The sequence below is a fragment of the Anser cygnoides genome, chromosome W (genome assembly GCF_040182565.1).
Source record: "Anser cygnoides isolate HZ-2024a breed goose chromosome W, Taihu_goose_T2T_genome, whole genome shotgun sequence".
NCBI lineage: Eukaryota > Metazoa > Chordata > Aves > Anseriformes > Anatidae > Anser > Anser cygnoides.
Window position 1 is genome coordinate 9,944,739 of NC_089911.1, and position 72,089 is coordinate 10,016,827.

The 72,089-nt window shown below is 46.8% G+C and overlaps 1 protein-coding gene and 1 long non-coding RNA gene across 2 annotated transcripts in view; both read right to left on the reverse strand.

Annotated features, from left to right (window-relative positions):
• The window catches only part of LOC136788623 (uncharacterized), a 314,374-nt gene extending 313,565 nt beyond the window's left edge, over positions 1–809 (reverse strand). The window contains exon 1 of the long non-coding RNA XR_010827264.1: positions 760–809. This is a non-coding gene — a long non-coding RNA (uncharacterized lncRNA). The remainder of the gene's footprint in view (positions 1–759) is intronic.
• A 15,370-nt stretch (positions 810–16,179) lies between these two features.
• LOC136788629 (uncharacterized) lies at positions 16,180–19,191 on the reverse strand. The gene has a single exon (XM_066987215.1). The coding sequence runs from the start codon at positions 19,189–19,191 to the stop codon at positions 16,975–16,977; it is 2,217 nt and encodes a 738-aa protein (XP_066843316.1). The 3' UTR covers positions 16,180–16,974.
• Positions 19,192–72,089: the final 52,898 nt, after the last annotated feature.

A 72,089-nucleotide genomic window follows, 5' to 3' on the forward strand; every position in this document is an offset into this window, starting at 1 on the left:
ACGCCCCAAAGGGTAAAGAGGGATGGGATGGTCCTTTTCCAAAAGGGATGTGGGCCCTGAAGGGACATTATTGGGTGTGTGGCAAACATGCTTACAAGAGGCTACCTGGAAACTGGTCGGGAATATGCTATGGGGGGTACGTAAGACCCTTGTTCTTTTTATTGTCACAAACACAAGGAAATCATTTAGGAATAAGATGATATGATGACCTGAACAGAGTAAAATGATCTATTGATACTTCCTTAGCGGGGGGTAGTGCCCAAAAATGGGGAAAGGATGAATGGCCTCCTGAAAGAATCATACAGCATTATGGGCCAGCTACCTGGAACCCGAATGAGTTGGTATCAGGAGCCCGAGAACCTGTTTATAATTTGAACCGAATAATTAGGTCGCAAGCTATCCTCGAAGTTGTAACCAATCAAACAGTGACGACCTTGGATCTTCTGGCTGATCAATCCACTCAGATGAGGAATTCTATCTTTCAACATAGAATGGTCTTAGACTATTTACTAGCAGAAGAAGGGGGAGTGTGTGGAAAACTGAACGATTCTAATTGTTGTTTACAAATTGATGATAATGGAAAAGTGGTTAAGCAGATAACAAAAGAAATTAAAAAGCTAGCCCACGTCCCAGTACAAACTTGGAAGGGTATGGATTGGGATTTCTTTTCATGGTTGCCCGGTGGACCATGGGTTAAAAGGATGCTATTTTTATTTTTATGTGGTGTAATGACATTATTGTTTATACCTTGTATGATACCTTGCTTTACGTTGTTGATATGGCGAATAATAAATAGCACCCAATTTGTGATGACTTTGGGAGAGAAAAGGTGATGTGCGATAATGATGCTTAAGAAATGGACACCCCGAGAACTGACTGATGAAATCCAATTGTTACTAACAAAGGTTGAAGAAGAGACACGAATTGATGATATTAAAAAGAAGGGGAGGAATTGTAAGGAATGGTCCAGCAATTCGTGCCACTAAGGGATTTGAAGGGTTAACATTGAGGCCTGGGTTTAGGTGAGAAGAGAACAAAGGGATTTCTTCAGAGAAAAACTGCTGACTCTGCACGGACGTGCAGTTATTTCTGACATCCAGCCAAGAGACCACTAGATAAGGAGGAAGAATATGAGCCTCCCCAATCGAGCGGCCCCCAAGAGACTAACAGAGACTGATAAGCAGGCGCACCTGGGAGGACTTTGGATTCGGGAAACCAATTATAATAACCCTGCCTCTTCTAGAAGTAGTAATGAATATGTATTAGCCTAGGAGCATAAAAACCAGCCGCCTTACGTAACAGGTGTGCGTCCTGGTGGAGCAGAGACTCCCGGCGCACCCAGCGCTGTTTGCTTGCCTCTATTCGTTTAATAAATTGTAAATTTTGATTGTAATCCTATTTGGGACTCAGTCATTTATAACACCCCTCTCAGAGGAATGCCTAAAAAAGTATACAAGCAGCTCCTAACACCACCCCCCCCCCCCCCCAAAAGAGGCAGTCCCCAAAGGTGTACAAGCAGGCCCTCAAATCCCTTAGGTGTACAAGCAGGCCCTTCAAATCCCTTAGCCCCTGCGCCAGCTTTATTGGCGAGCAGCGAGGCTGGGGGGGGAGGGGGGCAAGACAGCCTTAAATAAAATACAAATATAAAAAGTGTTATAAATGGCTGTTATAAATCCAAATAGGATTACAATCAAAGTTTACAATTTATTAAACGAATAGAGGCAAGCAAGCAGCGCTGGGTGCGCCGGGAGTCTCTGCTCCCCCAGGACGCACACCTGTTACGTAAGGCGGCTGGTTTTGATGCTCCCAGGCTAATACATATTCATTACTACTTCGAGAAGAGGCAGGGTTATTAGAATTGGTTTCCGGAATCCGAAACCCCTCCCAGGGGCGCCTGCGTATCAGTCTCTGGTGGTCTCTCGGGGCTTGCTCGGGCTGAATGCTGGTTGTCTTCCTCCCAGGCTTTTGTCCTTCAATTGTCCTTCAGCTCCCCCTTCCTCCTCGTTTGGGAGCCTCTGCGCCGGATTTCAGAAACTCTAGCAACATCTCCTGCAGTAGTCAGCACTTTTCCCTAAAAACCCCTTTGTTCTCTTATCACCTAGACCTGGGCCTCGATGTTAACCCTTCAAATCCCTTAGTGACACGAATTGCTGGACCATTCCTTACAAAAGGAAGGATAAAATATGTAGAGGAGCAATGGCACACGCGAAAGCCCAGCGCCGTGGGCAGAGGCAGCGAAGGTTGACGGCAGAACAGTGCTCGGTTTGAACACGGAGAGGGAAAGCAAGGGGAAGGTGGCCGAAGCCGGCCGCAGTCTCTGAGCTCTCCTCCTCCTGATTGTTTTCTCTCAAAGCCATTTCTGTCTGTGTGCGGGCACCCGGAGCCGGCAGAAGTCCCCGTGAAGTCCTTCGGCAGGACGGAGGGCTGCGTGGGCTCCAGTGAGAGAGGGAGTTAGGAGAATCTTATCAAGTAGAGATAGAGCGCTGACAGCGTTAAACTAGGATGCTACTTAGCGTCTTTGCTAACTATGGTGCATTGTGCCAATTAACTAAAGCAAGAAGCCTTGGGCCCCTTACCAAGGTCAGTCTCCTAATAAGAGAGTGAGCCTATCTTAAGAAACTGGGAGAAACTGGTCCTGCAGGTGGACAAGAGCCAAGGAGCAACTGAGTCTGTGCAAAGACAAGAGGTCAACTAGCGGTGACGAGGAAGAGTCATCAATCTTCATGCCCATGACCTCCCGTGCTGCCCAGCGCTGAATAAACATACCTACTTTACAATCTCACTGATTGTGGAGTCCCTTTTCCGCAAGTCACTAGCAGCGGTTTCTTCCGCAGAGGTTTTCCCAGAGCCGCTTCAAAGCTTCCCTCGCGGAGCTGGGGCGTCGCAGGGGGTCGTCAAAGCACGCACGCGCACACACACGCACACGCACACACACACACACACACACAGGCGTTGTTGTCCAAACAGAAAGTATTTACAACAAATTCGACAAGCGGTTTTCCTCTGCCAGCAGCAAATGCCTGAGGGCCCCTACAGCTTCACAAATCATAGCACAAAGAGCCTAAAGTTCCTCTAAAATTTAGGGAAATGATTCAAAATAGATCTGCTAGGGGAAAACGATCACTGGCGGCAGGGTACACAATACACGCGAGTCTCAGCTCTCCTCCGCAGGGTCAGTGCCCATGCCCAAGTGCGACGCTGATGGCACCCGAACATTTGCTGTAGCAGGCAGCAGAGCCAGCAGCTCAGGGGAGCAATTTTAAAAACCAGGAGGCACTTAAACCAACCCTTAATTGACCCAGTTACTGCAGGAGAGTCCCGACTACTCGCCCTGGAGTCCTACTGTCACCAGCAAAAAGCACCAACCAAAGCTTGGGGGAACTTTGGTACAGCACAAGAGAAGGGAGTGGGGGTAGCGTAGCCGTATCGCAGAGCTGCTGCTTTTCACACCATTTTATCATCCCTGATAATTGAAAGTAAGGCCGGGTGGGCTGACCCCAGCACCACCACTCCTGGCAGCATGTTTGGTCCACAACGCTAGAATAATTGTTTTGCTCCCTCCCGCCCCTACAGCTTCATCATCTGAAAAGATTACAGTCAAAACAATGGCATACACAAATAAAAGTCAAGAGTTGATGTTATAAATGACTGGGTCCCAAATAGGATTACAATCAAAGTTTACAATTTATTAAATGAATAGAGGCAAGCAAACAGCGCTGGGTGCGCCGGGAGTCTCTGCTCCACCAGGACGCACACCTGTTACGTAAGGCGGCTGGTTTTTATGCTCCTAGGCTAATACATATTCATTACTACTTCTAGAAGAGGCAGGGTTATTATAATTGGTTTCCCGAATCCGAAGTCCTCCCAGGTGCGCCTGCTTATCAGTCTCTGTTAGTTTCTCGGGGGCCGCTCGGACAGGGAGGCTCATATTCTTCCTCCTTATCTAGTGGTCTCTTGGCCGGCTGTCAGAAGTTACTGCACGTCCGTGCAAAGTCAGCAGTTTTTCTCTGAAGAAATCCCTTTGTTCTCTTCTCGCCTAAACCCAGGCCTCGATGTTAACCCTTCACACCCCTTAGTGGCACAAATTGCTGGACTATTCCTTAAAATTCCTCCCTTTTTTTTTTTTAATATCATCAATTCGTGTCTCTTCTTCAACTTTTGTTAGTAGCAGTTGGATTTCATCAGTCAGTTCTCGGGGTGTCCATTTCTTAAGCATCATTATCGACACATCACCTTTTCTCTCCCAAAGTCATCACAAACTGGGTGCTATTTATTATCCGCCGTATCAACAACGTAAAGCAAGGTATCATACAAGGTATAAACAATAATGTCATTACACCACATAAAAATAAAAATAGCATCCTTTTAACCCATGGTCCACCGGGCAACCATGAAAAGAAATCCCAATCCATACCCTTCCAAGTTTGTACTGGGACGTGGGCTAGCTTTTTAATTTCTTTTGTTATCTGCTTAACCACTTTTCCATTATCATCAATTTGTAAACAACAATTAGAATCGTTCAGTTTTCCACACACTCCCCCTTCTTCTGCTAGTAAATAGTCTAAGACCATTCTACGTTGAAAGATAGCATTCCTCATCTGAGTGGATTGATCAGCCAGAAGATCCAAGGTCGTCGCTGTTTAATTGGTTACAACTTCGAGGATAGCTTGCGACCTAATTATTCGGTTCAAATTATAAATAGGTTCTCGGGCTCCTGATACCAACTCATTCGGGTTCCAGGTAGCTGGCCCATAATGCTGTATGATTCTTTCAGGAGGCCATTCATCCTTTCCCCATTTTTGGGCACTATCCCCGGATAAGGAAGTATCAATAGATCGTTTTACTCTGTTCAGGTCATCATATAATCTTATTCCTAAATGATTTCCTTGTGTTTGTGACAATAAAAAGAACAAGGGTCTTACGTACCCCCCATAGCATATTCCCGACCAGTTTCCAGGTAGCCTCTTTTAAGCATGTTTGCCACACACCCAATAATGTCCCTTTAGGGCCCACGTCGTTTGGAAAAGGACCATCCCATCCATCTTTACCCTTTGGGGCGTGATAATACAGAGTGTCCTTGTTACCGAGTGGTCCTGTTACAATGTCTGCCCCGTTTGTACTCGTATATGCACGCTTCCAAGCTCCCACGTTGGGTTTCCACTTACAGTCACAATTCAGTTCTCTTTGGCGACCTGTCATATTATAAGCCTTTTTCGCCGTCCAATCTTGAGAGTGTGGGAAGCGCCTTCAATCATGGGGTTGGGCCCGCTTTCAGAGCTTGTGTTACCATTCAGCCCTTCAGGGTGATCCAGCTCCTGGAAAAACTAATCACAATTTTATTATGGGTTTAAAAGGTTCTCATGTTATTTTTCTCAGGACAAACTGATCTTGGTGTGGGAGAAGTCCGGTCGAGGCACTCTCACTCGGCGGTCAATACCCATAGGGGTTGCCTCCCTCGGTAGACCATACACGCCGCAGTGGAGGGTCCTACCCCGGTCTTGCCTTCTCCCTTTCCTCCCTTCAGCCTTGTCCTCTTTATCCAGTGCCCTTAATTCATGCAGAACCTCATTGCTGGGATATCAGTTCCTCTTTAGTCTCAGTTTCAGTTCCCCAGGAGTGGACTCAACCCTCCAGGCTTCGGTAGTTATTGGTCCTTTTATTCTGGATGCGTGGGTCCAACCCCTTCTTGCTGTTCTCACAGCTGTTTCAGTAGTAAGTAAAACAAGGTACAGTCCCTCCCATCGGGGGTTCAATGATTCTTCTCTCCAGGTTTTTATTAAGACCTTGTCTCCTGGTTGTATTTTATGAATAGCAAATCCTAAAGGTGGTGTCTGAGTCATCATCCCAATTTCTCTTAGCTCCTGTAATCTCCTTCCAATGGTAATTATGTATTTCTGGATACTATGATCCTCAACTACATTGTTCCCTAGGGGCATCCCTTGAGAATAAGGCATACCATATAACATTTCATATGATGATAATCCAGTCTCACTGTGTGGTTTAGTTCTTATGTTTAAAAGTGCCAATGGTAAGCATTTCGTCCAGGGCAGCTGTGTCTCGATCATTAACTTAGCCAATTGTTGTTTTATTGTTTGATTCATCCTTTCTACTTTCCCTGAGCTTTGTGGGTGCCACGGAGTGTGGTATTCCCACTGAATACCTTTCAAGGGGTACATCCTTCAAATCTTTGTGGCTGGCGTATGTTCGATTATTTGCACACAACTGTGTTCCAACGGTCCTTCTTCTGGAACAGTTCCTAGAAATACTGCTGGATATAACAGGTTAGTCGTTTTCAAGGTTATGTCATCTTGTTCAGTTAGGATTGCCTGATATTTCATCATCCAGCTGGGTGATAACCAGTGCCCCCCCCCCCCCCCCCCCCCCCCTTTGTTCCAAAACGGTTGTTACCATATGTGGTCCAAAAACTTCAATACGTTTTCCCATTTGAAGGCAAATAATTTTCTACTATCTTTATCAAGAGGTATGCAAAAGAAGGCATCCTTTAAATCTATCACGGTAAACCATTTATATTTCCCTTTCACAGATGTTAACAATGTGTAAGGATTAGCTACTACCGGGTGAATATCCTTTGTTATTTCATTTATTGCTCTAAGATCTTGTACAAATCTATACTCGCCATTCGGCTTCTTTACTGGAAAAATTGGAGTATTGTATTCCGATTTACATTCTTCCAGAATCTGATATTTGAGAAATTTGTCAATAATTTTCACCATTCCCATGCCTAGCTTCTATCTTAAGTGGATATTGTTTGATTCGAACAGGTTTGGCTCCTTCCTTTAATTCCACCTTTACCGGTTGTGCCAGTTTCGACTTCCCTGGTACATCTGTTTCCCGTACTGTTGCTATAACTGCATTTTCTACTTCTCTTGGAATATTAACAAAGGGTTTATCTTTGATCATTAGGATTTGGCCTACTTTGGACTCAGGTACCTTCATTATTAATTCTCCATTCTCAAAGGTTATTGTTGCATCTAATTTGGCTAATAGATCCCGTCCAAAGAGTGGCATCGGGCATTCTGGTACATACTAAAATTTATGGGTTAGTTCCTCACCCCCAAAACGCAAATCAAGGGGTCGTAAGAATGACCATTCTTCCTCTTTCCCTGTGGCTCCAATTATTGTAGTTGTCTTAGTTCCTAATCGTCCTTTTAAACTATTTAACACTGAATATGTTGCTCCTATTACATTTACAGCCTAATTAACACAGAGAAAGAAGCTCCCATAACCAACAAAAAATTCAAGCCTCTGTCTTCGTTTCCTAGCTTTATTTCAACTAGTGGACCTGCTAGGGTAGATGCCCCAGGTCCCCATCATTCCTGACTGTTGTTTGTCCTGCAGCCTAAGACAATTTCTTTCTGATATCAGGGGCTGATTGCCCTGGAAAGAGGTTAGCCAGTTGCCTCTCTCTCTTTTTTTTTTTTTTTTTTTTTTTTTTTTTTTTTTTTTTTTTAACCAGGTCCATTTTTTTTTTTTTCATTGCATTTCAAAGTTGGTCCAGAAATTCAAAAATTCCGTAAATTCCATAGGGGTTTCTTTTGGACCTTGTTGGAACAGATTCTCAATTCCCAATAGCCAATTTAACCAGATTTTAGTATTTACATAATTTCCGGGGTGATTAGGGTCTCAGTGAGGGGGTCGGTCAGGGGAATGCAATCGTTGAAAGTTCCCTGAGCTGTCCCATTGGCAATCTGAGCTCACACAGGAACTCAGGTTGTTTTAAGAGTTAGCTGCTTTTCTGTTTCCACGACAACTCTCTCGGACCCATCATGGTCCCTCCGCCCCAGAGGGCTCACACCGTGATTTTGAGATCTCAGCCTCGGGTTGAGGCGGAACTATTAGAATTCCTACATCCTCTTTCCCTGCTCATTCAACTTCAAACAGCTCTGTTAAATACTACATGCCACACAACCTTTAACACCTTCAACAATCCTTTTAACACTTCCTTTATCTTTCTCCAGCCCGTACTTTTCTAATGCCAACACCAAAGGCTCAGTCAGGGGCCAACTTAATTCCAAACCTTTTCCCTCCAACATGCTGAAACAACATATCACTATACAACATTTCATCCTATTTTCCTTCTCTCCTCAAAAACATTAATTGCAAGACACTGTTATAGTCGATTGATCCATAAAGTGGCCATTTAGTTTATATAGTGGCCACCATTGATTGCAATACTTAGTGAAAGTCCTCTTGCTTTCTGTGCCCCCATTTCTAACAATATCCTTCCAATGTGCCAATATGCACCCGAGGAGGCTTTTTTTTTTTTTTGGACGTCTTTGTTTTGGATTTTACCCATTTCCTTGATTTCCCATTCCCTTTTATTTATTTATATTAGTTACTGTCCCTTGTTTCAATTTCCACACAAACCTTTTTATTGCAGGTTTTTACTATCTTTTCCTAATCTTCTTCCCAAATGTCCCAATTCTCTGGGATTAAACTCTTCTTTCCACATACAAACTTTACTATTTCAGATTATTAATGAGCCCCATTCCAATCATAAATCCGCACGACTTCGGAAAAACACCTGAAGCACTCAGCCTTCTGTCTTCTAGACAAATAATAACACCTTTTCCACAAAATTTACATTTCAATAAGACCGAATTTCAAGCCAAATGCTAATTTTTCTCATGCACTTTGTTAGTAAGCCTACACAAAACAAGGAATCACTCCTGTGTATCCGTCAAGATGGGGGTTTAAAAAGGTATTGAGGCCTAAATAAATTCGCTCTCCCCCTTCTTACCGAATTCCCAGGGCTCAGGCCCGAACCACCAAAGAAGTGACTCTCCGTTCTACCACTTTGATAATCAGTCAGCCCCTCTCCCCCGATACTTGGGAAACTGACCGAACACCACCGCGAATATAGCCAAACTTCTAAACTGTTACTTAGATAATGCTCCCACCTTCCTCCTTGACACAGTCAAAACACTTAAGAACAAAACAGGATTACAAGATGCACCACCGGGGGTGGATTGTTAGGATATAGAGGTGGTAGGTTATCCAATGACTCCCATTCATCATCTTTTTCTTTTTCCTTTTTTTTTTTTTATTTTTTATTTTTTTGTTCTCTTCTTCGTCAAACTTCTCGTCTGCTTTTAGTGTAAATATTGAGGCTGGAAAAGGACGTGAGATCCTGATCCATAATCCTGCATAATCACTTTCCTCCTGGCTAAAAGGTTCCTTTGAATTAACATGTATATTTAAGGCCTGGCAAACCCAGTCTTCAAAGGATCCGAAAACGGGCCAAAAGACATGTGGTCTTAAAGGCTCCTTTGGCCATTCTGTCATACAATACTGAACCATTTTTAATTTACTTTTTCCCTTTTCTGGGGCCCCTATCGTTCCAATTTCTAATCATTATCCCTAATGGACTTTCTGGTGGTATGTCTGGTAATTTGCTCCCTTTTCTCTGGTCCCGGGTCTTCAATTTTGTCTGACCCATCTAGGAATTTTACTGTGGCAATTCCTACAGCCCTTGGTTGCCTTAGTGAGAGTGTCTTGCAGGGGGTTTAGGACCTATCACCCACCCACGAATCCTATAGGAATCGCTTCGGTCCTTCACCGGCCAAGTCCCTCGCGGGAGATTGGAACCGCGGTTAGAAGACCTCCACAATCGCTTTGGAACTACGTTCCGTCTCAGTCACACTCTCACACACACAGGCAACCGAATCCCACCCAACCGAACGGTATACGCCTTAAATACTTACGACTCCGTCGTCTTCGTTCGGATCTTCGCGCGCAGAATTACGGGCAAAATATAGTGCTGCAGCCGGCAAAGGGAGCTCATAAAAAAATCTAAATCTTTGCTTGCCCTTATTCAGGTTCAAGATGGCATTAGCCCCGACCTGACTCGAACAGGAGCCACCAAATGGTGGGGGCGCCCCTCCTAGATCAAGTCAGAATTCAGGAACCAAGACCATCCCGGACGAGCCCCCAATTGTTATAAATGACTGGGTCCCAAATAGGATTACAATCAAAGTTTACAATTTATTAAATGAATAGAGGCAAGCAAACAGCGCTGGGTGCGCCGGGAGTCTCTGCTCCACCAGGACGCACACCTGTTACGTAAGGCGGCTGGTTTTTATGCTCCTAGGCTAATACATATTCATTACTACTTCTAGAAGAGGCAGGGTTATTATAATTGGTTTCCCGAATCCGAAGTCCTCCCAGGTGCGCCTGCTTATCAGTCTCTGTTAGTTTCTCGGGGGCCACTCGGACAGGGAGGCTCATATTCTTCCTCCTTATCTAGTGGTCTCTTGGCCGGCTGTCAGAAGTTACTGCACGTCCGTGCAAAGTCAGCAGTTTTTCTCTGAAGAAATCCCTTTGTTCTCTTCTCGCCTAAACCCAGGCCTCGATGTTAACCCTTCACACCCCTTAGTGGCACAAATTGCTGGACTATTCCTTACAGTTGACATAGTAACTCCGGGATTTGGGTATCAACTGTCCGAGAAATCAGAACACCCAGGCTTCACAATGTGCCCAACATCGAGCTGTGCCAAGGGGGGGCGGAAGGAAGAAGCTTTCCGTTTAAGCCTTCAGAGCATCGCTCCATCACTACGTCAATTCACAGCCACCACAGCGTGCCGATGGACATCTTTCTGTGCCAAAAGAAACAAGTGCTTTGTCCTCTTGATATCAAAGGTAGCCACCTATAGTTACGGAACCATGAACAAGACCTTAACTCTGACCAGCAGGAAAACTTAGGACAACTGAGTGCAGATCCTGCCAATTTCTACCAGTTCCAACTGTGCTTTAAGTCTCATTGCAAAGCCTCAGTTAGAAAAAGGATCACCTCGGGGTATCCAACAAGAAGAAGAGTTGTTTTCTTTTTTTTTTTTTTTTTTTTTTTTTTTAATATACCATAGGACTATGCAGTTCAATCATCAATCATCTTGGAAAGCTCAAGGAGGAGGTCATCCTCATCCTTCCCTGGGTCCAAGTCGAGCTCGGCTTCCGGTATGCCGTCTGAGAGTTCCCAGAGTAGCATCTCTAAATCCTCGTCTACAGATACGGGCGCGTTGCCTGTGGAACTCAGCCGGCGTGTCCTTGCTTCTTCTAGCTGGGAAGAAGCTGAAGTCGAGCTTGAGAACTCCATTGGCTCCACGGATTCTGCCTGGCTTCCAAGATGTGCTTCAGGTCTTGGCAGAGCAAGGAAGAGAACAATCAGTATATGCCATTTCTTAACGGGAAATCCCTTTTCTGCAAACCGGCTCTTAAAACCGTAGCCAACCCCTCCTGCACTTCAATCTTACCCAGGGATTGTTATTCAATTAACCCAGGGCTACATTTAGAGCCCAATATATTAGCAGGTACATTTTTCAGTTTGGGGGTTTCTCTGTGAAGCCAGAGCACCCGGAGTCTAGCAAAGATGGGAAACCAACATGGCCTCCCGGAAGCCCAGTGTCCGAGAACTACATCTCCCGGCATGCTCTGGGAAAACAATATGGACTCCCGGAAACCCGGTGGCCAAGAACTACATTTCCCAGCACTCCCCAGAAAATTGAGCCTCGCAGCGTGCCGTAGGACGCCATTTTTTGCTCTGTTACATTACCGGGTTCGTGTTTATGGAGGGTTTTCCCGCCGTTTTGGGGGGTTTCCCCTCAATTTCGGGTTTTCAGCTCTCCATTTCAGAGTTCTTCCCCGCAATTTTGGGGTTCCTTCCCCTAATTTGGTGCTTCGCCCCCCCCCCCCACTTTTGGGGTTCCCCCTCCATTTTGGGGATTCCCCCCAGTTCCAAGCCCCCCACAATTTTGGAGGCCCCCACCATCCTTTCTTGGCCTGCCACCCTAATATTAAGGTTCTTTCCCCCAATGTTGGGGTTCTCACCACATGTTTGAGGTTCCTTCCCTTAATTTGGGGCTTAGCTCCCCGGGATCTGGGGCTTTAACCCCAATTTTGGGGGTCCCCCCCAAGTTTGGGGATTCCTCCCCAGGTCTGGGGGGGGTCCACATTCAATTCTGGAATTTCACACTTCCATTTAAGTCTTCTTCCCCCCAATTTGGGGGTTCGCCCACCCAATTTTGGGGGTTCCTCCCCTAATTTGGGGGGGACACAACCGATTGTAGAGTCCCCCACCCTCCTTTTTTGGGTTCCCCCCTAATATTAAAAGTTCTTCCGCCCAATTTTGGGGGACCCCACAATTTTGACGTTCCTTCCCCTAACTTTGGGCTTCAACCCTTCGATTTTGGGGGGGGCTCCCCCCCTCTTATTTTGGCCTTCCGCCCTAATATTAGGCCTAACCCCTAAGAACCTTGACCCCTAACGCTATGGCAACCACGGATCTAACCCTAACCCCTACCCCAACAAACCCTAGAAACCCTAACCCTAAAAACCCTTGCAGCCCTAACCCGATAAAATTTACCACACTAAACCCCTGAAGACTGTTCTGGGGGGTCCACATTCAATTCTGGAATTTCACACTTCCATTTAAGTGTTCTTCCCCCCCAATATGGGGGTCCGCCCACCCAATTTTGGGGGTTCCTCCCCTAATTGGGGGGGACACAACCAATTTTGGGGGGGACACAACCAATTTTGGGGGGGACACAACCAATTTTAGAGTCCCCCACCCTCCTTTTTTGGGTTTCCCCCAATATTAAGAGCTCTTCCGCTCAATTTTGGGGGACCCCACAATTTTGACGTTCCTTCCCCTAACTTTGGGCTTCAACCCTTCGATTTTGGGGGGGGCTCCCCCCCTCTTATTTTGGCCTTCCGCCCTAATATTAGGCCTAACCCCTAAGAACCTTGACCCCTAACGCTATGGCAACCACGGATCTAACCCTAACCCCTACCCCAACAAACCCTAGAAACCCTAACCCTAAAAACCCTTACAGCCCTAACCTGATAAAATTTACCACACTAAACCCCTGAAGACTGTTCTGGGGGGTCCACATTCAATTCTGGAATTTCACACTTCCATTTAAGTGTTCTTCCCCCCCAATATGGGGGTCCGCCCACCCAATTTTGGGGGTTCCTCCCCTAATTGGGGGGGACACAACCAATTTTGGGGGGGACACAACCAATTTTGGGGGGGACACAACCAATTTTAGAGTCCCCCACCCTCCTTTTTTGGGTTTCCCCCAATATTAAGAGCTCTTCCGCTCAATTTTGGGGGACCCCACAATTTTGACGTTCCTTCCCCTAACTTGCGGCTTCAACCCTTCAATTTTGGGTGGGCTCCCCCCCTCTTATTTTGGCCTTCCGCCCTAATATTAGGCCTAACCCCTAAGAACCTTGACCCCTAACGCTATGGCAACCACGGATCTAACCCTAACCCCTACCCCAACAAACCCTAGAAACCCTAACCCTAAAAACCCTTACAGCCCTAACCCGATAAAATTTACCACACTAAACCCCTGAAGACTGTTCTGGGGGGTCCACATTCAATTCTGGAATTTCACACTTCCATTTAAGTGTTCTGCCCCCCCAATATGGGGGTTCGCCCACCCAATTTTGGGGGTTCCTCCCCTAATTGGGGGGGACACAACCAATTTTGGGGGGGACACAACCAATTTGGGGGGGGACACAACCGATTTGGGGGGTCCCCCCAATTTTAGAGTCCCCCACCCTCCTTTTTTGGGTTTCCCCCAATATTAAGAGCTCTTCCGCCCAATTTTGGGGGACCCCACAATTTTGACGTTTCTTCCCCTAAATTGGGGCTTCGACCCTTCAATTTTGGGGGGGGCTCCCCCCTTAGTTTGGCCTTCCACCCTAATATTGGGCCTTAGCCCTAAGAACCCTGACCCCTAACACTACGGCTCCCACGGATCTAACCCTAACCCCTACCCCAAAAAACCCTAGAAACCCTAACCCTAAAAACCCTTACAGTCCTAACCCGATAAAATTTACCACACTAGACCTACGCCTAAAAGCCCTAACCCTAAAAATTAAGACCCTCTAAACCCTAACCCAAAACGTAAAGATTCTCAAAGCCCTAACGCTGGAGACCCTAACCTTAAAAAAAAAAAAATAAGACCTTAAAACCCTAACCCTAAATACCTGACCATAACTAAAACCCTAAGACCCTAACCCTAAAAACCCTATCAACACTAAAACCACAAAATACTTTAAAACCTTAACACACTAACCCCCAAACCCTAACCCTTATAACTCCAACCCTAACAACCTTAAAATCCTAACCCTAAACCCTGGAAACCCTAACCCTGAAACCCAACCCTAGTGCCTTAGCCCTGAAACCTTAAAACCCTAACACCTTATTAGAAACACTCTGTAACCAATACCATAGGCTCAGGCAAGTATCTCAGTGAGGTAGCATTTTTATTCACGATTGCAATGGCAGGCGTCCCACAAGCCACCTACTAGTTCCATAACACAGTTTATATAATTTTTTTTTTCCTCTCGGTGACCAGGACCCTCCCCAGTTTCCCCATTGACTGGGTAATCCATGTTCACAATCTATCCAGTGCTTCACAGAAAATACACAGCTGCTGGCCTGTTACTAGTCAATTTTATTTTTTTCTTGACTGTTTTCCTCTTTGAGGTGGTAATGTTTCTTACACCGTGATTTCCACCCAATTGCTCTAAGGATTCTGGTTGTCTGCATTTTACAAGGTTGTCTGTTAAGCTTTCTTATCACTGCAAGCATATATCAATACCACCTTCCTTCCCTCTAAACGATGTAACTCTGTGCAAAAACATTTTTATTCCCACAACCTTGATCCCCTTACCCTAAAATCCTTATTCTCTTTAACCCTAACAACTCTAACCACAACCCTAACCCTTCATATCAACCCCCCGACGCTAATGACACTGACTAATGATCCAAACCCCAAACCCCAGGCAACCAACAAAGAAACAGACACAAAGCTGAAAACTACAAAAAAGGCAAAACCCTGGATACAGACCCCAAATCACAAACACGCTACCAAAATGCTACAGAAAAGCCCCAGACGCAGGCCCCAAGCACTACAGCTAGGCCCCAGAAGCTCTAGACACATCCCAAAGCCAAAATGCAATCCCCAAACACTACAGAAAAGCCCCCAAACACCAGACACAGGCTGCAGAAGTCTACAAGCAGGCCCCAGCCACACCCGGATGCAGACCCCAACTGTCCACAAGCAGCTCCCAACCCACCCCCCCCATGAACTGGACCCCCCACCACCACCACCCAGATGCATGCCCCAGGTCCCAGGCCTCAGCCCCAGCCCCCACACCCCAGACTCAGGCCCCAAAGGTGTACAACCAGCTCCCAACTGCCCCCCTCAAAGGGAGGCCCCAAAGCCTGCCAGAGGACCCTAGAGCGTACAAGCAGCTCCCAACCCCCCCGGCACAGGCCCCAACCCCCCCCCAGACACAGGCCCCAAAGGTGTACAAGCAACTCCCCATCCTCCCCAGAGGCACGCCCCAAAGGTGTACAAACAGCCCCAACCCCCCAAGACCCAGACCCCTACAGCGTAGAAGCAGCTCCCAACCCCATGCCCCCAAGGCACATGCCCCAACCCCTCCCCCAAGGCAGGCCCTAACAGTGTACAAGCAGCTCCCACCCCCCCCCCAGACGCAGGCCCCAAAGGTGTACAAGCAGGCCCCTACAGTATACAAGCAGCTCACAACCACCCCCCCAAAGGCAGGCCCCAACCCCCTCCAGATGCAAGCCCGAAAGGTTAAAACCAGCTCCAACCCCCCAACCCCCCCCGCCCCGCGCAGATGCAGGCCCCAAAGGTGTACAAGCAGTTCCCAACCCCTCCAAGGCAGGCCCCAAAAGTGTACAGGCAGGCCCCTACAGTGTAGAAACGCTCCAACCCCCCTCCTTCCACCTCGAGGGAGGCCCTCCCCCCCCAGTATACACGAAGCTCCCAACCCCCTCTCAGAGGAATGCCTAAAAAAGTATACAAGCAGCTCCTAACACCACCCCCCCACCCCCAAAAGAGGCAGTCCCCAAAGGTGTACAAGCAGGCCCTCAAATCCCTTAGGTGTACAAGCAGGCCCTTCAAATCCCTTAGCCCCTGCGCCAGCTTTATTGGCGAGCAGCGAGGCTGGGGGGGGAGGGGGGCAAGACAGCCTTAAATAAAATACAAATATAAAAAGTGTTATAAATGGCTGTTATAAATCCAAATAGGATTACAATCAAAGTTTACAATTTATTAAACGAATAGAGGCAAGCAAGCAGCGCTGGATGCGCCGGTGATTCAAAGATCATAAATCCAATTTCTGTAAGTGATTTATTCTTTATTGAAGGCGCCGGATGCACGGGGGATCTTTCCGCCTATCGTGCATCCCGAAGTGAAAAGCCGTCCCAAATTTATACATCACAGTGATTAATATTTTATTAACGCCTATACATATTCATTATCTAACCCCGCCTACTCTCGCTTCTCATGCTAATCAGTTTTTTGTGTCCTGCGCCTGCGCAGATCCTCTCAGTGGTCTTGGGCAGGGGTCGTCGAGCTGTGGTCGGTGGTCTCAGAGAGGAAGGCCATAAGTCTTCCTCACAGTGTACTTTTCACCCTTGGTCAGGATTCTGCTGAATTAGCTTTCTTCCTAACCGCAAGGACTGTTTTTTCTTCGAATCTTCTGCTCATTATTTTCTTATCTTGGATTCCAATGTCTTGTTCGAGATATATTGCCCGTATATGTCCTATTTCGAGATACATTGTCCGTACATCTGTTTCCTGCCCTACACCTAATGTTCTGTTCTCCTTTAATAGTTTCATTCTTAACCCTTTCTTATCTGGAATCGCCTCAGCTTCCCTAATCAATCCCCCCTTTTCTTTTCCCCATGCAAATTCTTTTGCATTGCATGCCCTTATCATTAGCAGTATCGCAGTAACATACATACAAATATTCCTACTACCAATAACATAACCAGATCAGTAAAAACTTGTTCTAACTATTGAAAATTGGGTAACCATGAGGTTAACTTATTCCATATTTCCTCAAAGCCCCATGAAATGTTATCCTTACTAATCTTATACAGAACCTTTGTTTGTTTCTATATTTCCTCTATGTCGGTAGAGACCTTTCCGAATACAAAAATTCTTCTTCCCAGCCTCTACGATATGTATCCCTCAATACCTTGCCATGTACTCTCGTCAGGGAAGCTAATATTGCCATTCGTTGTAACAATTTCCAATTCCAAACAAGTATTACAAAAGATAATATTAAACTTATACCAACTAACATCAATAGAACAATAATTGGGTGACACAATGTGTTCAAAATCCCAGTTGCAGTTGGCGACCATCCAAAGAGTTTGTCCCACCAGCTATGATCTGTGTCTTGTTTTACTCTTTGCAAAACTCTGTTTATTTCTTTTGTATCATGGTGGACAGTGATTAAAGTCTTCTCTCCATCTTCCTGAATGCCTTTTAAAATTTTGATCAGGTCTTGGTGTTTAAGTAATTGCTTCACTAGCGTGAGGTTCATCCCAATAGGTGTGGGTAATAACTTGTGATACATTGTGTTGTTGGACTTGATCAACTGGTGGGATACCACTGGTGCTGAATATAAAAAATCACACCCGATGATTCTAACAAAGTTACAAATACAAAAGTTAGAGTGATTTTTGCTAGGTAGAGTTATGTTTTCCTTATCTACTTCTACAAAAGCACAAGCAGTTCTTAAACACACACAGCCTTGACCAATATATACAAGCACAGTCTTTTGACTAGTATTTGGATGAATTTCAAAGTGGCAAACACCTTGCTCAGTGTCAAGACAGACATCCTGAGCATCAATTGTGTTGCTCTCACAAATAAATCCTTGTTGTTCCCGGGTAACACATGATTCTAGATTCACAGACTGCCATTTCCCGTTCTTCATCCGGGCCCAGGTTCTATGCTCCGAAGGATAGAGCACTGTTTCCTCATGATTTAACCCTAGTGCAACAATGGGGTGGATAACATAAACTGTAGCATTACGTATAGTAAGCACAAAGGCAGTAGCCATGTTAATAATGGGATCATAGGTAAAATTTACCAGAGTCCACCAAGATTGGAACTTCTTTTCAAAATCATTGGCATTGTCCCAAACAATCTTTCGGACTTCAGCCGGAAAAATGCCTTCACTTCCTTCCCTAATGATCAAGGCAGCCGTTGCCTGCATCCATAACTGTACCTGTATACAACTAAGAGCTAAAGATACATTATCTTGCGCCATACTAAGTGCATCTATTATTAGTCTGTGGTCCTGGTCTTCAGCCTTTTCCCATATTGGTAACACCTTTGAAACTTGCCATTGGCTAGTTCCCAATGCCAGTAAGGATGATTGCAGGGGCTGTTTTAGTTTTGTCAAATCGCTTGTTGCTGTGGCTAGCTTATTCATTAGTATTTCTGAATCAATTCCATTTAAAACTCCTAATCCTGTTCCTAGCATTCCAGTTAAGTCTCTTTGTGTTCTGCCCCTGAGGTGTACTTGCTTTTGTGACCATATTGTCCAGCCTTCTAATGATGTCTTTAGGAAAGGAGAACAGGCTGGTTGAACTGCTGAGATGTTAATTTGTATTAGCAATTCAACACGCTTGAGAGACCATTCTGGATTAAATAACAATTGTTGTTGGCCTGTGTTCCTTACTACATATGGGCCTGTTTCATAAATTTTGGGTTCCAGCTTGACTGGGGCTTGGGCATAGGTTGTAGGGGAAGGAAGTGCAATAGGGGGTCTCACTGTCGTAGGAAGTATAGCATATATTGTAAAATTTATCATGAGGCTCTCGCCTTCCTTGATCTCGAGCTTTTGACCATTATTAGTCCAAAAACAGTTAACTGCTACAGTCTGTGTTAATATAAAATTATACCAACAATCTAATTTACCTGGGCGGATACAACCTTCTTGTTGGCCACTTTTGGAAGTCGGTTTTACTAAAATCCCCGTTGCTTTCTCGTGGGCTGTTCCATTAATCATACGGCACCCTATTTCAATTTCGTCCCCTACAGTTCTTTGGTGTATCCACCCTTCCCCTAAATTTCGCCATTCTGATAATGCATGTAAATGATCACCATTTGTTCGCCAAATAACCACAACAGCTAACTTTCCATTAATGCTCTTATCCTCTGTGGTTACGGCTTCAGACCAAGGCCACCCACCATTCTCTATCATCATAGAAGCACCTTCCAATTCTTGAATCACAATTACAACTATAAGCCACAGAAATAAAACAATTCTGTTAACTAAATTTCTGCTAACTACATTACTAAATACTCCTGACCATAGTGTCTTCATTTCGCTTGACTGAACTTTAGTTTCAGTTCACCGTCACCCAGCGTTACTTTCCAGGGGGCTTTTGGAGCTTTCTTCACTCTCGAATAATGGATCCAGGCCGTTTGCTCCTTAATCTTGATGGCGGTATGTGTTGTCAGCAGCACCTGGTATGGTCCCGTCCACTTTTCTTCCAAAGGGCGACCTGCAAATGCTTTTACATACACATAATCCCCAGGTTTAAAGGGGTGGATTGGTTGGTCCAGCCCTCTAGCCCTGGTTCCTGAGACAACTTTAGATATTTGATCCAACTGTTTTTGGAGTCCTATTAAATAATTATACAAGTATCCCGACCCCAGTTGCGTCAGGTCCTCCCCGCTGAACAAAAACTGATAGGGTCTTCCGTATAATATTTCAAAAGGGCTTAGATTTTCCTTTGTCCGTGGTTTTACTCTAATTCTAAGTAAAGCCAAAGGGAGAGACTGAGGCCATGATAAATTAGTCTCTTGCCCTATTTTGGCTATTTGTTGTTTGATTAGATGATTCATCTTTTCCACTTGTCCGCTTGCCTGTGGTCTGTAAGGGGTATGGAGTTGCCAGTCTACCCCTAAGACCTTACTTACTTCTTGAACTATTTGCGCACAAAAATGAGAGCCTCTATCCGAGGACATTGCTGCCGGAATTCCGAAACGCGGTATTATCTCATTCAGTAAAACCTTAACCACTTCTCTTGCCTTGTTGGTTCGACAGGGAAAAGCCTCCGGCCACCCGGAAAAAGTATCTGTCAAAACCAACAAGTATCGATACCCCCCTTTTCTTGGCAGTTCTGAAAAATCTATCTGCCATTGTTGTCCTGGATAGTTTCCTTTACTGATTATTCCGAACTTTACCCTATTTTCTGTATTAGGGTTATGATGCAAACAAATACTGCATTGCTGGGTTACTTGTTTTACCGTAGTATACAGATTTCTTCCCACCAAGACTCGACTCAGATTTTTATATAAGGTGTCTGCTCCCCAATGAGTCTTATTATGTTCTGCCATGACCATAGGCCATATTAAATTAGAGGGTAGTACAACCCTATTATCTTTCAGGTATACCCATCCATCACTCCTTGCTTTTCCTCCCAGGTCCCCAATTAACTTTTGATCTTCCCGTGTGTACCTAGGTTCCTGTCCTTCACCTAAAGTTTGTATTTTACCGTCTGGTATTAAAGTGAGCGCTTCTGCCTCAGCCAATCCGGCCACCCTTTTTGCTTCTTGGTCAGCCAATCGGTTCCCTACCTCGAAGTCAGCGGTTCCTTTTTGGTGTCCCCGGCAATGTATAACAGCCACCTTCTCTGGGTGCTTTACCGCTTCCAACAACTTCAAAATCTCCTCAGCATATTTTATTTGTTTTCCTTGGGCCGTTAATAATCCTCGTTCCTTCCAGATAGCCCCATGTGCATGCACCACACCAAATGCATACTTAGAGTCTGTCCAGATATTTACTTTCTTTCCTGCTGCTAGTTCCAATGCCCGCGTAAGGGCAATTATTTCTGCTTTCTGAGCAGACGTCCCAGGGGGTAATGGTTTCGACTCAATTACCTGTTGAGTGGTCGTCACCGCATACCCTGCTTTGCGTTGTCCTTGTTTCACAAAGCTGCTTCCATCAGTATACCATGATTCGTCCGCGTCTTCCAAGGGCTCCTCCTTGAGATCTGGTCGGCTAGAATACACAGTTTCCATAGTTTCGATACAATCGTGGACCACTGGCTCGTCAGGAGCGTTACTAAGGAAAGAAGCTGGGTTCACAATGTTAGTAACCACAATTTCTACGTCATCTTGCTCCACCAGTATTGCTTGGTATTTTAAAAATCTTTGAGGGGATAACCAGTGTGCCCCTTTCTGCTCCAAGACTGCCGAGACAGTGTGTGATACCAGCACGGTTATCTTCTGTCCCATAGTGAACTTCCGAGCCTCCTGTATATTCATGATGACAGCGGCCACCGCTCGAAGGCAACCCGGCCAACCTTTACTTACTTCATCCAGTTGTTTAGAGAAGTAGGCCACAGCTCTCCTGTAGGGGCCCAGCTTCTGTGCCAGCACCCCCAGAGCCATCCCTTGTCTCTCATAGGAGTACAACCAAAAGGGTTTAGACAAGTCCGGTAGACCCAAAGCTGGTGCTCGCATTAACTCCAATTTAAGCTTCTTAAAGGCAGCCCGTGCTTCCCCCGTCCAGACCAATTTCGATTGGTTATTCTTGATGAGGTCATATAGGGGTTTTACAATTAGTCCATAATTATTAATCCATAGACGGCACCAACCTGTCATCCCTAGAAAAGTTCGTAATTCCTTAATGGTCTGTGGTTCTGGGGTACAGCAGATAGTTTCTTTCCGTTCTGTTCCTAACTCCCTTTGTCCCCCTGAAATCTCAAACCCCAAGTAAGTTACACGTGACTGAATCAGCTGAGCCTTCTGTTGAGAGACTCGATACCCATTCAAACCCAGAAAATTAAGGAGACTTATCGTCCATTGCATGCAGCTGCTCCTATTCTCAGTGGCTATCAAAAGGTCATCAACGTATTGCAGCAGAACTCCTTCGGTGTTTGGGGCCTCCCAAACCTCAAGCTCTTTTGCTAGTTGATTCCCAAAAATCGTGGGGCTGTTTTTGAATCCCTGCGGCAATACGGTCCAGGTCAATTGAGCCTTTCGTCCTGAGTCTGGATTTTCCCATTCAAAAGCAAAAAGCTTCTGACTTTCTGGGGCTAAAGTCAGGCAGAAGAAGGCATCTTTTAAATCCAGTACGGTAAACCAAACTAAATTATCTTTTAATTTAGTCAGTAATGTGTACGGGTTGGCTACCACAGGGTGTATATCTTCAGTGATCTTATTTATAGCTCTTAAATCCTGCACTAATCTATAGTTCTTCCCATCTGGCTTCTTAATTGGTAGTATAGGAGTATTATATTTCAGATTCACACTCAACCAGCAGTCCATGTTTTAAAAACTTATCCACTATCCCCTTAATTCCTTTCCTGTCTTCTAATCTTAGGGGATATTGCTTAATCTTAACTGGCCTTTCCCCTGGCTTTAATCTCACCACTATCGGGGCTGCATTTTTGGCTCGCCCAGGGATGTCAGTAGCCCAGACTCCTGGGTAAACTTGGTCTAAAATCTCCGAAGGTACTTTACCGATGGGGTCTGCTTGTATCAGCGTTAAGCTTAGCGCGGTTATCAGCTTTTCTTCTCTCACCTTTAACCCCACCTTCCCTTTTTCAAAGACAATTTCCGCTTCTAATTGTTCTAGTAAATCTCGCCCCAGCAAAGACTTCGGGGATCCTGGTAAATATAAAAACCTATGTATTCCCATCTGTTTCCCTAACTCATATTTTAAAGGCCTTAGGAAAAAGGCTTTCTCGTGCTGGCCTGTAGCTCCTATCACCGTCACAAAATCCTCATCCTCTGGTATCAATTTCTGGTTTAACACAGAATAAGTCGCTCCTGTGTCAATTAAAAACTCCACTTCCTGTCCTGATTTCCCTAGCTTAATTTTAACCAGCGGATCTGCTAGGGTAGAATCCCCCGGTCCACTTCATTGGTCGGGAGATACACTAGCTACCATCAACCTGTTCTTCTCCCATTGTTTCGGACATTCCCTTTTCCAATGACCCACTTCCCTACAATATGCACACTGATTCGGTCTCAGGGGAGGCTTTACTGACCTTCCCCTTATCCCATTCCCTCTTCCTTTTCCCCGAAAAGGTTCTTCTTGCCTCTGTAAGGCCGCAACAGTTGCCGCAGCAATAGCCCTACCCAGCCTTTGTTTCTCATTCCCTTCTCGATTCCTAAATACCCTCCATGCCTCTTCCACCAGCCTTTCTAAATCTCTCACATCCGGCTCTTTCATTTTCTGAAGCTTCCGCCTTATATCGTCCGCAGACTGACCCAAGAACAATGATACTAGCTGGACTTTACCTTCCTCAGAAGAGGGGTCTATCGTTGTAAATTTTTGCATTGCTGTCCTTAGCCGATCGAGAAATTCTGACGGGGTCTCAGTTTGCCCCTGTTTTATGGTATATAACCTAGACCAGTTTACAGACTTTGGTATCGCACTTTCCAAGGCGATCCTAATCCATTCCTGATATCTTTTTAATAACCTATAATCACCCTCATCATTATAGTCCCAGTTTGGGTCCACTCTGGGCACATATACCTCCACAGTTCCAGGTAAAACTGACGTTACCTGGGTCTGTACTTGAGTTTGTGCATTCTTAATTACCAGTTGCTTTTCCAGTTTCCGATAATGCTGCCAGCATTATCTCTATATCTTTCCAATCGGGATCTAAATTCTTTCCAATCAGCTCAAACCTCCGGGCCACTGATTCTGGATCATCCCGGTATCCTTTCACAGCTTCCTTCCGTGAATCTAACTCGGCAGTTGTGAAACGTACTTTTATCCGAGCTGGTCCGTTAGCCCCCATAGCCTGTCGTAACGGGGCTTGAATAACGGGCCCGACCTTACTTCGGGTTCGAGCCGTGATCGGGGTAAAGTCTCCATTCCCCCAACTCTCATTTTTCTTATCTATTCTGCCGTTTCCTGGTCTCGCCCCCACGCCTTGTTCTATTATCTGGGGCGGGAGGACATAATCCTCCATTCTCTCCTCTGACTCATTCAATTTCAAACATCTCTGCCCGATACTGCACGCCGAACAACATCTTTTCATTTTTCCTGCCCCTTCCTTCTTCATATCCTTTTCTATTGCCAGGATCAAAGGATCCTGTGGGGCTAAGTTAATTCCACACTCCTTCTGCCATTCCGGGTGGTTTCTCAAAGTGAAAAACATATCTGCGTATGACACCTCATCCCACTTTCATTCTCTCCTTAGAAACAACATTAACTGTAGTAGAGTATTATAATTTAAGGTTCCATTCAGTGGCCATTTCCCTCACAATCCAACTTATAAAGTGGCCACCATTGATTACAATATTTTATCAACGTTTTCTTATTTTCAGTTCCACCGGGGGATCCCCCTATATTTTTCCAATGACTCAAGATACATCCCAACGGGCTTTTCTTTGGAATCCCACTACTCTGCTGCCCCCCCATGTTACAGTTCAGAATGTTTCTTGTTACACAATACAAGCCGGCAGCTTTCCACAATAACACCAAGATCCTAGTAACGTTATAAAGTGTACAATCAAAATCCCAAAGACAATAGCCAAGGTCAAGTTCCACATTTAAACACAACGTAACACTAACCTCGCATGCAAAGGTAATTTGTTTCCCAACAGCAACTGAGTGCTTTCCAAAAAACCAAATGCCGTCCTGCAGAAAACTTTTACTTTCCGACTTACAGACGACCCCAATTGACCGGTCAACCAAATAAACCAAAATAAAGAATATAATCACTTACAATGATGGGGTCCGTGTCTGCCTCCGCAGTGATCCGTTGAGTCGAGGAGTCCCTCCGGGAAATCCCGGGGGTACCCTAGGGAGTCCTGTTCCCAGCGGGTCCTGCGGTCCGACAGAGAAGAAGTCCCATCTGGGTCGCCAGATTGATTCAAAGATCATAAATCCAATTTCTTTAAGTGATTTATTCTTTATTGACGGCGCCGGATGCACGGGGGATCTTTCCGCCTATCGTGCATCCCGAAGTGAAAAGCCGTCCCAAATTTATACATCACAGTGATTAATATTTTATTAACGCCTATACATATTCATTATCTAACCCCGCCTACTCTCGCTTCTCATGCTAATCAGTTTTTTGTGTCCTGCGCCTGCGCAGATCCTCTCAGTGGTCTTGGGCAGGGGTCGTCGAGCTGTGGTCGGTGGTCTCAGAGAGGAAGGCCATAAGTCTTCCTCACAGTGTACTTTTCACCCTTGGTCAGGATTCTGCTGATTTAGCTTTCTTCCTAACCGCAAGGACTGTTTTTTCTTCGAATCTTCTGCTCATTATTTTCTTATCTTGGATTCCAATGTCTTGTTCGAGATATATTGCCCGTATATGTCCTATTTCGAGATACATTGTCCGTACATCTGTTTCCTGCCCTACACCTAATGTTCTGTTCTCCTTTAATAGTTTCATTCTTAACCCTTTCTTATCTGGAATCGCCTCAGCTTCCCTAATCACCGGGAGTGTCTGCTCCCCCAGGACGCACACCTGTTACGTAAGGCGGCTGGTTTTGATGCTCCCAGGCTAATACATATTCATTACTACTTCGAGAAGAGGCAGGGTTATTAGAATTGGTTTCCGGAATCCGAAACCCCTCCCAGGGGCGCCTGCATACCAGTCTCTGGTGGTTTCTCGGGGCTTGCTCGGGCTGAATGCTGGTTGTCTTCCTCCCAGACTTTTGTCCTTCAACTGTCCTTCAGCTCCCCCTTCCTCCTCGTTTGGGTGCCTCTGCACCGGATTTCAGAAACTCTAGCAACATCCCCTGCAGTAGTCAGCACTTTTCCCTAAAAACCCCTTTGTTCTCTTATCACCTAGACCCGGGCCTCGATGTTAACCCTTCAAATCCCTTAGTGACACGAATTGCTGGACCATTCCTTACAAAAGGAAGGATAAAATATGTAGAGGAGCAATGGCACACGCGAAAGCCCAGCGCCGCGGGCAGAGGCAGCGAAGGTTGACGGCAGAACAGTGCTCGGTTTGAACACGGAGAGGGAAAGCGAGGGGAAGGTGGCCGAAGCCGGCCGCAGTCTCTGAGCTCTCCTCCTCCTGATTGTTTTCTCTCAAAGCCATTTCTGTCTGTGTGCGGGCACCCGGAGCCGGCAGAAGTCCCCGTGAAGTCCTTCGGCAGGACGGAGGGCTGCGTGGGCTCCAGTGAGAGAGGGAGTTAGGAGAATCTTATCAAGTAGAGATAGAGCGCTGACAGCATTAAACTAGGATGCTACTTAGCGTCTTTGCTAACTATGGTGCATTGTGCCAATTAACTAAAGCAAGAAGCCTTGGGCCCCTTACCAAGGTCAGTCTCCTAATAAGAGAGCGAGCCTATCTTAAGAAACTGGGAGAAACTGGTCCTGCAGGTGGACAAGAGCCAAGGAGCAACTGAGTCTGTGCAAAGACAAGAGGTCAACTAGCGGTGACGAGGAAGAGTCATCAATCTTCATGCCCACGACCTCCCGTGCTGCCCAGCGATGAATAAAAATACCTACTTTACAATCTCACTGATTGTGGAGTCCCTTTTCCGCAAGTCACTAGCAGCGGTTTCTTCCGCAGAGGTTTTCCCAGAGCCGCTTCAAAGCTTCCCTCGCGGAGCTGGGGCGTCACAGGGGGTCGTCAAAGCACGCACGCGCACACACACGCACACGCACACACACACACACAGGCATTGTTGTCCAAACAGAAAGTATTTACAACAAATTCGACAAGCGGTTTTCCTCTGCCAGCAGCAAATGCCTGAGGGCCCCTACAGCTTCACAAATCATAGCACAAAGAGCCTAAAGTTCCTCTAAAATTTAGGGAAATGATTCAAAATAGATCTGCTAGGGGAAAACGATCACTGGCGGCAGGGTACACAATACACGCGAGTCTCAGCTCTCCTCTGCAGGGTCAGTGCCCACGCCCAAGTGCGACGCTGATGGCACCCGAACATTTGCTGTAGCAGGCAGCAGAGCCAGCAGCTCAGGGGAGCAATTTTAAAAACCAGGAGGCACTTAAACCAACCCTTAATTGACCCAGTTACTGCAGGAGAGTCCCGACTACTCGCCCTGGAGTCCTACTGTCACCAGCAAAAAGCACCAACCAAAGCTTGGGGGAACTTTGGTACAGCACAAGAGAAGGGAGTGGGGGTAGCGTAGCCGTATCGCAGAGCTGCTGCTTTTCACACCATTTTATCATCCCTGATAATTGAAAGTAAGGCCGGGTGGGCTGACCCCACCACCACCACTCCTGGCAGCATGTTTGGTCCACAACGCTAGAATAATTATTTTGCTCCCTCCCGCCCCTACAGCTTCATCATCTGAAAAGATTACAGTCAAAACAATGGCATACACAAATAAAAGTCAAGAGTTGACATAGTAACTCCGGGATTTGGGTATCAACTGTCCGAGAAATCAGAACACCCAGGCTTCACAATGTGCCCAACATCGAGCTGTGCCAAGGCGGGAGGGAAGGAAGAAGCTTTCCGTTTAAGCCTTCAGAGCATCGCTCCATCACTACGTCAATTCACAGCCACCACAGCGTGCCGATGGACATCTTTCTGTGCCAAAAGAAACAAGTGCTTTGTCCTTTTGATATCAAAGGTAGCCACCTATAGTTACGGAACCATGCACAAGACCTTAACTCTGACCAGCAGGAAAACTTAGGACAACTGAGTGCAGATCCTGCCAATTTCTACCAGTTCCAACTGTGCTTTAAGTCTCATTGCAAAGCCTCAGTTAGAAAAAGGATCACCTCAGGGTATCCAACAAGAAGAAGAGTTGTTTTCTTTTTTTTTTTTTTTTTTTTTTTTTTTAATATACCATAGGACTATGCAGTTCAATCATCAATCATCTTGGAAAGCTCAAGGAGGAGGTCATCCTCATCCTTCCCTGGGTCCAAGTCGAGCTCGGCTTCCAGTATGCCGTCTGAGAGTTCCCAAAGTAGCATCTCTAAATCCTCGTCTACAGATACGGGCGCGTTGCCTGTGGAACTCAGCCGGCGTGTCCTTGCTTCTTCTAGCTGGGAAGAAGCTGAAGTCGAGCTTGAGAACTCCATTGGCTCCACGGATTCTGCCTGGCTTCCAAGATGTGCTTCAGGTCTTGGCAGAGCAAGGAAGAGAACAATCAGTATATGCCATTTCTTAACGGGAAATCCCTTTTCTGCAAACCGGCTCTTAAAACCGTAGCCAACCCCTCCTGCACTTCAATCTTACCCAGGGATTGTTATTCAATTAACCCAGGGCTACATTTAGAGCCCAATATATTAGCAGGTACATTTTTCAGTTTGGGGGTTTCTCTGTGAAGCCAGAGCACCCGGAGTCTAGCAAAGATGGGAAACCAACATGGCCTCCCGGAAGCCCAGTGTCCGAGAACTACATCTCCCGGCATGCTCTGGGAAAACAATATGGACTCCCGGAAACCCGGTGGCCAAGAACTACATTTCCCAGCACTCCCCAGAAAATTGAGCCTCGCAGCGTGCCGTAGGACGCCATTTTTTGCTCTGTTACATTACCGGGTTCGTGTTTATGGAGGGTTTTCCCGCCGTTTTGGGGGGTTTCCCCTCAATTTCGGGTTTTCAGCTCTCCATTTCAGAGTTCTTCCCCGCAATTTTGGGGTTCCTTCCCCTAATTTGGTGCTTCGCCCCCCGCCCACTTTTGGGGTTCCCCCTCCATTTTGGGGATTCCCCCCAATTCCAAGCCCCCCACAATTTTGGAGGCCCCCACCATCCTTTCTTGGCCTGCCACCCTAATATTAAGGTTCTTTCCCCCAATGTTGGGGTTCTCACCACATGTTTGAGGTTCCTTCCCTTAATTTGGGGCTTAGCTCCCCGGGATCTGGGGCTTTAACCCCAATTTTGGGGGTCCCCCCCAAGTTTGGGGATTCCTCCCCAGGTCTGGGGGGGGTCCACATTCAATTCTGGAATTTCACACTTCCATTTAAGTCTTCTTCCCCCCAATTTGGGGGTTCGCCCACCCAATTTTGGGGGTTCCTCCCCTAATTTGGTGGGACCCGACCAATTTTGGGGGTCCCCCCCAATTGTAGAGTCCCCCACCCTCCTTTTTTGGGTTCCCCCCTAATATTAAAGAGTTCTTCCGCCCAATTTTGGGGGACCCCACAATTTGGCCGTTCCTTCCCCTAACTTGGGGCTTCAACCCTTCGATTTTGGGGGGGGCTCCCACCCTCTTATTTTGGCCTTCCGCCCTAATATTAGGCCTAACCCCTAAGAACCTTGACCCCTAAGCCTATGGCAACCACGGATCTAACCCTAACCCCTACCCCAACAAACCCTAGAAACCCTAACCCTAAAAACCCTTGCAGCCCTAACCCGATAAAATTTACCACACTAAACCCCTGAAGACTGTTCTGGGGGGTCCACATTCAATTCTGGAATTTCACACTTCCATTTAAGTGTTCTGCCCCCCCAATATGGGGGTCCGCCCACCCAATTTTGGGGGTTCCTCCCCTAATTGGGGGGGACACAACCAATTTTGGGGGGGACACAACCAATTTTGGGGGGGACACAACCAATTTTAGAGTCCCCCACCCTCCTTTTTTGGGTTTCCCCCAATATTAAGAGCTCTTCCGCTCAATTTTGGGGGACCCCACAATTTTGACGTTCCTTCCCCTAACTTTGGGCTTCAACCCTTCAATTTTGGGTGGGCTCCTCCCCTCTTAGTTTGGCCTTCCGCCCTAATATTAGGCCTAACCCCTAAGAACCTTGACCCCTAAGCCTATGGCAACCACGGATCTAACCCTAACCCCTACCCCAACAAACCCTAGAAACCCTAACCCTAAAAACCCTTGCAGCCCTAACCCGATAAAATTTACCACGCTAAACCCCTGAAGACTGTTCTGGGGGGTCCACATCCAATTCTGGAATTTCACACTTCCATTTAAGTCTTCTTCCCCCCAATTTGGGGGTTCGCCCACCCAATTTTGGGGGTTCCTCCCCTAATTTGGGGGGGACACAACCGATTTTAGAGTCCCCCACCCTCCTTTTTTGGGTTCCCCCCTAATATTAAAAGTTCTTCCGCCCAATTTTGGGGGACCCCACAATTTTGACGTTCCTTCCCCTAACTTGGGGCTTCAACCCTTCAATTTTGGGGGGGGCTCCCACCCTCTTATTTTGGCCTTCCGCCCTAATATTAGGCCTAACCCCTAAGAACCTTGACCCCTAAGCCTATGGCAACCACGGATCTAACCCTAACCCCTACCCCAACAAACCCTAGAAACCCTAACCCTAAAAACCCTTACAGCCCTAACCCGATAAAATTTACCACACTAAACCCCTGAAGACTGTTCTGGGGGGTCCACATTCAATTCTGGAATTTCACACTTCCGTTTAAGTGTTCTGCCCCCCCAATATGGGGGTCTGCCCACCCAATTTTGGGGGTTCCTCCCCTAATTTGGGGGGGACACAACCGATTGTAGAGTCCCCCACCCTCCTTTTTTGGGTTCCCCCCTAATATTAAAAGTTCTTCCGCCCAATTTTGGGGGACCCCACAATTTTGACGTTCCTTCCCCTAACTTGGGGCTTCAACCCTTCAATTTTGGGGGGGGCTCCCACCCTCTTATTTTGGCCTTCCGCCCTAATATTAGGCCTAACCCCTAAGAACCTTGACCCCTAACGCTATGGCAACCACGGATCTAACCCTAACCCCTACCCCAACAAACCCTAGAAACCCTAACCCTAAAAACCCTTACAGCCCTAACCCGATAAAATTTACCACACTAAACCCCTGAAGACTGTTCTGGGGGGTCCACATTCAATTCTGGAATTTCACACTTCCATTTAAGTGTTCTGCCCCCCCAATATGGGGGTTCGCCCACCCAATTTTGGGGGTTCCTCCCCTAATTGGGGGGGACACAACCAATTTTGGGGGGGACACAACCAATTTGGGGGGGGACACAACCGATTTGGGGGGTCCCCCCAATTTTAGAGTCCCCCACCCTCCTTTTTTGGGTTTCCCCCAATATTAAGAGCTCTTCCGCCCAATTTTGGGGGACCCCACAATTTTGACGTTTCTTCCCCTAAATTGGGGCTTCGACCCTTCAATTTTGGGGGGGGCTCCCCCCTTAGTTTGGCCTTCCACCCTAATATTGGGCCTTAGCCCTAAGAACCCTGACCCCTAACACTACGGCTCCCACGGATCTAACCCTAACCCCTACCCCAAAAAACCCTAGAAACCCTAACCCTAAAAACCCTTACAGTCCTAACCCGATAAAATTTACCACACTAGACCTACGCCTAAAAGCCCTAACCCTAAAAATTAAGACCCTCTAAACCCTAACCCAAAACGTAAAGATTCTCAAAGCCCTAACGCTGGAGACCCTAACCTTAAAAAAAAAAAAATAAGACCTTAAAACCCTAACCCTAAATACCTGACCATAACTAAAACCCTAAGACCCTAACCCTAAAAACCCTATCAACACTAAAACCACAAAATACTTTAAAACCTTAACACACTAACCCCCAAACCCTAACCCTTATAACTCCAACCCTAACAACCTTAAAATCCTAACCCTAAACCCTGGAAACCCTAACCCTGAAACCCAACCCTAGTGCCTTAGCCCTGAAACCTTAAAACCCTAACACCTTATTAGAAACACTCTGTAACCAATACCATAGGCTCAGGCAAGTATCTCAGTGAGGTAGCATTTTTATTCACGATTGCAATGGCAGGCGTCCCACAAGCCACCTACTAGTTCCATAACACAGTTTATATAATTTTTTTTTTCCTCTCGGTGACCAGGACCCTCCCCAGTTTCCCCATTGACTGGGTAATCCATGTTCACAATCTATCCAGTGCTTCACAGAAAATACACAGCTGCTGGCCTGTTACTAGTCAATTTTATTTTTTTCTTGACTGTTTTCCTCTTTGAGGTGGTAATGTTTCTTACACCGTGATTTCCACCCAATTGCTCTAAGGATTCTGGTTGTCTGCATTTTACAAGGTTGTCTGTTAAGCTTTCTTATCACTGCAAGCATATATCAATACCACCTTCCTTCCCTCTAAACGATGTAACTCTGTGCAAAAACATTTTTATTCCCACAACCTTGATCCCCTTACCCTAAAATCCTTATTCTCTTTAACCCTAACAACTCTAACCACAACCCTAACCCTTCATATCAACCCCCCGACGCTAATGACACTGACTAATGATCCAAACCCCAAACCCCAGGCAACCAACAAAGAAACAGACACAAAGCTGAAAACTACAAAAAAGGCAAAACCCTGGATACAGACCCCAAATCACAAACACGCTACCAAAATGCTACAGAAAAGCCCCAGACGCAGGCCCCAAGCACTACAGCTAGGCCCCAGAAGCTCTAGACACATCCCAAAGCCAAAATGCAATCCCCAAACACTACAGAAAAGCCCCCAAACACCAGACACAGGCTGCAGAAGTCTACAAGCAGGCCCCAGCCACACCCGGATGCAGACCCCAACTGTCCACAAGCAGCTCCCAACCCACCCCCCCCATGAACTGGACCCCCCACCACCACCACCCAGATGCATGCCCCAGGCCCCAGGCCTCAGCCCCAGCCCCCACACCCCAGACTCAGGCCCCAAAGGTGTACAACCAGCTCCCAACTGCCCCCCTCAAAGGGAGGCCCCAAAGCCTGCCAGAGGACCCTAGAGCGTACAAGCAGCTCCCAACCCCCCCGGCACAGGCCCCAACCCCCCCCCAGACGCAGGCCCCAAAGGTGTACAAGCAGGCCCCTACAGTATACAAGCAGCTCACAACCACCCCCCCAAAGGCAGGCCCCAACCCCCTCCAGATGCAAGCCCGAAAGGTTAAAACCAGCTCCAACCCCCCAACCCCCCCCGCCCAGCGCAGACGCAGGCCCCAAAGGTGTACAAGCAGTTCCCAACCCCTCCAAGGCAGGCCCCAAAAGTGTACAGGCAGGCCCCTACAGTGTAGAAACGCTCCAACCCCCCCCCCTTCCACCTCGAGGGAGGCCCTCCCCCCCCAGTATACACGAAGCTCCCAACCCCCTGTAAGGAATGGTCCAGCAATTCGTGCCACTAAGGGATTTGAAGGGTTAACATTGAGGCCTGGGTTTAGGTGAGAAGAGAACAAAGGGATTTCTTCAGAGAAAAACTGCTGACTCTGCACGGACGTGCAGTAACTTCTGACATCAAGCCAAGAGACCAATAGATAATGAGGAAGAATATGAGCCTCCCCAATCGAGCGGCCCCCAAGAGACTAACAGAGACTGATAAGCAGGCGCACCTGGGAGGACTTCGGATTCGGGAAACCAATTATAATAACCCTGCCTCTTCTAGAAGTAGTAATGAATATGTATTAGCCTAGGAGCATAAAAACCAGCCGCCTTACGTAACAGGTGTGCGTCCTGGTGGAGCAGAGACTCCCGGCGCACCCAGCGCTGTTTGCTTGCCTCTATTAGTTTAATAAATTGTAAATTTTGATTGTAATCCTATTTGGGACTCAGTCATTTATAACAATTGGGGGCTCGTCCGGGATGGTCTTGGTTCCTGAATTCTGACTTGATCTAGGAGGGGCGCCCCCATCATTTGGTGGCTCCTGTTCGAGTCGGGTCAGGAATAACACCATCTTGAACCTGAATAAGGGCAAGCAAAGATTTAGATTTTTTTATGAGCTCCCTTTGCCGGCTGCAGCACTATATTTTGCCCGTAATTCTGCGCGCGAAGATCCGAACGAAGACGACGGAGTCGTAAGTATTTAAGGCGTATACCGTTCGGTTGGGTGGGATTCGGTTGCCTGTGTGTGTGAGAGTGTGACTGAGACAGAACGTAGTTCCAAAGCGATTGTGGAGGTTTTCTAACCGCGGTTCCAATCTCCCACGAGGGACTTGGCCGGTGAAGGACCGAAGCGATTCCTGTAGGATTCGTGGGTGGGTGATAGGTCCTAAACCCCCTGCAAGACACTCTCACTAAGGCAACCAAGGGCTGTAGGAATTGCCACAGTAAAATTCCTAGATGGGTCAGACAAAATTGAAGACCCGGGACCAGAGAAAAGGGAGCAAATTACCAGACATACCACCAGAAAGTCCATTAGGGATAATGATTAGAAATTGGAACGATAGGGGCCCCAGAAAAGGAAAAAAGTAAATTAAAAATGGTTCAGTATTGTATGATAGAATGGCCAAAGGAACCTTTAAGACCACATGTCTTTTGGCCCATTTTCAGATCCTTTGAAGACTGGGTTTGCCAGGCCTTAAATATACATGTTAATTCAAAGGAACCTTTTTAGCCAGGAGGAAAGTGATTATGCGGGATTATGGATCAGGACTTCACGTCCTTTTCCAGCCTCAATATTTACGCTAAAAGCAGACGAGAAGTTTGAAGAAGAAGAAAAAAAAAAAAATGGAAAAAGAAAAAAGATGATGAATGGGAGTCATTGGATAACCTACCACCTCTATATCCTAACAATCCACCCCCGGTGGTGCATCTTGTAATCCTATTTTATTCTTAAATGTTTTGACTGTGTCAAGGAGGAAGGTGGGAGCATTATCTAATTAACAGTTTAGAAGTTTGGGTATACTCGCGGTGGTGTTTGGTCAGTTTCCCAAGTATCAGGGGAAGGGGGCTGACTGATTATCAAAGTGGTAGAACGGAGAGTCACTTCTTTGGTGGTTCGGGCCTGAGCCCTGGGAATTCGGTAAGAAGGGGGAGAGCGAATTTATTTAGGTCTCAATACCTTTTAAACCCCCATCTTGACGGATACACAGGAGTGATTCCTTGTTTTGTGTAGGCTTACTAACAAAATGCATGAGAAAAATTAGCATTCGGCTTGAAATTCGGTCTTATTGAAATGTAAATTTTGTGAAAAAGGTGGTATTGTTTGTCTAGAAGACAGAAGGCTGATTGCTTCTGGTGTTTTTCCGAAATCCTGTGGATTTATGATTGGAATGGGGCTCATTAATAATCTGAAATAGTGGAGTTTGTATGTGGAAAGAAGAGTTTAATCCCAGAGAATTGGGACATTTGGGAAGAAGATTAGGAAAAGATAGTAAAAACCTGCAATAAAAAGGTTTGCATGGAAATTGAAACAAGGGACAGTAACTAATATAAATAAATAAAAGGGAATGGGAAATCAAGGAAATGGGTAAAATCCAAAACAAAGACGTCCAAAAAAAAAAAGCCTCCTCGGGTGCATATTGGCACATTGGAAGGATATTGTTAGAAATGGGGGCACAGAAAGCAAGAGGACTTTCACTACGTATTGCAATGAATGGTGGCCACTATATAAGATAAATGGCCACTTTATGGATCAATCGACTATAACAGTGTCTTGCAATTAATGTTGTTTTTGAGGAGAGAAGGAAAATAGGATGAAATGTTGTATACTGATAAGTTGTTTCAGCATCTTGGAGGGAAAAGGTTTGGAATTAAGTTGGCCCCTGACTGAGCCTTTGGTGTTGGCATTAGAAAAGTACAGGCTGGAGACAGATAAAGGAAGTGTTAAAAGGGTTGTTGAAGGTGTTAAAGGTTGTGTGGCATGTAGTATTTAACAGAGCTGTTTGAAGTTGAATGAGCAGGGAAAGAGGATGTAGGAATGTTAATAGTTCCGTCTCAACCCGAGGCTGAGATCTCTAAATCGCGGGTGTGAGCCCTCTGGGGCAGAGGGACCGTGATGGGTCCAAGAGAGTTGTCATGGAAACAGAAAAGCAGCTAACTCTTAAAACAACCTGAGTTCATGTGTGAGCTCAGATTGCCAGTGGGACTGCTCAGGGAACTTTCAACGATTGCATTCCCCTGACCGACCCCCTCACTGAGACCCTAATCACCCCGGAAATTATGTAAATACCAAAATCTGGTTAAATTGGCTATTGGGAATTGAGAATCTGTTCCAACAAGGTCCAAAAGAAACCCCTATGGAATTTATGGAATTTTTGAATTTTTGGACCAACTTTGAAATGCAATGAGAAAAAAAAAAATGGACCTGGCTTAAAAAAAAAAAAAAAAAAAAAGAGGCAATTGGCTAGCCTCTTTCCAGGGCAATCGGCCCCTGATATCAGAAAGAAATTGTCTTAGGCTGCAGGACAATCTTACAACAGTCAGGAATGACGGGGACCTGGGGCATCTACCCTAGCAGATCCACTAGTTGAAATAAAGCTAGGAAACGAAGACAGAGGCTTGAATTTTTTGTTGGTTATGGGAGCTTCTTTCTCTGTGTTAATTAGGCTGTAAATGTAATAGGAGCAACATATTCACTATTAAATAGTTTAAAAGGACGATTAGGAGCTAAGATAACTACAATAACTGGAGTCACAGGGAAAGAGGAGGAAAGGCCATTCTTACAACCCCTTTATTTGCGTTTTGGGGGTAAGGAACTAACCCATGAATTTTTGTGTGTACCAGAATGCCCGATTCCACTCTTGGGACGGGATCTATTAGCCAAATTAGATGCAACAATAACCTTTGAGAATGGAGAATTAATAATGAAGGTACCTGAGTCCAAAGTAGGACAAATCCTAATGATCAAAGATAAATCCTTTGTTAATATTCCAAGAGAAGTAGAAGATGCAGTTATACCAACAGTATGGGAAACAGATGTACCAGGGAAGTCGAAACTGGCACAACTGGTAAAGGTGGAATTAAAGGAAGGAGCCAAACCTGTTCGAATCAAACAATATCCACTTAAGATAGAAGCTAGGCATGGGAATGGTGAAAATTATTGACAAAATTTCTCAAATATCAGATTCTGGAAGAATGTAAATCGGAATACAATACTCCAATTTTTCCAGTAAAGAAGCCGAATGGCGAGTATAGATTTGTACAAGATCTTAGAGCAATAAATGAAATAACAAAGGATATTCACCCGATAGTAGCTAATCCTTACACATTCTTAACATCTGTGAAAGGGAAATATAAATGGTTTACTGTGATAGATTTAAAGGATGCCTTATTTTGCGTACCTCTTGATAAAGATAGTAGAAAATTATTTGCCTTCAAATGGGAAAACATATTGAAGTTTTTGGACCACATATGGTAACAACCGTTTTGGAACAAAGGGGGGGGGGGGGGCACTGGTTATCACCCAGCCGGATGATGAAATATCAGGCAATACTAACTGAACAAGATGACATAACCTTGAAAACAACTAACCTGTTATATCCGGCAGTATTTCTAGGAACTGTTCCAGAAGGACCGTTGGAACACAATTGTGTGGAAATAATCGAACATAGTCACGCCAGCCACAAAGATTTGAAGGATGTACCCCTTGAAAGGTATTCAGTGGGAATACCACACTCCGTGGCACCCACAAAGCTCAGGGAAAGTAGAAAGGATGAATCAAGCAATAAAACAACAATTGGCTAAGTTAATGATCGAGACACAGCTGCCCTGAACGAAATGCTTACCATTGGCACTTTTAAACATAAGAACTAAACCACACAGTGAGACTGGATTATCATCGTATGAAATGTTATATGGTATGCCTTATTCTCAAGGGATGCCCCTAGGGAACAATGTAGTTGAGGATCATAGTATCCAGAAATACATAATTACCATTGGAAGGAGATTACAGGAGCTAAGAGAAATTGGGATGATGACTCAGAAACCACCTTTAGGATTTGCTATTCATAAAATACAACCAGGAGACAAGGTCTTAATAAAAACCTGGAGAGAAGAATCATTGAACCCCTGATGGGAGGGACCGTACCTTGTTTTACTTACTACTGAAACAGCTGTGAGAACAGCAGAAAGGGGTTGGACCCACGCATCCAGAATAAAAGGACCAATAACTACCGAAGCCTGGAGGGTTGAGTCCACTCCTGGGGAACTGAAACTGAGACTAAAGAGGAACTGATATCCCAGCAATGAGGTTCTGCATGAATTCAGGGCACTGGATAAAGAGGACAAGGCTGAAGGGAGGAAAGGGAGAAGGCAAGACTGGGGTAGGACCCTCCACTGCGGTGTGTATGGTCTACCGAGGGAGGCAACCCCTTATGGGTATTGACCGCCGAGTGAGAGTGCCTCGACCGGACTTCTCCCATGCTAAGACCAGGTTGTCCTGAGAAAAATAACATGAGAACCTTTTAAACCCATAATAAAATTGTGTTTAGTTTTTCCAGGAGCTGGATCACCCCGAAGGGCTGAATGGTAACACGAGCTCTGAAAGTGGGCCCAACCCCCTGATTGAAGGCGCTTCCCACACTCTCAAGATTGGACGGCAAAAAAGGATAAGAAATGCTATACTTCCTGGTATTGTTTTTACAGGGGCAATTGGGCCATGGGCAGGAATGGAGGAATAACTTTTTCACTTTGGGGGAGGAAGTGGCCAAGGCCTTTAACCTTAGTAACTGCTGGATTTGTAGAGGACCGGGGGGGAACTGAAAGTTGGCCCTGGGTAGCAGGCCCGGTCGAACCCAAGTGGTGGGTCAGTAATTTGAGCGAAGTTCATAATGGGACGCAATTTTGGAAAGAGGAAGGAGGTCCATGGCAGTTGCACTTGTCAGCTCAGGGTGTATACTGCTTGAACAGAACAGGAACGGTGGCAGTGCGAAAAAGCATTTGCAATTGGACTCTGTCCCCCGGATATGATTGTACTGATCCTGGATGTAGTCCTGTAAGCTGTACAGCACGTAGTGGGAAATGAAACACCACACATGTTCAGCTGAGAAACGGGACTTGGCTGAAATGCTCATATTGAGAATTTTTTGGATCTGGATGTGAAACTGTGGCAAGAGCACAAGCGGGGGGACAATTCGATGGTCAAATCTTGAGCTGTCAGCGTGATAACACCTCTACGGAATAGCATGTGGTGCGGGTCTATCGTTGGAAATGGCAGGATGAGAATGGGAGGCGAGTGTTCTTTAAACATTTCTGGTCAGCTTATAATATGACAGGCTGCCAAAGAGAACTGAATTGTGACTGTAAGTGGAAACCCAACGTGGGAGCTTGGAAGTGCGCATATACGAGTACAAACGGGGCAGACATTGTAACAGGACCACTCGGTAACAAGGACACTCTGTATTATCACGCCCCAAAGGGTAAAGAGGGATGGGATGGTCCTTTTCCAAAAGGGATGTGGGCCCTGAAGGGACATTATTGGGTGTGTGGCAAACATGCTTACAAGAGGCTACCTGGAAACTGGTCGGGAATATGCTATGGGGGGTACGTAAGACCCTTGTTCTTTTTATTGTCACAAACACAAGGAAATCATTTAGGAATAAGATGATATGATGACCTGAACAGAGTAAAATGATCTATTGATACTTCCTTAGCGGGGGGTAGTGCCCAAAAATGGGGAAAGGATGAATGGCCTCCTGAAAGAATCATACAGCATTATGGGCCAGCTACCTGGAACCCGAATGAGTTGGTATCAGGAGCCCGAGAACCTGTTTATAATTTGAACCGAATAATTAGGTCGCAAGCTATCCTCGAAGTTGTAACCAATCAAACAGTGACGACCTTGGATCTTCTGGCTGATCAATCCACTCAGATGAGGAATTCTATCTTTCAACATAGAATGGTCTTAGACTATTTACTAGCAGAAGAAGGGGGAGTGTGTGGAAAACTGAACGATTCTAATTGTTGTTTACAAATTGATGATAATGGAAAAGTGGTTAAGCAGATAACAAAAGAAATTAAAAAGCTAGCCCACGTCCCAGTACAAACTTGGAAGGGTATGGATTGGGATTTCTTTTCATGGTTGCCCGGTGGACCATGGGTTAAAAGGATGCTATTTTTATTTTTATGTGGTGTAATGACATTATTGTTTATACCTTGTATGATACCTTGCTTTACGTTGTTGATATGGCGAATAATAAATAGCACCCAATTTGTGATGACTTTGGGAGAGAAAAGGTGATGTGCGATAATGATGCTTAAGAAATGGACACCCCGAGAACTGACTGATGAAATCCAATTGTTACTAACAAAGGTTGAAGAAGAGACACGAATTGATGATATTAAAAAGAAGGGGAGGAATTGTAAGGAATGGTCCAGCAATTCGTGCCACTAAGGGATTTGAAGGGTTAACATTGAGGCCTGGGTTTAGGTGAGAAGAGAACAAAGGGATTTCTTCAGAGAAAAACTGCTGACTCTGCACGGACGTGCAGTTATTTCTGACATCCAGCCAAGAGACCACTAGATAAGGAGGAAGAATATGAGCCTCCCCAATCGAGCGGCCCCCAAGAGACTAACAGAGACTGATAAGCAGGCGCACCTGGGAGGACTTTGGATTCGGGAAACCAATTATAATAACCCTGCCTCTTCTAGAAGTAGTAATGAATATGTATTAGCCTAGGAGCATAAAAACCAGCCGCCTTACGTAACAGGTGTGCGTCCTGGTGGAGCAGAGACTCCCGGCGCACCCAGCGCTGTTTGCTTGCCTCTATTCGTTTAATAAATTGTAAATTTTGATTGTAATCCTATTTGGGACTCAGTCATTTATAACACCCCTCTCAGAGGAATGCCTAAAAAAGTATACAAGCAGCTCCTAACACCACCCCCCCCCCCCCCCCAAAAAGAGGCAGTCCCCAAAGGTGTACAAGCAGGCCCTCAAATCCCTTAGGTGTACAAGCAGGCCCTTCAAATCCCTTAGCCCCTGCGCCAGCTTTATTGGCGAGCAGCGAGGCTGGGGGGGGAGGGGGGCAAGACAGCCTTAAATAAAATACAAATATAAAAAGTGTTATAAATGGCTGTTATAAATCCAAATAGGATTACAATCAAAGTTTACAATTTATTAAATGAATAGAGGCAAGCAAACAGCGCTGGGTGCGCCGGGAGTCTCTGCTCCACCAGGACGCACACCTGTTACGTAAGGCGGCTGGTTTTGATGCTCCCAGGCTAATACATATTCATTACTACTTCGAGAAGAGGCAGGGTTATTAGAATTGGTTTCCGGAATCCGAAACCCCTCCCAGGGGCGCCTGCGTATCAGTCTCTGGTGGTCTCTCGGGGCTTGCTCGGGCTGAATGCTGGTTGTCTTCCTCCCAGGCTTTTGTCCTTCAATTGTCCTTCAGCTCCCCCTTCCTCCTCGTTTGGGAGCCTCTGCGCCGGATTTCAGAAACTCTAGCAACATCTCCTGCAGTAGTCAGCACTTTTCCCTAAAAACCCCTTTGTTCTCTTATCACCTAGACCCGGGCCTCGATGTTAACCCTTCAAATCCCTTAGTGACACGAATTGCTGGACCATTCCTTACAAAAGGAAGGATAAAATATGTAGAGGAGCAATGGCACACGCGAAAGCCCAGCGCCGCGGGCAGAGGCAGCGAAGGTTGACGGCAGAACAGTGCTCGGTTTGAACACGGAGAGGGAAAGCAAGGGGAAGGTGGCCGAAGCCGGCCGCAGTCTCTGAGCTCTCCTCCTCCTGATTGTTTTCTCTCAAAGCCATTTCTGTCTGTGTGCGGGCACCCGGAGCCGGCAGAAGTCCCCGTGAAGTCCTTCGGCAGGACGGAGGGCTGCGTGGGCTCCAGTGAGAGAGGGAGTTAGGAGAATCTTATCAAGTAGAGATAGAGCGCTGACAGCGTTAAACTAGGATGCTACTTAGCGTCTTTGCTAACTATGGTGCATTGTGCCAATTAACTAAAGCAAGAAGCCTTGGGCCCCTTACCAAGGTCAGTCTCCTAATAAGAGAGTGAGCCTATCTTAAGAAACTGGGAGAAACTGGTCCTGCAGGTGGACAAGAGCCAAGGAGCAACTGAGTCTGTGCAAAGACAAGAGGTCAACTAGCGGTGACGAGGAAGAGTCATCAATCTTCATGCCCATGACCTCCCGTGCTGCCCAGCGCTGAATAAACATACCTACTTTACAATCTCACTGATTGTGGAGTCCCTTTTCCGCAAGTCACTAGCAGCGGTTTCTTCCGCAGAGGTTTTCCCAGAGCCGCTTCAAAGCTTCCCTCGCGGAGCTGGGGCGTCGCAGGGGGTCGTCAAAGCACGCACGCGCACACACACGCACACGCACACACACACACACACACACAGGCGTTGTTGTCCAAACAGAAAGTATTTACAACAAATTCGACAAGCATTTTTCCTCTGCCAGCAGCAAATGCCTGAGGGCCCCTACAGCTTCACAAATCATAGCACAAAGAGCCTAAAGTTCCTCTAAAATTTAGGGAAATGATTCAAAATAGATCTGCTAGGGGAAAACGATCACTGGCGGCAGGGTACACAATACACGCGAGTCTCAGCTCTCCTCCGCAGGGTCAGTGCCCATGCCCAAGTGCGACGCTGATGGCACCCGAACATTTGCTGTAGCAGGCAGCAGAGCCAGCAGCTCAGGGGAGCAATTTTAAAAACCAGGAGGCACTTAAACCAACCCTTAATTGACCCAGTTACTGCAGGAGAGTCCCGACTACTCGCCCTGGAGTCCTACTGTCACCAGCAAAAAGCACCAACCAAAGCTTGGGGGAACTTTGGTACAGCACAAGAGAAGGGAGTGGGGGTAGCGTAGCCGTATCGCAGAGCTGCTGCTTTTCACACCATTTTATCATCCCTGATAATTGAAAGTAAGGCCGGGTGGGCTGACCCCAGCACCACCACTCCTGGCAGCATGTTTGGTCCACAACGCTAGAATAATTGTTTTGCTCCCTCCCGCCCCTACAGCTTCATCATCTGAAAAGATTACAGTCAAAACAATGGCATACACAAATAAAAGAGTTGATGTTATAAATGACTGGGTCCCAAATAGGATTACAATCAAAGTTTACAATTTATTAAATGAATAGAGGCAAGCAAACAGCGCTGGGTGCGCCGGGAGTCTCTGCTCCACCAGGACGCACACCTGTTACGTAAGGCGGCTGGTTTTTATGCTCCTAGGCTAATACATATTCATTACTACTTCTAGAAGAGGCAGGGTTATTATAATTGGTTTCCCGAATCCGAAGTCCTCCCAGGTGCGCCTGCTTATCAGTCTCTGTTAGTTTCTCGGGGGCCGCTCGGACAGGGAGGCTCATATTCTTCCTCCTTATCTAGTGGTCTCTTGGCCGGCTGTCAGAAGTTACTGCACGTCCGTGCAAAGTCAGCAGTTTTTCTCTGAAGAAATCCCTTTGTTCTCTTCTCGCCTAAACCCAGGCCTCGATGTTAACCCTTCACACCCCTTAGTGGCACAAATTGCTGGACTATTCCTTACAATTCCTCCCTTTTTTTTTTTTTAATATCATCAATTCGTGTCTCTTCTTCAACTTTTGTTAGTAGCAGTTGCATTTCATCAGTCAGTTCTCGGGGTGTCCATTTCTTAAGCATCATTATCGACACATCACCTTTTCTCTCCCAAAGTCATCACAAACTGGGTGCTATTTATTATCCGCCGTATCAACAACGTAAAGCAAGGTATCATACAAGGTATAAATAATAATGTCATTACACCACATAAAAATAAAAATAGCATCCTTTTAACCCATGGTCCACCGGGCAACCATGAAAAGAAATCCCAATCCATACCCTTCCAAGTTTGTACTGGGACGTGGGCTAGCTTTTTAATTTCTTTTGTTATCTGCTTAACCACTTTTCCATTATCATCAATTTGTAAACAACAATTAGAATCGTTCAGTTTTCCACACACTCCCCCTTCTTCTGCTAGTAAATAGTCTAAGACCATTCTACGTTGAAAGATAGCATTCCTCATCTGAGTGGATTGATCAGCCAGAAGATCCAAGGTCGTCGCTGTTTAATTGGTTACAACTTCGAGGATAGCTTGCGACCTAATTATTCGGTTCAAATTATAAATAGGTTCTCGGGCTCCTGATACCAACTCATTCGGGTTCCAGGTAGCTGGCCCATAATGCTGTATGATTCTTTCAGGAGGCCATTCATCCTTTCCCCATTTTTGGGCACTATCCCCGGATAAGGAAGTATCAATAGATCGTTTTACTCTGTTCAGGTCATCATATAATCTTATTCCTAAATGATTTCCTTGTGTTTGTGACAATAAAAAGAACAAGGGTCTTACGTACCCCCCATAGCATATTCCCGACCAGTTTCCAGGTAGCCTCTTGTAAGCATGTTTGCCACACACCCAATAATGTCCCTTTAGGGCCCACGTCGTTTGGAAAAGGACCATCCCATCCATCTTTACCCTTTGGGGCGTGATAATACAGAGTGTCCTTGTTACCGAGTGGTCCTGTTACAATGTCTGCCCCGTTTGTACTCGTATATGCACGCTTCCAAGCTCCCACGTTGGGTTTCCACTTACAGTCACAATTCAGTTCTCTTTGGCGACCTGTCATATTATAAGCCTTTTTCGCCGTCCAATCTTGAGAGTGTGGGAAGCGCCTTCAATCATGGGGTTGGGCCCGCTTTCAGAGCTTGTGTTACCATTCAGCCCTTCAGGGTGATCCAGCTCCTGGAAAAACTAATCACAATTTTATTATGGGTTTAAAAGGTTCTCATGTTATTTTTCTCAGGACAAACTGATCTTGGTGTGGGAGAAGTCCGGTCGAGGCACTCTCACTCGGCGGTCAATACCCATAGGGGTTGCCTCCCTCGGTAGACCATACACGCCGCAGTGGAGGGTCCTACCCCGGTCTTGCCTTCTCCCTTTCCTCCCTTCAGCCTTGTCCTCTTTATCCAGTGCCCTTAATTCATGCAGAACCTCATTGCTGGGATATCAGTTCCTCTTTAGTCTCAGTTTCAGTTCCCCAGGAGTGGACTCAACCCTCCAGGCTTCGGTAGTTATTGGTCCTTTTATTCTGGATGCGTGGGTCCAACCCCTTCTTGCTGTTCTCACAGCTGTTTCAGTAGTAAGTAAAACAAGGTACAGTCCCTCCCATCGGGGGTTCAATGATTCTTCTCTCCAGGTTTTTATTAAGACCTTGTCTCCTGGTTGTATTTTATGAATAGCAAATCCTAAAGGTGGTGTCTGAGTCATCATCCCAATTTCTCTTAGCTCCTGTAATCTCCTTCCAATGGTAATTATGTATTTCTGGATACTATGATCCTCAACTACATTGTTCCCTAGGGGCATCCCTTGAGAATAAGGCATACCATATAACATTTCATATGATGATAATCCAGTCTCACTGTGTGGTTTAGTTCTTATGTTTAAAAGTGCCAATGGTAAGCATTTCGTCCAGGGCAGCTGTGTCTCGATCATTAACTTAGCCAATTGTTGTTTTATTGTTTGATTCATCCTTTCTACTTTCCCTGAGCTTTGTGGGTGCCACGGAGTGTGGTATTCCCACTGAATACCTTTCAAGGGGTACATCCTTCAAATCTTTGTGGCTGGCGTATGTTCGATTATTTGCACACAACTGTGTTCCAACGGTCCTTCTTCTGGAACAGTTCCTAGAAATACTGCTGGATATAACAGGTTAGTCGTTTTCAAGGTTATGTCATCTTGTTCAGTTAGGATTGCCTGATATTTCATCATCCAGCTGGGTGATAACCAGTGCCCCCCCCCCCCCCCCCTTTGTTCCAAAACGGTTGTTACCATATGTGGTCCAAAAACTTCAATACGTTTTCCCATTTGAAGGCAAATAATTTTCTACTATCTTTATCAAGAGGTATGCAAAAGAAGGCATCCTTTAAATCTATCACGGTAAACCATTTATATTTCCCTTTCACAGATGTTAACAATGTGTAAGGATTAGCTACTACCGGGTGAATATCCTTTGTTATTTCATTTATTGCTCTAAGATCTTGTACAAATCTATACTCGCCATTCGGCTTCTTTACTGGAAAAATTGGAGTATTGTATTCCGATTTACATTCTTCCAGAATCTGATATTTGAGAAATTTGTCAATAATTTTCACCATTCCCATGCCTAGCTTCTATCTTAAGTGGATATTGTTTGATTCGAACAGGTTTGGCTCCTTCCTTTAATTCCACCTTTACCGGTTGTGCCAGTTTCGACTTCCCTGGTACATCTGTTTCCCGTACTGTTGCTATAACTGCATTTTCTACTTCTCTTGGAATATTAACAAAGGGTTTATCTTTGATCATTAGGATTTGGCCTACTTTGGACTCAGGTACCTTCATTATTAATTCTCCATTCTCAAAGGTTATTGTTGCATCTAATTTGGCTAATAGATCCCGTCCAAAGAGTGGCATCGGGCATTCTGGTACATACTAAAATTTATGGGTTAGTTCCTCACCCCCAAAACGCAAATCAAGGGGTCGTAAGAATGACCATTCTTCCTCTTTCCCTGTGGCTCCAATTATTGTAGTTGTCTTAGTTCCTAATCGTCCTTTTAAACTATTTAACACTGAATATGTTGCTCCTATTACATTTACAGCCTAATTAACACAGAGAAAGAAGCTCCCATAACCAACAAAAAATTCAAGCCTCTGTCTTCGTTTCCTAGCTTTATTTCAACTAGTGGACCTGCTAGGGTAGATGCCCCAGGTCCCCATCATTCCTGACTGTTGTTTGTCCTGCAGCCTAAGACAATTTCTTTCTGATATCAGGGGCTGATTGCCCTGGAAAGAGGTTAGCCAGTTGCCTCTCTCTCTTTTTTTTTTTTTTTTTTTTTTTTTTTTTTAAGCCAGGTCCATTTTTTTTTTTTTTTCATTGCATTTCAAAGTTGGTCCAGAAATTCAAAAATTCCGTAAATTCCATAGGGGTTTCTTTTGGACCTTGTTGGAACAGATTCTCAATTCCCAATAGCCAATTTAACCAGATTTTAGTATTTACATAATTTCCGGGGTGATTAGGGTCTCAGTGAGGGGGTCGGTCAGGGGAATGCAATCGTTGAAAGTTCCCTGAGCTGTCCCATTGGCAATCTGAGCTCACACAGGAACTCAGGTTGTTTCAAGAGTTAGCTGCTTTTCTGTTTCCACGACAACTCTCTCGGACCCATCATGGTCCCTCCGCCCCAGAGGGCTCACACCGTGATTTTGAGATCTCAGCCTCGGGTTGAGGCGGAACTATTAGAATTCCTACATCCTCTTTCCCTGCTCATTCAACTTCAAACAGCTCTGTTAAATACTACATGCCACACAACCTTTAACACCTTCAACAATCCTTTTAACACTTCCTTTATCTTTCTCCAGCCCGTACTTTTCTAATGCCAACACCAAAGGCTCAGTCAGGGGCCAACTTAATTCCAAACCTTTTCCCTCCAACATGCTGAAACAACATATCACTATACAACATTTCATCCTATTTTCCTTCTCTCCTCAAAAACATTAATTGCAAGACACTGTTATAGTCGATTGATCCATAAAGTGGCCATTTAGTTTATATAGTGGCCACCATTGATTGCAATACTTAGTGAAAGTCCTCTTGCTTTCTGTGCCCCCATTTCTAACAATATCCTTCCAATGTGCCAATATGCACCCGAGGAGGCTTTTTTTTTTTTTTGGACGTCTTTGTTTTGGATTTTACCCATTTCCTTGATTTCCCATTCCCTTTTATTTATTTATATTAGTTACTGTCCCTTGTTTCAATTTCCACACAAACCTTTTTATTGCAGGTTTTTACTATCTTTTCCTAATCTTCTTCCCAAATGTCCCAATTCTCTGGGATTAAACTCTTCTTTCCACATACAAACTTTACTATTTCAGATTATTAATGAGCCCCATTCCAATCATAAATCCGCACGACTTCGGAAAAACACCTGAAGCACTCAGCCTTCTGTCTTCTAGACAAACAATAACACCTTTTCCACAAAATTTACATTTCAATAAGACCGAATTTCAAGCCAAATGCTAATTTTTCTCATGCACTTTGTTAGTAAGCCTACACAAAACAAGGAATCACTCCTGTGTATCCGTCAAGATGGGGGTTTAAAAAGGTATTGAGGCCTAAATAAATTCGCTCTCCCCCTTCTTACCGAATTCCCAGGGCTCAGGCCCGAACCACCAAAGAAGTGACTCTCCGTTCTACCACTTTGATAATCAGTCAGCCCCTCTCCCCCGATACTTGGGAAACTGACCGAACACCACCGCGAATATAGCCAAACTTCTAAACTGTTACTTAGATAATGCTCCCACCTTCCTCCTTGACACAGTCAAAACACTTAAGAACAAAACAGGATTACAAGATGCACCACCGGGGGTGGATTGTTAGGATATAGAGGTGGTAGGTTATCCAATGACTCCCATTCATCATCTTTTTCTTTTTCCTTTTTTTTTTTTTATTTTTTATTTTTTTGTTCTCTTCTTCGTCAAACTTCTCGTCTGCTTTTAGTGTAAATATTGAGGCTGGAAAAGGACGTGAGATCCTGATCCATAATCCTGCATAATCACTTTCCTCCTGGCTAAAAGGTTCCTTTGAATTAACATGTATATTTAAGGCCTGGCAAACCCAGTCTTCAAAGGATCCGAAAACGGGCCAAAAGACATGTGGTCTTAAAGGCTCCTTTGGCCATTCTGTCATACAATACTGAACCATTTTTAATTTACTTTTTCCCTTTTCTGGGGCCCCTATCGTTCCAATTTCTAATCATTATCCCTAATGGACTTTCTGGTGGTATGTCTGGTAATTTCCTCCCTTTTCTCTGGTCCCGGGTCTTCAATTTTGTCTGACCCATCTAGGAATTTTACTGTGGCAATTCCTACAGCCCTTGGTTGCCTTAGTGAGAGTGTCTTGCAGGGGGTTTAGGACCTATCACCCACCCACGAATCCTATAGGAATCGCTTCGGTCCTTCACCGGCCAAGTCCCTCGCGGGAGATTGGAACCGCGGTTAGAAGACCTCCACAATCGCTTTGGAACTACGTTCCGTCTCAGTCACACTCTCACACACACAGGCAACCGAAACCCACCCAACCGAACGGTATACGCCTTAAATACTTACGACTCCGTCGTCTTCGTTCGGATCTTCGCGCGCAGAATTACGGGCAAAATATAGTGCTGCAGCCGGCAAAGGGAGCTCATAAAAAAATCTAAATCTTTGCTTGCCCTTATTCAGGTTCAAGATGGCATTAGCCCCGACTTGACTCGAACAGGAGCCACCAAATGGTGGGGGCGCCCCTCCTAGATCAAGTCAGAATTCAGGAACCAAGACCATCCCGGACGAGCCCCCAATTGTTATAAATGACTGGGTCCCAAATAGGATTACAATCAAAGTTTACAATTTATTAAATGAATAGAGGCAAGCAAACAGCGCTGGGTGCGCCGGGAGTCTCTGCTCCACCAGGACGCACACCTCTTACGTAAGGCGGCTGGTTTTTATGCTCCTAGGCTAATACATATTCATTACTACTTCTAGAAGAGGCAGGGTTATTATAATTGGTTTCCCGAATCCGAAGTCCTCCCAGGTGCGCCTGCTTATCAGTCTCTGTTAGTTTCTCGGGGGCCGCTCGGACAGGGAGGCTCATATTCTTCCTCCTTATCTAGTGGTCTCTTGGCCGGCTGTCAGAAGTTACTGCACGTCCGTGCAAAGTCAGCAGTTTTTCTCTGAAGAAATCCCTTTGTTCTCTTCTCGCCTAAACCCAGGCCTCGATGTTAACCCTTCACACCCCTTAGTGGCACAAATTGCTGGACTATTCCTTACAGTTGACATAGTAACTCCGGGATTTGGGTATCAACTGTCCGAGAAATCAGAACACCCAGGCTTCACAATGTGCCCAACATCGAGCTGTGCCAAGGGGGGGCGGAAGGAAGAAGCTTTCCGTTTAAGCCTTCAGAGCATCGCTCCATCACTACGTCAATTCACAGCCACCACAGCGTGCCGATGGACATCTTTCTGTGCCAAAAGAAACAAGTGCTTTGTCCTCTTGATATCAAAGGTAGCCACCTATAGTTACGGAACCATGCACAAGACCTTAACTCTGACCAGCAGGAAAACTTAGGACAACTGAGTGCAGATCCTGCCAATTTCTACCAGTTCCAACTGTGCTTTAAGTCTCATTGCAAAGCCTCAGTTAGAAAAAGGATCACCTCGGGGTATCCAACAAGAAGAAGAGTTGTTTTCTTTTTTTTTTTTTTTTTTTTTTTTTTTTAATATACCATAGGACTATGCAGTTCAATCATCAATCATCTTGGAAAGCTCAAGGAGGAGGTCATCCTCATCCTTCCCTGGGTCCAAGTCGAGCTCGGCTTCCAGTATGCCGTCTGAGAGTTCCCAAAGTAGCATCTCTAAATCCTCGTCTACAGATACGGGCGCGTTGCCTGTGGAACTCAGCCGGCGTGTCCTTGCTTCTTCTAGCTGGGAAGAAGCTGAAGTCGAGCTTGAGAACTCCATTGGCTCCACGGATTCTGCCTGGCTTCCAAGATGTGCTTCAGGTCTTGGCAGAGCAAGGAAGAGAACAATCAGTATATGCCATTTCTTAACGGGAAATCCCTTTTCTGCAAACCGGCTCTTAAAACCGTAGCCAACCCCTCCTGCACTTCAATCTTACCCAGGGATTGTTATTCAATTAACCCAGGGCTACATTTAGAGCCCAATATATTAGCAGGTACATTTTTCAGTTTGGGGGTTTCTCTGTGAAGCCAGAGCACCCGGAGTCTAGCAAAGATGGGAAACCAACATGGCCTCCCGGAAGCCCAGTGTCCGAGAACTACATCTCCCGGCATGCTCTGGGAAAACAAGATGGACTCCCGGAAACCCGGTGGCCAAGAACTACATTTCCCAGCACTCCCCAGAAAATTGAGCCTCGCAGCGTGCCGTAGGACGCCATTTTTTGCTCTGTTACATTACCGGGTTCGTGTTTATGGAGGGTTTTCCCGCCGTTTTGGGGGGTTTCCCCTCAATTTCGGGTTTTCAGCTCTCCATTTCAGAGTTCTTCCCCGCAATTTTGGGGTTCCTTCCCCTAATTTGGTGCTTCGCCCCCCCCCCACTTTTGGGGTTCCCCCTCCATTTTGGGGATTCCCCCCAGTTCCAAGCCCCCCACAATTTTGGAGGCCCCCACCATCCTTTCTTGGCCTGCCACCCTAATATTAAGGTTCTTTCCCCCAATGTTGGGGTTCTCAGCACATGTTTGAGGTTCCTTCCCTTAATTTGGGGCTTAGCTCCCCGGGATCTGGGGCTTTAACCCCAATTTTGGGGGTCCCCCCCAAGTTTGGGGATTCCTCCCCAGGTCTGGGGGGGGTCCACATTCAATTCTGGAATTTCACACTTCCATTTAAGTCTTCTTCCCCCCAATTTGGGGGTTCGCCCACCCAATTTTGGGGGTTCCTCCCCTAATTTGGGGGGGACACAACCGATTGTAGAGTCCCCCACCCTCCTTTTTTGGGTTCCCCCCTAATATTAAAAGTTCTTCCGCCCAATTTTGGGGGACCCCACAATTTTGACGTTCCTTCCCCTAACTTTGGGCTTCAACCCTTCGATTTTGGGGGGGGCTCCCCCCCTCTTATTTTGGCCTTCCGCCCTAATATTAGGCCTAACCCCTAAGAACCTTGACCCCTAAGCCTATGGCAACCACGGATCTAACCCTAACCCCTACCCCAACAAACCCTAGAAACCCTAACCCTAAAAACCCTTGCAGCCCTAACCCGATAAAATTTACCACACTAAACCCCTGAAGACTGTTCTGGGGGGTCCACATTCAATTCTGGAATTTCACACTTCCATTTAAGTGTTCTGCCCCCCCAATATGGGGGTTCGCCCACCCAATTTTGGGGGTTCCTCCCCTAATTGCGGGGGACACAACCAATTTTGGGGGGGACACAACCAATTTTGGGGGGGACACAACCGATTTGGGGGGTCCCCCCAATTTTAGAGTCCCCCACCCTCCTTTTTTGGGTTTCCCCCAATATTAAGAGCTCTTCCGCCCAATTTTGGGGGACCCCACAATTTTGACGTTTCTTCCCCTAAATTGGGGCTTCGACCCTTCAATTTTGGGGGGGGCTCCCCCCTTAGTTTGGCCTTCCACCCTAATATTGGGCCTTAGCCCTAAGAACCCTGACCCCTAACACTACGGCTCCCACGGATCTAACCCTAACCCCTACCCCAAAAAACCCTAGAAACCCTAACCCTAAAAACCCTTACAGTCCTAACCCGATAAAATTTACCACACTAGACCTACGCCTAAAAGCCCTAACCCTAAAAATTAAGACCCTCTAAACCCTAACCCAAAACGTAAAGATTCTCAAAGCCCTAACGCTGGAGACCCTAACCTTAAAAAAAAAAAAATAAGACCTTAAAACCCTAACCCTAAATACCTGACCATAACTAAAACCCTAAGACCCTAACCCTAAAAACCCTATCAACACTAAAACCACAAAATACTTTAAAACCTTAACACACTAACCCCCAAACCCTAACCCTTATAACTCCAACCCTAACAACCTTAAAATCCTAACCCTAAACCCTGGAAACCCTAACCCTGAAACCCAACCCTAGTGCCTTAGCCCTGAAACCTTAAAACCCTAACACCTTATTAGAAACACTCTGTAACCAATACCATAGGCTCAGGCAAGTATCTCAGTGAGGTAGCATTTTTATTCACGATTGCAATGGCAGGCGTCCCACAAGCCACCTACTAGTTCCATAACACAGTTTATATAATTTTTTTTTTCCTCTCGGTGACCAGGACCCTCCCCAGTTTCCCCATTGACTGGGTAATCCATGTTCACAATCTATCCAGTGCTTCACAGAAAATACACAGCTGCTGGCCTGTTACTAGTCAATTTTATTTTTTTCTTGACTGTTTTCCTCTTTGAGGTGGTAATGTTTCTTACACCGTGATTTCCACCCAATTGCTCTAAGGATTCTGGTTGTCTGCATTTTACAAGGTTGTCTGTTAAGCTTTCTTATCACTGCAAGCATATATCAATACCACCTTCCTTCCCTCTAAACGATGTAACTCTGTGCAAAAACATTTTTATTCCCACAACCTTGATCCCCTTACCCTAAAATCCTTATTCTCTTTAACCCTAACAACTCTAACCACAACCCTAACCCTTCATATCAACCCCCCGACGCTAATGACACTGACTAATGATCCAAACCCCAAACCCCAGGCAACCAACAAAGAAACAGACACAAAGCTGAAAACTACAAAAAAGGCAAAACCCTGGATACAGACCCCAAATCACAAACACGCTACCAAAATGCTACAGAAAAGCCCCAGACGCAGGCCCCAAGCACTACAGCTAGGCCCCAGAAGCTCTAGACACATCCCAAAGCCAAAATGCAATCCCCAAACACTACAGAAAAGCCCCCAAACACCAGACACAGGCTGCAGAAGTCTACAAGCAGGCCCCAGCCACACCCGGATGCAGACCCCAACTGTCCACAAGCAGCTCCCAACCCACCCCCCCCATGAACTGGACCCCCCACCACCACCACCCAGATGCATGCCCCAGGCCCCAGGCCTCAGCCCCAGCCCCCACACCCCAGACTCAGGCCCCAAAGGTGTACAACCAGCTCCCAACTGCCCCCCTCAAAGGGAGGCCCCAAAGCCTGCCAGAGGACCCTAGAGCGTACAAGCAGCTCCCAACCCCCCCGGCACAGGCCCCAACCCCCCCCCCAGACACAGGCCCCAAAGGTGTACAAGCAACTCCCCATCCTCCCCAGAGGCACGCCCCAAAGGTGTACAAACAGCCCCAACCCCCCAAGACCCAGACCCCTACAGCGTAGAAGCAGCTCCCAACCCCATGCCCCCAAGGCACATGCCCCAACCCCTCCCCCAAGGCAGGCCCTAACAGTGTACAAGCAGCTCCCACCCCCCCCCAAGACGCAGGCCCCAAAGGTGTACAAGCAGGCCCCTACAGTATACAAGCAGCTCACAACCACCCCCCCAAAGGCAGGCCCCAACCCCCTCCAGATGCAAGCCCGAAAGGTTAAAACCAGCTCCAACCCCCCAACCCCCCCCGCCCCGCGCAGATGCAGGCCCCAAAGGTGTACAAGAAGTTCCCAACCCCTCCAAGGCAGGCCCCAAAAGTGTACAGGCAGGCCCCTACAGTGTAGAAACGCTCCAACCCCCCCCCTTCCACCTCGAGGGAGGCCCTCCCCCCCCAGTATACACGAAGCTCCCAACCCCCTCTCAGAGGAATGCCTAAAAAAGTATACCAGCAGCTCCTAACACCACCCCCCCCCCCCCCCAAAAGAGGCAGTCCCCAAAGGTGTACAAGCAGGCCCTCAAATCCCTTAGGTGTACAAGCAGGCCCTTCAAATCCCTTAGCCCCTGCGCCAGCTTTATTGGCGAGCAGCGAGGCTGGGGGGGGAGGGGGGCAAGACAGCCTTATGATCCCTGATAATTGAAAGTAAGGCCGGGTGGGCTGACCCCAGCACCACCACTCCTGGCAGCATGTTTGGTCCACAACGCTAGAATAATTATTTTGCTCCCTCCCGCCCCTACAGCGTCATCATCTGAAAAGATTACAGTCAAAACAATGGCATACACAAATAAAAGTCAAGAGTTGACATAGTAACTCCGGGATTTGGGTATCAACTGTCCGAGAAATCAGAACACCCAGGCTTCACAATGTGCCCAACATCGAGCTGTGCCAAGGCGGGGGGGAAGGAAGAAGCTTTCCGTTTAAGCCTTCAGAGCATCGCTCCATCACTACGTCAATTCACAGCCACCACAGCGTGCCGATGGACATCTTTCTGTGCCAAAAGAAACAAGTGCTTTGTCCTCTTGATATCAAAGGTAGCCACCTATAGTTACGGAACCATGCACAAGACCTTAACTCTGACCAGCAGGAAAACTTAGGACAACTGAGTGCAGATCCTGCCAATTTCTACCAGTTCCAACTGTGCTTTAAGTCTCATTGCAAAGCCTCAGTTAGAAAAAGGATCACCTCGGGGTATCCAACAAGAAGAAGAGTTGTTTTCTTTTTTTTTTTTTTTTTTTTTTTTTTTTAATATACCATAGGACTATGCAGTTCAATCATCAATCATCTTGGAAAGCTCAAGGAGGAGGTCATCCTCATCCTTCCCTGGGTCCAAGTCGAGCTCGGCTTCCAGTATGCCGTCTGAGAGTTCCCAAAGTAGCATCTCTAAATCCTCGTCTACAGATACGGGCGCGTTGCCTGTGGAACTCAGCCGGCGTGTCCTTGCTTCTTCTAGCTGGGAAGAAGCTGAAGTCGAGCTTGAGAACTCCATTGGCTCCACGGATTCTGCCTGGCTTCCAAGATGTGCTTCAGGTCTTGGCAGAGCAAGGAAGAGAACAATCAGTATATGCCATTTCTTAACGGGAAATCCCTTTTCTGCAAACCGGCTCTTAAAACCGTAGCCAACCCCTCCTGCACTTCAATCTTACCCAGGGATTGTTATTCAATTAACCCAGGGCTACATTTAGAGCCCAATATATTAGCAGGTACATTTTTCAGTTTGGGGGTTTCTCTGTGAAGCCAGAGCACCCGGAGTCTAGCAAAGATGGGAAACCAACATGGCCTCCCGGAAGCCCAGTGTCCGAGAACTACATCTCCCGGCATGCTCTGGGAAAACAAGATGGACTCCCGGAAACCCGGTGGCCAAGAACTACATTTCCCAGCACTCCCCAGAAAATTGAGCCTCGCAGCGTGCCGTAGGACGCCATTTTTTGCTCTGTTACATTACCGGGTTCGTGTTTATGGAGGGTTTTCCCGCCGTTTTGGGGGGTTTCCCCTCAATTTCGGGTTTTCAGCTCTCCATTTCAGAGTTCTTCCCCGCAATTTTGGGGTTCCTTCCCCTAATTTGGTGCTTCGCCCCCCCCCCACTTTTGGGGTTCCCCCTCCATTTTGGGGATTCCCCCCAGTTCCAAGCCCCCCACAATTTTGGAGGCCCCCACCATCCTTTCTTGGCCTGCCACCCTAATATTAAGGTTCTTTCCCCCAATGTTGGGGTTCTCAGCACATGTTTGAGGTTCCTTCCCTTAATTTGGGGCTTAGCTCCCCGGGATCTGGGGCTTTAACCCCAATTTTGGGGGTCCCCCCCAAGTTTGGGGATTCCTCCCCAGGTCTGGGGGGGGTCCACATTCAATTCTGGAATTTCACACTTCCATTTAAGTCTTCTTCCCCCCAATTTGGGGGTTCGCCCACCCAATTTTGGGGGTTCCTCCCCTAATTTGGGGGGGACACAACCGATTGTAGAGTCCCCCACCCTCCTTTTTTGGGTTCCCCCCTAATATTAAAAGTTCTTCCGCCCAATTTTGGGGGACCCCACAATTTTGACGTTCCTTCCCCTAACTTTGGGCTTCAACCCTTCGATTTTGGGGGGGGCTCCCCCCCTCTTATTTTGGCCTTCCGCCCTAATATTAGGCCTAACCCCTAAGAACCTTGACCCCTAAGCCTATGGCAACCACGGATCTAACCCTAACCCCTACCCCAACAAACCCTAGAAACCCTAACCCTAAAAACCCTTGCAGCCCTAACCCGATAAAATTTACCACACTAAACCCCTGAAGACTGTTCTGGGGGGTCCACATTCAATTCTGGAATTTCACACTTCCATTTAAGTGTTCTGCCCCCCCAATATGGGGGTTCGCCCACCCAATTTTGGGGGTTCCTCCCCTAATTGCGGGGGACACAACCAATTTTGGGGGGGACACAACCAATTTTGGGGGGGACACAACCGATTTGGGGGGTCCCCCCAATTTTAGAGTCCCCCACCCTCCTTTTTTGGGTTTCCCCCAATATTAAGAGCTCTTCCGCCCAATTTTGGGGGACCCCACAATTTTGACGTTTCTTCCCCTAAATTGGGGCTTCGACCCTTCAATTTTGGGGGGGGCTCCCCCCTTAGTTTGGCCTTCCACCCTAATATTGGGCCTTAGCCCTAAGAACCCTGACCCCTAACACTACGGCTCCCACGGATCTAACCCTAACCCCTACCCCAAAAAACCCTAGAAACCCTAACCCTAAAAACCCTTACAGTCCTAACCCGATAAAATTTACCACACTAGACCTACGCCTAAAAGCCCTAACCCTAAAAATTAAGACCCTCTAAACCCTAACCCAAAACGTAAAGATTCTCAAAGCCCTAACGCTGGAGACCCTAACCTTAAAAAAAAAAAAATAAGACCTTAAAACCCTAACCCTAAATACCTGACCATAACTAAAACCCTAAGACCCTAACCCTAAAAACCCTATCAACACTAAAACCACAAAATACTTTAAAACCTTAACACACTAACCCCCAAACCCTAACCCTTATAACTCCAACCCTAACAACCTTAAAATCCTAACCCTAAACCCTGGAAACCCTAACCCTGAAACCCAACCCTAGTGCCTTAGCCCTGAAACCTTAAAACCCTAACACCTTATTAGAAACACTCTGTAACCAATACCATAGGCTCAGGCAAGTATCTCAGTGAGGTAGCATTTTTATTCACGATTGCAATGGCAGGCGTCCCACAAGCCACCTACTAGTTCCATAACACAGTTTATATAATTTTTTTTTTCCTCTCGGTGACCAGGACCCTCCCCAGTTTCCCCATTGACTGGGTAATCCATGTTCACAATCTATCCAGTGCTTCACAGAAAATACACAGCTGCTGGCCTGTTACTAGTCAATTTTATTTTTTTCTTGACTGTTTTCCTCTTTGAGGTGGTAATGTTTCTTACACCGTGATTTCCACCCAATTGCTCTAAGGATTCTGGTTGTCTGCATTTTACAAGGTTGTCTGTTAAGCTTTCTTATCACTGCAAGCATATATCAATACCACCTTCCTTCCCTCTAAACGATGTAACTCTGTGCAAAAACATTTTTATTCCCACAACCTTGATCCCCTTACCCTAAAATCCTTATTCTCTTTAACCCTAACAACTCTAACCACAACCCTAACCCTTCATATCAACCCCCCGACGCTAATGACACTGACTAATGATCCAAACCCCAAACCCCAGGCAACCAACAAAGAAACAGACACAAAGCTGAAAACTACAAAAAAGGCAAAACCCTGGATACAGACCCCAAATCACAAACACGCTACCAAAATGCTACAGAAAAGCCCCAGACGCAGGCCCCAAGCACTACAGCTAGGCCCCAGAAGCTCTAGACACATCCCAAAGCCAAAATGCAATCCCCAAACACTACAGAAAAGCCCCCAAACACCAGACACAGGCTGCAGAAGTCTACAAGCAGGCCCCAGCCACACCCGGATGCAGACCCCAACTGTCCACAAGCAGCTCCCAACCCACCCCCCCCATGAACTGGACCCCCCACCACCACCACCCAGATGCATGCCCCAGGCCCCAGGCCTCAGCCCCAGCCCCCACACCCCAGACTCAGGCCCCAAAGGTGTACAACCAGCTCCCAACTGCCCCCCTCAAAGGGAGGCCCCAAAGCCTGCCAGAGGACCCTAGAGCGTACAAGCAGCTCCCAACCCCCCCGGCACAGGCCCCAACCCCCCCCCCAGACACAGGCCCCAAAGGTGTACAAGCAACTCCCCATCCTCCCCAGAGGCACGCCCCAAAGGTGTACAAACAGCCCCAACCCCCCAAGACCCAGACCCCTACAGCGTAGAAGCAGCTCCCAACCCCATGCCCCCAAGGCACATGCCCCAACCCCTCCCCCAAGGCAGGCCCTAACAGTGTACAAGCAGCTCCCACCCCCCCCCAAGACGCAGGCCCCAAAGGTGTACAAGCAGGCCCCTACAGTATACAAGCAGCTCACAACCACCCCCCCAAAGGCAGGCCCCAACCCCCTCCAGATGCAAGCCCGAAAGGTTAAAACCAGCTCCAACCCCCCAACCCCCCCCGCCCCGCGCAGATGCAGGCCCCAAAGGTGTACAAGAAGTTCCCAACCCCTCCAAGGCAGGCCCCAAAAGTGTACAGGCAGGCCCCTACAGTGTAGAAACGCTCCAACCCCCCCCCTTCCACCTCGAGGGAGGCCCTCCCCCCCCAGTATACACGAAGCTCCCAACCCCCTCTCAGAGGAATGCCTAAAAAAGTATACCAGCAGCTCCTAACACCACCCCCCCCCCCCCCAAAAGAGGCAGTCCCCAAAGGTGTACAAGCAGGCCCTCAAATCCCTTAGGTGTACAAGCAGGCCCTTCAAATCCCTTAGCCCCTGCGCCAGCTTTATTGGCGAGCAGCGAGGCTGGGGGGGGAGGGGGGCAAGACAGCCTTATGATCCCTGATAATTGAAAGTAAGGCCGGGTGGGCTGACCCCAGCACCACCACTCCTGGCAGCATGTTTGGTCCACAACGCTAGAATAATTATTTTGCTCCCTCCCGCCCCTACAGCGTCATCATCTGAAAAGATTACAGTCAAAACAATGGCATACACAAATAAAAGTCAAGAGTTGACATAGTAACTCCGGGATTTGGGTATCAACTGTCCGAGAAATCAGAACACCCAGGCTTCACAATGTGCCCAACATCGAGCTGTGCCAAGGCGGGGGGGAAGGAAGAAGCTTTCCGTTTAAGCCTTCAGAGCATCGCTCCATCACTACGTCAATTCACAGCCACCACAGCGTGCCGATGGACATCTTTCTGTGCCAAAAGAAACAAGTGCTTTGTCCTCTTGATATCAAAGGTAGCCACCTATAGTTACGGAACCATGCACAAGACCTTAACTCTGACCAGCAGGAAAACTTAGGACAACTGAGTGCAGATCCTGCCAATTTCTACCAGTTCCAACTGTGCTTTAAGTCTCATTGCAAAGCCTCAGTTAGAAAAAGGATCACCTCGGGGTATCCAACAAGAAGAAGAGTTGTTTTCTTTTTTTTTTTTTTTTTTTTTTTTTTTTAATATACCATAGGACTATGCAGTTCAATCATCAATCATCTTGGAAAGCTCAAGGAGGAGGTCATCCTCATCCTTCCCTGGGTCCAAGTCGAGCTCGGCTTCCAGTATGCCGTCTGAGAGTTCCCAAAGTAGCATCTCTAAATCCTCGTCTACAGATACGGGCGCGTTGCCTGTGGAACTCAGCCGGCGTGTCCTTGCTTCTTCTAGCTGGGAAGAAGCTGAAGTCGAGCTTGAGAACTCCATTGGCTCCACGGATTCTGCCTGGCTTCCAAGATGTGCTTCAGGTCTTGGCAGAGCAAGGAAGAGAACAATCAGTATATGCCATTTCTTAACGGGAAATCCCTTTTCTGCAAACCGGCTCTTAAAACCGTAGCCAACCCCTCCTGCACTTCAATCTTACCCAGGGATTGTTATTCAATTAACCCAGGGCTACATTTAGAGCCCAATATATTAGCAGGTACATTTTTCAGTTTGGGGGTTTCTCTGTGAAGCCAGAGCACCCGGAGTCTAGCAAAGATGGGAAACCAACATGGCCTCCCGGAAGCCCAGTGTCCGAGAACTACATCTCCCGGCATGCTCTGGGAAAACAAAATGGACTCCCGGAAACCCGGTGGCCAAGAACTACATTTCCCAGCACTCCCCAGAAAATTGAGCCTCGCAGCGTGCCGTAGGACGCCATTTTTTGCTCTGTTACATTACCGGGTTCGTGTTTATGGAGGGTTTTCCCGCCGTTTTGGGGGGTTTCCCCTCAATTTCGGGTTTTCAGCTCTCCATTTCAGAGTTCTTCCCCGCAATTTTGGGGTTCCTTCCCCTAATTTGGTGCTTCGCCCCCCCCCCCACTTTTGGGGTTCCCCCTCCATTTTGGGGATTCCCCCCAGTTCCAAGCCCCCCACAATTTTGGAGGCCCCCACCATCCTTTCTTGGCCTGCCACCCTAATATTAAGGTTCTTTCCCCCAATGTTGGGGTTCTCAGCACATGTTTGAGGTTCCTTCCCTTAATTTGGGGCTTAGCTCCCCGGGATCTGGGGCTTTAACCCCAATTTTGGGGGTCCCCCCCAAGTTTGGGGATTCCTCCCCAGGTCTGGGGGGGGTCCACATTCAATTCTGGAATTTCACACTTCCATTTAAGTCTTCTTCCCCCCAATTTGGGGGTTCGCCCACCCAATTTTGGGGGTTCCTCCCCTAATTTGGGGGGGACACAACCGATTGTAGAGTCCCCCACCCTCCTTTTTTGGGTTCCCCCCTAATATTAAAAGTTCTTCCGCCCAATTTTGGGGGACCCCACAATTTTGACGTTCCTTCCCCTAACTTTGGGCTTCAACCCTTCGATTTTGGGGGGGGCTCCCCCCCTCTTATTTTGGCCTTCCGCCCTAATATTAGGCCTAACCCCTAAGAACCTTGACCCCTAAGCCTATGGCAACCACGGATCTAACCCTAACCCCTACCCCAACAAACCCTAGAAACCCTAACCCTAAAAACCCTTGCAGCCCTAACCCGATAAAATTTACCACACTAAACCCCTGAAGACTGTTCTGGGGGGTCCACATTCAATTCTGGAATTTCACACTTCCATTTAAGTGTTCTGCCCCCCCAATATGGGGGTTCGCCCACCCAATTTTGGGGGTTCCTCCCCTAATTGGGGGGGACACAACCAATTTTGGGGGGGACACAACCAATTTTGGGGGGGACACAACCGATTTGGGGGGTCCCCCCAATTTTAGAGTCCCCCACCCTCCTTTTTTGGGTTTCCCCCAATATTAAGAGCTCTTCCGCCCAATTTTGGGGGACCCCACAATTTTGACGTTTCTTCCCCTAAATTGGGGCTTCGACCCTTCAATTTTGGGGGGGGCTCCCCCCTTAGTTTGGCCTTCCACCCTAATATTGGGCCTTAGCCCTAAGAACCCTGACCCCTAACACTACGGCTCCCACGGATCTAACCCTAACCCCTACCCCAAAAAACCCTAGAAACCCTAACCCTAAAAACCCTTACAGTCCTAACCCGATAAAATTTACCACACTAGACCTACGCCTAAAAGCCCTAACCCTAAAAATTAAGACCCTCTAAACCCTAACCCAAAACGTAAAGATTCTCAAAGCCCTAACGCTGGAGACCCTAACCTTAAAAAAAAAAAAATAAGACCTTAAAACCCTAACCCTAAATACCTGACCATAACTAAAACCCTAAGACCCTAACCCTAAAAACCCTATCAACACTAAAACCACAAAATACTTTAAAACCTTAACACACTAACCCCCAAACCCTAACCCTTATAACTCCAACCCTAACAACCTTAAAATCCTAACCCTAAACCCTGGAAACCCTAACCCTGAAACCCAACCCTAGTGCCTTAGCCCTGAAACCTTAAAACCCTAACACCTTATTAGAAACACTCTGTAACCAATACCATAGGCTCAGGCAAGTATCTCAGTGAGGTAGCATTTTTATTCACGATTGCAATGGCAGGCGTCCCACAAGCCACCTACTAGTTCCATAACACAGTTTATATAATTTTTTTTTTCCTCTCGGTGACCAGGACCCTCCCCAGTTTCCCCATTGACTGGGTAATCCATGTTCACAATCTATCCAGTGCTTCACAGAAAATACACAGCTGCTGGCCTGTTACTAGTCAATTTTATTTTTTTCTTGACTGTTTTCCTCTTTGAGGTGGTAATGTTTCTTACACCGTGATTTCCACCCAATTGCTCTAAGGATTCTGGTTGTCTGCATTTTACAAGGTTGTCTGTTAAGCTTTCTTATCACTGCAAGCATATATCAATACCACCTTCCTTCCCTCTAAACGATGTAACTCTGTGCAAAAACATTTTTATTCCCACAACCTTGATCCCCTTACCCTAAAATCCTTATTCTCTTTAACCCTAACAACTCTAACCACAACCCTAACCCTTCATATCAACCCCCCGACGCTAATGACACTGACTAATGATCCAAACCCCAAACCCCAGGCAACCAACAAAGAAACAGACACAAAGCTGAAAACTACAAAAAAGGCAAAACCCTGGATACAGACCCCAAATCACAAACACGCTACCAAAATGCTACAGAAAAGCCCCAGACGCAGGCCCCAAGCACTACAGCTAGGCCCCAGAAGCTCTAGACACATCCCAAAGCCAAAATGCAATCCCCAAACACTACAGAAAAGCCCCCAAACACCAGACACAGGCTGCAGAAGTCTACAAGCAGGCCCCAGCCACACCCGGATGCAGACCCCAACTGTCCACAAGCAGCTCCCAACCCACCCCCCCCATGAACTGGACCCCCCACCACCACCACCCAGATGCATGCCCCAGGCCCCAGGCCTCAGCCCCAGCCCCCACACCCCAGACTCAGGCCCCAAAGGTGTACAACCAGCTCCCAACTGCCCCCCTCAAAGGGAGGCCCCAAAGCCTGCCAGAGGACCCTAGAGCGTACAAGCAGCTCCCAACCCCCCCGGCACAGGCCCCAACCCCCCCCCCAGACACAGGCCCCAAAGGTGTACAAGCAACTCCCCATCCTCCCCAGAGGCACGCCCCAAAGGTGTACAAACAGCCCCAACCCCCCAAGACCCAGACCCCTACAGCGTAGAAGCAGCTCCCAACCCCATGCCCCCAAGGCACATGCCCCAACCCCTCCCCCAAGGCAGGCCCTAACAGTGTACAAGCAGCTCCCACCCCCCCCCAAGACGCAGGCCCCAAAGGTGTACAAGCAGGCCCCTACAGTATACAAGCAGCTCACAACCACCCCCCCAAAGGCAGGCCCCAACCCCCTCCAGATGCAAGCCCGAAAGGTTAAAACCAGCTCCAACCCCCCAACCCCCCCCGCCCCGCGCAGATGCAGGCCCCAAAGGTGTACAAGAAGTTCCCAACCCCTCCAAGGCAGGCCCCAAAAGTGTACAGGCAGGCCCCTACAGTGTAGAAACGCTCCAACCCCCCCCCTTCCACCTCGAGGGAGGCCCTCCCCCCCCAGTATACACGAAGCTCCCAACCCCCTCTCAGAGGAATGCCTAAAAAAGTATACCAGCAGCTCCTAACACCACCCCCCCCCCCCCCAAAAGAGGCAGTCCCCAAAGGTGTACAAGCAGGCCCTCAAATCCCTTAGGTGTACAAGCAGGCCCTTCAAATCCCTTAGCCCCTGCGCCAGCTTTATTGGCGAGCAGCGAGGCTGGGGGGGGAGGGGGGCAAGACAGCCTTATGATCCCTGATAATTGAAAGTAAGGCCGGGTGGGCTGACCCCAGCACCACCACTCCTGGCAGCATGTTTGGTCCACAACGCTAGAATAATTATTTTGCTCCCTCCCGCCCCTACAGCGTCATCATCTGAAAAGATTACAGTCAAAACAATGGCATACACAAATAAAAGTCAAGAGTTGACATAGTAACTCCGGGATTTGGGTATCAACTGTCCGAGAAATCAGAACACCCAGGCTTCACAATGTGCCCAACATCGAGCTGTGCCAAGGCGGGGGGGAAGGAAGAAGCTTTCCGTTTAAGCCTTCAGAGCATCGCTCCATCACTACGTCAATTCACAGCCACCACAGCGTGCCGATGGACATCTTTCTGTGCCAAAAGAAACAAGTGCTTTGTCCTCTTGATATCAAAGGTAGCCACCTATAGTTACGGAACCATGCACAAGACCTTAACTCTGACCAGCAGGAAAACTTAGGACAACTGAGTGCAGATCCTGCCAATTTCTACCAGTTCCAACTGTGCTTTAAGTCTCATTGCAAAGCCTCAGTTAGAAAAAGGATCACCTCGGGGTATCCAACAAGAAGAAGAGTTGTTTTCTTTTTTTTTTTTTTTTTTTTTTTTTTTTTAATATACCATAGGACTATGCAGTTCAATCATCAATCATCTTGGAAAGCTCAAGGAGGAGGTCATCCTCATCCTTCCCTGGGTCCAAGTCGAGCTCGGCTTCCAGTATGCCGTCTGAGAGTTCCCAAAGTAGCATCTCTAAATCCTCGTCTACAGATACGGGCGCGTTGCCTGTGGAACTCAGCCGGCGTGTCCTTGCTTCTTCTAGCTGGGAAGAAGCTGAAGTCGAGCTTGAGAACTCCATTGGCTCCACGGATTCTGCCTGGCTTCCAAGATGTGCTTCAGGTCTTGGCAGAGCAAGGAAGAGAACAATCAGTATATGCCATTTCTTAACGGGAAATCCCTTTTCTGCAAACCGGCTCTTAAAACCGTAGCCAACCCCTCCTGCACTTCAATCTTACCCAGGGATTGTTATTCAATTAACCCAGGGCTACATTTAGAGCCCAATATATTAGCAGGTACATTTTTCAGTTTGGGGGTTTCTCTGTGAAGCCAGAGCACCCGGAGTCTAGCAAAGATGGGAAACCAACATGGCCTCCCGGAAGCCCAGTGTCCGAGAACTACATCTCCCGGCATGCTCTGGGAAAACAAGATGGACTCCCGGAAACCCGGTGGCCAAGAACTACATTTCCCAGCACTCCCCAGAAAATTGAGCCTCGCAGCGTGCCGTAGGACGCCATTTTTTGCTCTGTTACATTACCGGGTTCGTGTTTATGGAGGGTTTTCCCGCCGTTTTGGGGGGTTTCCCCTCAATTTCGGGTTTTCAGCTCTCCATTTCAGAGTTCTTCCCCGCAATTTTGGGGTTCCTTCCCCTAATTTGGTGCTTCGCCCCCCCCCCACTTTTGGGGTTCCCCCTCCATTTTGGGGATTCCCCCCAGTTCCAAGCCCCCCACAATTTTGGAGGCCCCCACCATCCTTTCTTGGCCTGCCACCCTAATATTAAGGTTCTTTCCCCCAATGTTGGGGTTCTCAGCACATGTTTGAGGTTCCTTCCCTTAATTTGGGGCTTAGCTCCCCGGGATCTGGGGCTTTAACCCCAATTTTGGGGGTCCCCCCCAAGTTTGGGGATTCCTCCCCAGGTCTGGGGGGGGTCCACATTCAATTCTGGAATTTCACACTTCCATTTAAGTCTTCTTCCCCCCAATTTGGGGGTTCGCCCACCCAATTTTGGGGGTTCCTCCCCTAATTTGGGGGGGACACAACCGATTGTAGAGTCCCCCACCCTCCTTTTTTGGGTTCCCCCCTAATATTAAAAGTTCTTCCGCCCAATTTTGGGGGACCCCACAATTTTGACGTTCCTTCCCCTAACTTGGGGCTTCAACCCTTCAATTTTGGGGGGGGCTCCCACCCTCTTATTTTGGCCTTCCGCCCTAATATTAGGCCTAACCCCTAAGAACCTTGACCCCTAACGCTATGGCAACCACGGATCTAACCCTAACCCCTACCCCAACAAACCCTAGAAACCCTAACCCTAAAAACCCTTACAGCCCTAACCCGATAAAATTTACCACACTAAACCCCTGAAGACTGTTCTGGGGGGTCCACATTCAATTCTGGAATTTCACACTTCCATTTAAGTGTTCTTCCCCCCCAATATGGGGGTCCGCCCACCCAATTTTGGGGGTTCCTCCCCTAATTGGGGGGGACACAACCAATTTTGGGGGGGACACAACCAATTTTGGGGGGGACACAACCAATTTTAGAGTCCCCCACCCTCCTTTTTTGGGTTTCCCCCAATATTAAGAGCTCTTCCGCCCAATTTTGGGGGACCCCACAATTTTGACGTTCCTTCCCCTAACTTGCGGCTTCAACCCTTCAATTTTGGGTGGGCTCCCCCCCTCTTAGTTTGGCCTTCCGCCCTAATATTAGGCCTAACCCCTAAGAACCTTGACCCCTAACGCTATGGCAACCACGGATCTAACCCTAACCCCTACCCCAACAAACCCTAGAAACCCTAACCCTAAAAACCCTTACAGCCCTAACCCGATAAAATTTACCACACTAAACCCCTGAAGACTGTTCTGGGGGGTCCACATTCAATTCTGGAATTTCACACTTCCATTTAAGTGTTCTGCCCCCCCAATATGGGGGTTCGCCCACCAAATTTTGGGGGTTCCTCCCCTAATTGGGGGGGACACAACCAATTTTGGGGGGGACACAACCAATTTTGGGGGGGACACAACCGATTTGGGGGGTCCCCCCAATTTTAGAGTCCCCCACCCTCCTTTTTTGGGTTTCCCCCAATATTAAGAGCTCTTCCGCCCAATTTTGGGGGACCCCACAATTTTGACGTTTCTTCCCCTAAATTGGGGCTTCGACCCTTCAATTTTGGGGGGGGCTCCCCCCTTAGTTTGGCCTTCCACCCTAATATTGGGCCTTAGCCCTAAGAACCCTGACCCCTAACACTACGGCTCCCACGGATCTAACCCTAACCCCTACCCCAAAAAACCCTAGAAACCCTAACCCTAAAAACCCTTACAGTCCTAACCCGATAAAATTTACCACACTAGACCTACGCCTAAAAGCCCTAACCCTAAAAATTAAGACCCTCTAAACCCTAACCCAAAACGTAAAGATTCTCAAAGCCCTAACGCTGGAGACCCTAACCTTAAAAAAAAAAAAAATAAGACCTTAAAACCCTAACCCTAAATACCTGACCATAACTAAAACCCTAAGACCCTAACCCTAAAAACCCTATCAACACTAAAACCACAAAATACTTTAAAACCTTAACACACTAACCCCCAAACCCTAACCCTTATAACTCCAACCCTAACAACCTTAAAATCCTAACCCTAAACCCTGGAAACCCTAACCCTGAAACCCAACCCTAGTGCCTTAGCCCTGAAACCTTAAAACCCTAACACCTTATTAGAAACACTCTGTAACCAATACCATAGGCTCAGGCAAGTATCTCAGTGAGGTAGCATTTTTATTCACGATTGCAATGGCAGGCGTCCCACAAGCCACCTACTAGTTCCATAACACAGTTTATATAATTTTTTTTTTCCTCTCGGTGACCAGGACCCTCCCCAGTTTCCCCATTGACTGGGTAATCCATGTTCACAATCTATCCAGTGCTTCACAGAAAATACACAGCTGCTGGCCTGTTACTAGTCAATTTTATTTTTTTCTTGACTGTTTTCCTCTTTGAGGTGGTAATGTTTCTTACACCGTGATTTCCACCCAATTGCTCTAAGGATTCTGGTTGTCTGCATTTTACAAGGTTGTCTGTTAAGCTTTCTTATCACTGCAAGCATATATCAATACCACCTTCCTTCCCTCTAAACGATGTAACTCTGTGCAAAAACATTTTTATTCCCACAACCTTGATCCCCTTACCCTAAAATCCTTATTCTCTTTAACCCTAACAACTCTAACCACAACCCTAACCCTTCATATCAACCCCCCGACGCTAATGACACTGACTAATGATCCAAACCCCAAACCCCAGGCAACCAACAAAGAAACAGACACAAAGCTGAAAACTACAAAAAAGGCAAAACCCTGGATACAGACCCCAAATCACAAACACGCTACCAAAATGCTACAGAAAAGCCCCAGACGCAGGCCCCAAGCACTACAGCTAGGCCCCAGAAGCTCTAGACACATCCCAAAGCCAAAATGCAATCCCCAAACACTACAGAAAAGCCCCCAAACACCAGACACAGGCTGCAGAAGTCTACAAGCAGGCCCCAGCCACACCCGGATGCAGACCCCAACTGTCCACAAGCAGCTCCCAACCCACCCCCCCCATGAACTGGACCCCCCACCACCACCACCCAGATGCATGCCCCAGGCCCCAGGCCTCAGCCCCAGCCCCCACACCCCAGACTCAGGCCCCAAAGGTGTACAACCAGCTCCCAACTGCCCCCCTCAAAGGGAGGCCCCAAAGCCTGCCAGAGGACCCTAGAGCGTACAAGCAGCTCCCAACCCCCCCGGCACAGGCCCCAACCCCCCCCCAGACACAGGCCCCAAAGGTGTACAAGCAACTCCCCATCCTCCCCAGAGGCACGCCCCAAAGGTGTACAAACAGCCCCAACCCCCCAAGACCCAGACCCCTACAGCGTAGAAGCAGCTCCCAACCCCATGCCCCCAAGGCACATGCCCCAACCCCTCCCCCAAGGCAGGCCCTAACAGTGTACAAGCAGCTCCCACCCCCCCCCCAGACGCAGGCCCCAAAGGTGTACAAGCAGGCCCCTACAGTATACAAGCAGCTCACAACCACCCCCCCAAAGGCAGGCCCCAACCCCCTCCAGATGCAAGCCCGAAAGGTTAAAACCAGCTCCAACCCCCCAAACCCCCCGCCCCGCGCAGATGCAGGCCCCAAAGGTGTACAAGCAGTTCCCAACCCCTCCAAGGCAGGCCCCAAAAGTGTACAGGCAGGCCCCTACAGTGTAGAAACGCTCCAACCTGATTCAAAGATCATAAATCCAATTTCTTTAAGTGATTTATTCTTTATTGATGGCGCCGGATGCACGGGGGATCTTTCCGCCTATCGTGCATCCCGAAGTGAAAAGCCGTCCCAAATTTATACATCACAGTGATTAATATTTTATTAACGCCTATACATATTCATTATCTAACCCCGCCTACTCTCGCTTCTCATGCTAATCAGTTTTTTGTGTCCTGCGCCTGCGCAGATCCTCTCAGTGGTCTTGGGCAGGGGTCGTCGAGCTGTGGTCGGTGGTCTCAGAGAGGAAGGCCATAAGTCTTCCTCACAGTGTACTTTTCACCCTTGGTCAGGATTCTGCTGAATTAGCTTTCTTCCTAACCGCAAGGACTGTTTTTTCTTCGAATCTTCTGCTCATTATTTTCTTATCTTGGATTCCAATGTCTTGTTCGAGATATATTGCCCGTATGTCCTATTTTGAGATACATTGTCCGTACATCTGTTTCCTGCCCTACACCTAATGTTCTGTTCTCCTTTAATAGTTTCATTCTTAACCCTTTCTTATCTGGAATCGCCTCAGCTTCCCTAATCAATCCCCCCTTTTCTTTTCCCCATGCAAATTCTTTTGCATTGCATGCCCTTATCATTAGCAGTATCGCAGTGACATACATACAAATATTCCTACTACCAATAACATAACCAGATCAGTAAAAACTTGTTCTAACTATTGAAAGTTGGGTAACCATGAGGTTAACTTATTCCATATTTCCTCAAAGCCCCATGAAATGTTATCCTTACTAATCTTATACAGAACCTTTGTTTGTTTCTATATTTCCTCTATGTCGGTAGAGACCTTTCCGAATACAAAAATTCTTCTTCCCAGCCTCTACGATATGTATTGCTCAATACCTTGCCATGTACTTTCGTCAGGGAAGCTAATATTGCCATTCGTTGTAACAATTTCCAATTCCAAACAAGTATTACAAAAGACAATATTAAACTTATACCAACTAACATCAATAGAACAATAATTGGGTGACACAATGTGTTCAAAATCCCAGTTGCAGTTGGCGACCATCGAAAGAGTTTGTCCCACCAGCTATGATCTGTGTCTTGTTTTACTCTTTGCAAAACTCTGTTTATTTCGTTTGTATCATGGTGGACAGTGATTAAAGTCTTCTCTCCATCTTCCTGAATGCCTTTTAAAATTTTGATCAGGTCTTGGTGTTTAAGTAATTACTTCACTAGCGTGAGGTTCATCCCAATAGGTGTGGGTAATAACTTGTGATACATTGTGTTGTTGGACTTGATCAACTGGTGGGATACCACTGGTGCTGAATATAAAAAATCACACCCGATGATTCTAACAAAGTTACAAATACAAAAGTTAGAGTGATTTTTGCTAGGTAGAGTTATGTTTTCCTTATCTACTTCTACAAAAGCACAAGCAGTTCTTAAACACACACAGCCTTGACCAATATATACAAGCACAGTCTTTTGACTAGTATTTGGATGAATTTCAAAGTGGCAAACACCTTGCTCAGTGTCAAGACATACATCCTGAGCATCAATTGTGTTGCTTTCACAAATAAATCCTTGTTGTTCCCGGGTAGCACATGATTCTAGATTCACAGACTGCCATTTCCCGTTCTTCATCCGGGCCCAGGTTCTATGCTCCGAAGGATAGAGCACTGTTTCCTCATGATTTAACCCTAGTGCAACAATGGGGTGGATAACATAAACTGTAGCATTACGTATAGTAAGCACAAAGGCAGTAGCCATGTTAATAATGGGATCATAGGTAAAATTTACCAGAGTCCACCAAGATTGGAACTTCTTTTCGAAATCATTGGCATTGTCCCAAACAATCTTTCGGACTTCAGCCGGAAAAATGCCTTCACTTCCTTCCCTAATGATCAAGGCAGCCGTTGCCTGCATCCATAACTGTACCTGTATACAACTAAAAGCTAAAGATACATTATCTTGTGCCATACTAAGTGCATCTATTATTAGTCTGTGGTCCTGGTCTTCAGCCTTTTCCCATATTGGTAACACCTTTGAAACTTGCCATTGGCTAGTTCCCAATGCCAGTAAGGATGATTGCAGGGGCTGTTTTAATTTTGTCAAATCGCTTGTTGCTGTGGCTAGCTTATTCATTAGTATTTCTGAATCAATTCCATTTAAAACTCCTAATCCTGTTCCTAGCATTCCAGTTAAGTCTCTTTGTGTTCTGCCCCTGAGGTGTACTTGCTTTTGTGACCATATTGTCCAGCCTTCTAATGATGTCTTCAGGAAAGGAGAACAGGCTGGTTGAACTGCTGAGATGTTAATTTGTATTAGCAATTCAACACGCTTGAGAGACCATTCTGGATTAAATAACAATTGTTGTTGGCCTGTGTTCCTTACTACATATGGGCCTGTTTCATAAATTTTGGGTTCCAGCTTGACTGGGGCTTGGGCATAGGTTGTAGGGGAAGGAAGTGCAATAGGGGGTCTCACTGTCCAAAAACAGTTAACTGTTAATATAAAATTATACCAACAATCTAATTTACCTGGGCGGATACAACCTTCTTGTTGGCCACTTTTGGAAGTCGGTTTTACTAAAATCCCCGTTGCTTTCTCGTGGGCTGTTCCATTAATCATTCGGCACCCTATTTCAATTTCGTCCCCTACAGTTCTTTGGTGTATCCACCCTTCCCCTAAATTTTGCCATTCTGATAATGCATGTAAATGATCACCATTTGTTCGCCAAATAACCACAACAGCTAACTTTCCATTAATGCTCTTATCCTCTGTGGTTACGGCTTCAGACCAAGGCCACCCACCATTCTCTATCATCATAGAAGCACCTTCCAATTCTTGAATCACAATTACAACTATAAACCACAGAAATAAAACAATTCTGTTAACTAAATTTCTGCTAACTACATTACTAAATACTCCTGACCATAGTGTCTTCATTTCGCTTGACTGAACTTTAGTTTCAGTTCACCGTCACCCAGCGTTACTTTCCAGGGGGCTTTTGGAGCTTTCTTCACTCTCGAATAATGGATCCAGGCCGTTTGCTCCTTAATCTTGATGGCGGTATGTGTTGTCAGCAACACCTGGTATGGTCCCGTCCACTTTTCTTCCAAAGGTCGACCTGCAAATGCTTTTACATACACATAATCCCCAGGTTTAAAGGGGTGGATTGGTTGGTCCAGCCCTCTAGCCCTGGTTCCTGAGACAACTTTAGATATTTGATCCAACTGTTTTTGGAGTCCTATTAAATAATTACACAAGTATCCCGACCCCAGTTGCGTCAGGTCCTCCCCGCTGAACAAAAACTGATAGGGTCTTCCGTATAATATTTCAAAAGGGCTTAGATTTTCCTTTGTCCGTGGTTTTACTCTAATTCTAAGTAAAGCCAAAGGGAGAGACTGAGGCCATGATAAATTAGTCTCTTGTCCTATTTTGGCTATTTGTTGTTTGATTAGATGATTCATCTTTTCCACTTGTCCGCTTGCCTGTGGTCTGTAAGGGGTATGGAGTTGCCAGTCTACCCCTAAGACCTTACTTACTTCTTGAACTATTTGCGCACAAAAATGAGAGCCTCTATCCGAGGACATTGCTGCCGGAATTCCGAAACGCGGTATTATCTCATTCAGTAAAA

What these genes read in the sequence shown, in the direction of transcription:
- LOC136788629 (XM_066987215.1), bottom strand. Translation starts at nt 19,191, where the DNA reads ATGAAGACACTATGGTCAGGAGTATTTAGTAATGTAGTTAGCAGAAAT.